Source organism: Gasterosteus aculeatus, chromosome Y (genome assembly GCF_964276395.1).
Source record: "Gasterosteus aculeatus chromosome Y, fGasAcu3.hap1.1, whole genome shotgun sequence".
Lineage (NCBI taxonomy): Eukaryota > Metazoa > Chordata > Actinopteri > Perciformes > Gasterosteidae > Gasterosteus > Gasterosteus aculeatus.
In genome coordinates, this window is record NC_135709.1 from 6987416 (window position 1) to 7059212 (window position 71797).

General features: G+C 45.1%; 2 protein-coding genes and 1 long non-coding RNA gene across 3 annotated transcripts; 1 reads left to right on the plus strand and 2 right to left on the minus strand.

The window, feature by feature from the left end:
- The first annotated feature begins 14662 nt into the window (after positions 1-14662).
- Positions 14663-18293, plus strand: LOC120812847 (uncharacterized). The gene is made up of 5 exons (XM_040169056.2): positions 14663-14796; positions 15183-15530; positions 15883-16027; positions 16315-16442; positions 16698-18293. The coding sequence occupies exons 2-5, from the start codon at positions 15225-15227 to the stop codon at positions 17031-17033; spliced, it is 915 nt and encodes a 304-aa protein (XP_040024990.2). The 5' UTR covers positions 14663-14796; positions 15183-15224; the 3' UTR covers positions 17034-18293.
- A 10483-nt stretch (positions 18294-28776) lies between these two features.
- On the minus strand, positions 28777-50093 carry LOC120812824 (potassium/sodium hyperpolarization-activated cyclic nucleotide-gated channel 3-like). Its single transcript, XM_040169037.2, has 8 exons — positions 49361-50093; positions 43104-43527; positions 39144-39305; positions 38290-38508; positions 36595-36741; positions 35770-36010; positions 34601-34765; positions 28777-31863 (listed from the first exon to the last, which is right to left on the minus strand). The coding sequence occupies exons 1-8, from the start codon at positions 49987-49989 to the stop codon at positions 30413-30415; spliced, it is 3438 nt and encodes a 1145-aa protein (XP_040024971.1). The 5' UTR covers positions 49990-50093; the 3' UTR covers positions 28777-30412.
- LOC144390958 (uncharacterized) lies at positions 40073-40989 on the minus strand. The gene is made up of 4 exons (XR_013454796.1): positions 40927-40989; positions 40744-40821; positions 40524-40642; positions 40073-40423 (listed from the first exon to the last, which is right to left on the minus strand). It is a non-coding gene; the product is annotated as an uncharacterized LOC144390958 (long non-coding RNA).
- Positions 50094-71797: the final 21704 nt, after the last annotated feature.

The window sequence follows — 71797 nt, forward strand, 5'->3', positions numbered from 1 at the left end:
ATGTGACACACGTGAGTCTTACGACGTCTGTCTGGCGTGCCAATAGCATAGTCAGTGTCACTAATCGGGGACTCTACCTCATAAGGCCCCGAAAACTTAGCCTGGAGGGCGGACCCAAGAACAGGCAACAACACCAAGATTAAGTCACCTGCCTGAAATGAGCGGTGAACAGACTTGCGGTCATAACGGGTCTTCATCGTCGACTGAGTGGATGATAGAGCTTCTTGAGCACAAGCATAAGCCTTGTGCAAGCGTTCACGAAATGCACAGACGTAGTCTAGCACATTGTTTTGCGGTTCAGTGGTCTCTGCGCCCCACCTCTCACGCAACAACTTCAATGGACCACGGACTGAATGGCCAAAGACCAAATCCGCTGGGCTGAACCCCAGTGACTCTTGAGTCGTTTCACGCACTGAAAACAACAGCAGTGGGAGACCATCATCCCACTCTCGACCCAAGTGCGAAACATAGACTTCAGCATCTGATGGAATCTCTCCAGAGACCCTTGAGACTGTGGATGATAAGCACTGGAAACACAATATTGGATGGAGAGCTGCTGTAAGACTTTTTAAACGTTTAAAAGGGGTCAAAGAAATTTGATCCCTGGTCAGTTTGAACGACCTTGGGCAACCCGAAAGTCGAAAAAAAAACAAATTAATGCCTTCACTACTGTAAGAATACGTGTTCGAGATTTGGAGCCTGGTCGGGGTTATCAAAAATTCAGCCGAATAACTTCTCTCGTTCTGGAAAATGTATTTGTCAGATCACAGGTCAAGTATCAGCGCTGCGTTTGCAAAGGCAGGAGCAGTTCAGGCAGCACACAGGCCGGAAGAACAACTAACTAACATCAGCAAGAACATCATGTTTTATAACCCTTGAAAGACAGAGAAGGAAATATTTCTATTGGCCCTAAACTGGCGTAGAGGAGGACCTTCCACCTCCCGCATCTAAGATCCGGTCACATCCAATGTCCAGACTCCTGACTTAACGTAAACATCGTAAACAGAGTGTGTATGTTGAATAGTGTTGGTGTGTCTCTAACCCCCCTTTGGCTGGTAAATCTTCTAGTTGACCCGCAGACCTTACATTCCTCAGCCAGGACATAAACTGACTCCCCATCCTGTCGGACTCGTGTCTGCCTGCTTGGCAGATCCTGCTTCCCCCTTACCTAACTCTTAAATCAAGACAAGACAGCAAACCCCCAACTAAGCCCATGAAAATAACTTTTGATTATCAATTCCCCCTTTTTACATAATTCATTATGTAAACCAAAAAAAAATCAAAAGAAACCACCAATCTAAACGCTAAATATCTATATCAGTGAATACGGGTGAATGCAGCAGTCATGGAAATCCCTAAACAGTACAAAAAATCTAAACCGAGTATAATAGACACAGAATACATCCTAGCCCAGAAATATCACACCATCTACGTGTATGCATCCACTATATATGATGTGTGCAACAGTTAGCAGATCACGCGGACAGGAATGTTGAACCTAAAAGGATTTCTTCTTCGGGTCCCTCGAAGTCGGTTCTTACCATACCTATCTCCTCTCCAATCTCCTCCGGCCCTAACAATTGGATCCTCTCATGTAACAAAGCCATCTGGTATGGCAGGGGTATTTTAGCATCTATTGCAGAGGTGATGCATCGGAGACATAGTTGTCTGATAAAGGGGATGCAGCAGCATCCACAAAGGGCAAAAACCACTATTGCGGTTACTAAGGTCAGAAAAACTGACAGGAAGAAGCCCTTCCATTGTCCAAAGTATTTACCAAACCAATTACCGACGGTGCCGTCTATACCAGAGTGTTCAGCTAATTCAACAGACATGGCTCTTAGTCTGTGTAATGGTCTAGTAAAGGATCCATCTGGGGCGGTGTTATTGGGGATAAGAGTGCAGCACGCTTGGCCAAACATCGCACACACTCCTCCTTTTTCAGCTAATAACATATCCAAAGCCATTCGGTTCTGGTAAGTCATCAATGAGGTGGCCGATAGTTGGCTGTGCACCCCTTCCAGAGCATCTCTCGGCATATTGGTTAGCCGCTGGATATTGAAATGTACATAATTTAGTCGATCCACATTTTTGTTTACAGTTATAAAAAGGGAACAATGATTCCCATCCGGCCGCTATCTGATCCGTTAACTTGTATTGATCAGGTACCCCTCTCGGCACACTATCACACAGTGCGTGGTTACTTCTGCAACTTTGTATGGACCTTCCCAGCGGGGATCAGTCCAACTGAGTCTGGCTACTTTACGTAGTACCCAGTCATCCACCTCCACTGGTGCACACTCTCCTTCATCTTCAGAAAGGATCTCTGTCACCTGTTGAGAGATACTCATCACAGTATTATTACACATTCTCATATAGTCAGATATTTCCACATGTTGGTACTGCAATGGGCTGACAGTGGTAGGCAAAGTGGTTGTTAACGGACAAGGCATCTTTCTTCCCGTTAATACCTCATGGGGGCTTATCCCTAACTTAGAGTTAGGACATGATCTTATCCCATACAGTACTATCGGCAGGGCTGCCACCCACGTCAGCTTCGTTTCAGCACAGACTTTAGCCAAACCTTCCTTTATGGTTCTGTTAGCTCTCTCAACTAGCCCTTGAGACTGAGGATGATAAACTGCCCCGAATTTATGTTTGATCCCAAACGTTTTCTCTATTTCTTGTAGTTCAGCGTTCGAGAAGTGTGAACCATTATCCGATCGTATGACTTCTGGAATACCAAATCTGGGTATTAGTTCTCTGGTCAGCCATTTTACTACGTCTGCTGCTCTTTCTGATTTTGTGGGGATCACCTCCACCCACCTAGAAAAAGGATCAACGCATACCAACAAATACCTCTTGCCCTCAACTTGGAAACTTCCAAGTCCAGCCTTCAGTGTTAATGTCCACTTTTATTGCTCTCCAGCCCAAAAGCAAAGCAGAGGGTGGGAGACATGTCTGTAACTTGCAGATACAACTCAGCTCATGCTCAGTTTGATCCAATCTATTCATTCATTACTGATAGATCACCAACCTCTCATGGTTAGCGTGTCCAAATGTAAGGGTGTACTACTTGTTGAACATTACAGGATGACCGTCTGTAACAAGTTTCCATATTTCGTGTACTGGTGCTATAAATGTTCCTTTGATCAGACATTTGCTTCAATCATCAAGATACTGTATCAAGTGTATCGTGCACTATACACTCAATAACAGCACTCAACAATCTACCGCCCATCTCTGAATTCAGGAGAAAACTCGAAAAACTAAAAACAGTAATCCAAAAAATGGACAATATATACAACAACTCTCCTAATTCCTTATCACCTTCATTCCTCATTTAAATCTTACACAACCTTATCTCTTAATTTTCAATGACTGATTGTCTTGCCGTGGAAAGTGTGAACGCGTTTGACTGTAAGAACGCAACTATTCCATGCGATGTGTGCACAACAGTCTGGTGTTCCATTGTTATATGGGCCGTTTCAATCAACGCTCTTCCAATAGCAGCTACGTTTCTGACACACGAGGGATGCCCTATTTCCACGTTATCCAGCTTGCCACTATAATACATCAAAACCTTACGATCTGTGTTACCCTCCCCCTTTTGAAACAGAACGGAATTCACAAATCCGTTCTTTTCATCAACATCCAGATGGAAGGGTCTCGAGTAGTCAGGGGGGCGCAACGTGGCTGCGCTGGCCATGGCCTGCTTGGTGGCAATAAATGCAGCCTCCGCCTCCCGGGTCCTCACCAAAGGCTTTGAGTAGTTTTTATAGCCTGCACCCAATATTAGCGCCCTCAAAGGAGCGACCTGCACCGAGAAATCAGGTATATTATTCTAGCTCCATGTTACAAGTCCTAAGAATTTCATCATTTCTCTAACCGTCGTGGGCCGAGGATGTTGCAAAATGGACGACTTCTGTGTGTCAGTCATAGCTTGCCCTGCTGGTGACACAATTCTCCCCAGAAAATTCACCTTCTGTCTCCCAATCTGCAATTTCAATTTAGACACTTTGAAGCCGTTTTCCCGTAACCACTGCAGAACCGTTCTGGTAACCGCGTATATGTAAATTGGCGCCCCTTATACGTAAACGCAAACATTTGTCTCGAGCGCACAGCTAGAGGGACACAGAAAAAAGCATTCGCCAGGTCAATGCAGGTGAACCATTTTTTATCAGGGCCTATTTCATTTAACATTGTATAAGGATTTGGGGTGTCATAGTGAGTTGGTACTACAACTTTGTTGACGAGCCTCAAATCATGCACCATTCTATAGTCAGGCTTTCCGGGTTTAGGGACCGGGTTAATCGGGGTATTCCAGGGGGACCCCGTCCTCTCCAATACACCTGCCTGCAGCAACCCTTCAATTGTTTTTTCTATCCTTGCGATTTGTTCCTCCCTTAAGGGGTACTGAGGACGGTAAATTGGGACCGTTCCGGTTTTTAATTCAATTACCACTGGGGCCATTGGAATCAATCCCACATCAGCTCCCCCTTTTGTCCAAAATGTATCAGGAAAATTATCTAGCATGAGCTGTGTGTTCTCATGGTCAGTATTTTCCCTACTATGTGTGCGGCTTAGCAGGTGTTTCTCTGGTATAAGTTTTACTTCTGAGGTATGTGCAATACGGTACATGTCATTAGCCTGAGAGTAATGTAAGTTAACATTTTGAGTGGGCACCCAGTCCGTGGCATCAACCCCCGCTTTAACCATCGGCCCCATGTTCTTGGCTTCTCCTCCGCTTTGGATGAGCAAGGTGATGTGAGGAGCAGAGGTCTCTTGTAGCGCATATAGAACTTGTAACTCAGAGGTTAGTTCCACCGCAGCTGCCACACCTTGTTTCCCCACATAGATCTCTCAGACCTTAACAGCAGGATGTCCATGGACCTCGCTTTCAAACTCAAGTCCACTCCACAGGGTGTCATAGTTCTCATCAGGAGACAGCGAATAGTTCATCGTGCAATGAGGAGGATCCAGTTGGTGGTTCAGTCGGGTGTAATACCTTGAACCATGGGCCCCAACGGCGGACAGTCTCATGCAGAACAGTTCGATCATAGTCCTCCACTCTCCCCCACCAGACCTCTGCATTCAGCGTCTGTTGAACTTCAGCTTGCAGCAACTGGTGGCCATAAGAGTGGGGTGTGGCACATCGTTGCTGTGTCCCATCCGGGAATGTTACAGTGATACATCCCTTCGTCATTTGCATAATGATATTTTGGGAACACAAAATGTCTCTTCCGTTGATTGTCAGAGTCACCATGGGTTCTGGGAACAGGTTACCGTCAGCCGTCGGATCTGGGCACCCCTATGGCATTTGCTGATGACCTGGGGCCTGATGCCGCAGGCTATTACCCTGTTGCAGTGTATGTGGTGCTTGTGGTGGATAGATATCATAAGGGTATTGAGCTGGGTTGGACTGAGGCCTCTGACCCTGAGGTGGATGGGGGCATGCGTCGGACCAATGTCCAATCTGCCCACAGCTGAAACAAGTATTCTGTCGTTGTCTAAACTGCCCTAAATTGTTTGGAACTCGGCCACGATTTCCCCCTACCCACTGTCTTTTCGGTTGCCTGAAGCCACCGTACAGTGGGGCCCCCATCATGTGTTGTGGTTGCGGGGCATAAGGTTGGGGATAGTAAGCCTGTGGAGGAGTGTACGCGGCCTGTTGTGGCTGCTGGCAGGCTGGCGCACATGGGAAGGGAGGGGGGTCTGGATCAGGGTCATATTGAGGTGGCCCTTCCCCCTGAGATGGCGCTGTTGTTTGGGTCATCTGTTTGGCTTCACTCTTGCCCTGGTTCAACTTCTCTCTGCTTTACTCTAGCTGTGCTTTCGCCAATTGTAACTGAATATTGTTTAATTCACCCTTTTCCTTATCATATTTTTCTTTGCTCCGGTCCACATAGTGTTTAATCTGTGAGGACCAAGCATCAAAATTCATGTCAGACAACCCCACTATTCCTCTTAGTTGGGTCTTCATTGTCTCCGAGACAGCTGACTCTATGGCGCCGCGAAAAAGAAGCTTGGTTCTGTGATCATCCATGACATCTTCCCCTAACTTGTTGTCCCATAATTCTCCGACTCTCCTTAAATAACTATTTCCACCCTCACTGTCGTGTGGGGGAACATAAGTGAGTTCTGTGGTAGCCACCTTCACAGGATATTGGAGTCTGAGCTTTGGCCAGAGCACTGACACCCAATTTGCCAGAGGCTCCCCGTCAGGGAGGTCAGAGGTCCCGGCTTCCCCCTCTAACTTCTGGAGGTCAGCTAGTGAGGCACACGCCACAAAAATTCTTCTAAGATCCCCCAAACCGGGAACACTACCCGCACACTGAGCAAGGAACCCACGAATCCACACTGCACCACCCTTCTCTATTTTAGGTAATGCGAGCTTCATCATGCTTAGGTCTGACAATGCGAGTGGCGCATATGTTGTTTTTTCACTTCCGTCTCTACAAATAGCCGTTAACAGTGGTAGTTGATGAGAGGCCTGAGCATCCCGTCTGATTTTTGACTTCAAATCATTACATTGATGCACATTCGCTCTGGCTGCATTCCCCTGATAATATCTGTTCCTATTACCTCTTAACCCCTGTCTCATGGCGCTCCATCGGAGTAGATGACTGTGGTTTTTGTGACTCTAGCGCTGCTCCATGCTCCTGAAAGTCCTCGTCCCAATCATCTGCAGGGCCAGGCTCATCTTCCTCTGACTCAACCTGCCTCCCCCGCTCATCCTGTCCACGCCGGGTGATTGATTGCCGCTCTGCCTGGGCTATGACTAACAAAGTTTCTTCTCCTGCAACTCTTCCTCCCCCTACATTAAATGAGGTCATAGGTCTGTGCTCGGGTTGCCGCTTCTTTACGACTGTCGAGTGACCCTGTGTTGTGTTTGGATTACTCCAATCGACAGGCTCCAACTGGGGCCTGTCCTCCAAATATTGTAGCGTCTCTGAGAGAAAAGCAGAAACCTTCTCCACCCCATCATTCTCTTCATGTGGATATGGAGTTACCTGTAACAACCCTTTTTGAACTACCAAAACCTGAGATTCTCCTGGATTAGTAGCTTTCCCTTGCCTCAGTGGCATCTGATGTGGTTCATTTAACAACCGATTAGCCTCCGCATATCGGCCTGTCGAGTAGGGAGGAGGCGCACTAGATTTACAACCGGTCTCATGCTCTTTCTCCTCTCCTGCTTTGGTTTGCGGCAACTGCATTGCCGTCTTACTCACGAATACCGCATTTATTTCTCCCAGAAATGTTCTACAGTCCACTAAGAACTCATCTGCCTTTTCTGCACTTTTCTTCTCTTTTCCACAAAATCTCCCCTTAACGGCAAGGAGCGCATGCGCTTGGTCTTTTCCTCTTCTCGCCATCCTAAGATGGTCCTGCAGCTGCTCGCCTGTTGGTTGAGAATCTGTCTCCCTTCCAAACATTCCTCTTTCCTGCATCTGTGCAACCCACTTCACATATTTTTTGTTACACATTTCCTATCTTTTTCTAGGGTTTTATCCATATGTCTCTTATAAGTCTTAAATAGGGCGAAACCCAGAGTGCCTTCTTTACACCTCTCCCATATCGTTATGGTTTCCTCCATTTTCATCACAGGTTATTTATTTATTCACACGTGGTTTTTGAACACAAGAGAAAGGACTCAATGCCCAATACTGTGAACCCAATCAAGAACCTTCTACTGTATTAGAGGAATACAGCGCTCGATTGTTGAGGCTTATAACACCAGTTCACTCGTATTGTTTTATTTCTCTCGTATTTATACCACCATCATTTAACTATGATTTTCCCTTTTACCCTTTAATACATATCCCCACAGATGTGTAATCCGGTCAAACACTTTTCACTGTCGGATTCTCAGTCCTTTTTCAAGTCCTGATACGCACAGCTTCCAGGTTCGGTAAAACACCAGGAGTTACACCAACCACCCACACATTTCCCAGTATGAAAAACAACAAATCTTTCCCTGTGTCCTTATTTCTTCATCTAATATTCTAACCTGCCAGTCCAAGAATCACACGAGTAGGACTGCAGGACCAGAGGTATCTACGTACCACACGGATTGCAACTTGGATTTCTACAGACTAAGATTAACATAAATCCCTGCTCTATTCTAAACTGCCAGCCCACTGCATGCAAACGTGGGACCCCAGTCACCAGAGGTATCTACGTACCACACGGATTGTAACTTGGATTTCTACAGACTAAGAGTCGACCTCAGGGAACTCAAGTGAGCCCCGTCATTCCTTTTTAAACTCCTCATACATTTACCTAAGTCCCTAAACCTAAACCTAAACCCCTACACTGTTCTAAACTGCCAGTCCACTGCATGCAAACGTGGGACTGCAGTTACCAGAGGTATCTACGTACCACACGGATTGCAACTTGGATTTCTACAGACTAAGAGTCGACCTCAGGGAACTCAAGTGAGCCCCGTCATTCCTTTTTAAACTCTTCATGTATTTACCTAAGTCCCTAAACCTAAATCTCTACACTATTCTAAACTGCCAGTCCACTGCATGCAAACGTGGGACTGCAGTTACCAGAGGTATCTACGTACCACACGGATTGCAACTTGGATTTCTACCGACTAAGATTATATATATTTTTACCTAAATCCCTAAACCTATGGACACTTATTCACTTTCCCTAACGTTGAATTCAGTGTGAGTATGTGCTTATACTTTACATGTGATCAACAGGAAATTTTCAAATTTAGTTTTAATTTTAATGGTCTTATAACGACCTTATTCAGTCAATGGACAGAGACGAATTCTGCAGTTGACAACAAATCTTTTTAGAAGTATCCAATCACAGACATTTTATTCATTTAGAACAAAAGGTTGTCTGCTCACCTGATTCTGTTTGCGCGCCTGTTGTCAATGCTGAACCACGCCGCCGGTCCTTTCGGCTCGGTCCGGAAAACGGACGTCCCCGTCTTTCTTTGTCCAGGTCAGCAAATCACGTCGGGGTCACCAAATTGTAAGAATACGTGTTCGAGATTTGGAGCCTGGTCGGGGTTATCAAAAATTCAGCCGAATAACTTCTCTCGTTCTGGAAAATTTATTTGTCAGATCACAGGTCAAGTATCAGCGCTGCGTTTGCAAAGGCAGGAGCAGTTCAGGCAGCACACAGGCCGGAAGAACAACTAACTAACATCAGCAAGAACATCATGTTTTATAACCCTTGAAAGACAGAGAAGGAAATATTTCTATTGGCCCTAAACTGGCGTAGAGGAGGACCTTCCACCTCCCGCATCTAAGATCCGGTCACATCCAATGTCCAGACTCCTGACTTAACGTAAACATCGTAAACAGAGTGTGTATGTTGAATAGTGTTGGTGTGTCTCTAACCCCCCTTTGGCTGGTAAATCTTCTAGTTGACCCGCAGACCTTACATTCCTCAGCCAGGACATAAACTGACTCCCCATCCTGTCGGACTCGTGTCTGCCTGCTTGGCAGATCCTGCTTCCCCCTTACCTAACTCTTAAATCAAGACAAGACAGCAAACCCCCAACTAAGCCCATGAAAATAACTTTTGATTATCACTACTGGCTTTGCCTTAATGGAGCGCAGTGGAACAGCTTCTGGGTAGCGTGTAGCGGCACACATAATGGTCAACAAGAATCGATGCCCAGATTTTGTTTTTGGCAAAGGCCCTACACAATCTAAAATTATGCTTAGATTATGCGTGGGGAGTAAGGGCTCCCCTGTGACCGGAATTGGATGGAGTGGAGCAGGTGGAATAACCAGGTTAGGTTCACCTGCCACCTGGCAGCGATGGCATGAACGGCAGTGCTTCACCACGTCAGACTTTAGACCAGGCCAAAAAAAATAGCGCAGGATACGATGGTAACTTTTTTTAATTCCTAAGTGACCAGCAAAGTCATGATCATGCCCCAACATCAAAATATGCTGCCTAAATTTAGCAGGAACCACTAACTGACACAGTATTCCATCCCAAATCTTGACTGTGAGTTGGAGTCAATTTCCGCATCAGTAGGCCATTATCCCAATAGTAATCCACAGATCTACTCACTAGGTCCCCCTTCCCCGCAGCAGTAGCACAGCACCTGGACAATGGTTTCGAAACTACCTCTGGATCAGTGTTAATTGCGTCGATGAAAACTATGACGAAAAATTTTCGTTAACGACCTATTTTTCCATGACTAAGACGAGACTAAGACGTGACAAAAACAATCTTAAAAAATAAAAACTATGACTAAATCTATTCTAACTTTCGTTAATGAGACGAGACGAACATGTTGGTGGTTGACGAAGTCACAATCATTTTCCCCCCTAAATTCGCACGCAGCTAACTGACAACAAACAGGAAAAGTACGGCGGATATTAACGTGTCATGATGACGTCATCCACGAACCCAGAACGCTCGCTCACATCTGTGCAGCGGTGGTTCTTGTGCACCGACTACCGACCGCAACGACTATTTTACGCTTCGGCGAGTTTGAATGTGGCTTCGTTAGTTTAGCTCAGCTGTCTCGGTTTAGCTGACTGTTAGCAGGCTGAAGCCGCAGTGCTTCAGAGAAACATGAAGACCCGTTTAACATTCTCTGGCGACGGCAGGCAGCGTTTCCTCAGCTGGATGAGACGGTCCGTTACAGGCTTCTCCAAACACGTAACGTAATAAACTCATTGCAGGTTCTGAAGCCTCACGCATTTCAACTATAGTTCACACGCCACATCGTGAGAAGACGGTGTCAAACCGTCTCGGCCACCGTACGTTCTTACTAAGCAACATAGAGGCGCGCACACACGTGACAGGTGACCGTGTCAAAAGCATTACGCATTACGCAAAAGCATTAAGTAAACAGAAAATACATATAAGACCGACTCTTACGCACAGCACTGCAACCCTGGTCCCTGAATAGTACCACAAAACTAATTAACTAACTAAGCCTCAAATATCTTCGGCGCGTACCAATTAGAGTCTCCCCCGGATTAACGCCAATAAACCCCCACCAAATAATCAAAACGCTAAACTTACGTTCCCTGCTAGGGTCCGGCAACATAACAAAACAAATGGGATGGAAAATAAGGAACGTTGGAGCCGATAGTAAATAATTTATTGTTCTTGGCATGGTGGCAGCCACATGCTTCCTTCTCTTTTTCCCCGACCCCCCTCTAGTTGATGTGCTTTAAAGTGGCCGGCCCTGATGGTCCACCCAATCCAGATGGATCCCCAATAAAGTTGCTAGGCTGCCTGCAAAACACGATGTAACACATCTCACTAGTGTGCGTAAGAGCATCTTACTAGTGGACGTAAGAGCATCTTAGTAGTGAAAGTAAGAGCATCTCACTAGTGTGCGTAAGAGCATCTTACTATTGTGCGTAAGAGCATCTGACTAGTGTGCGTAGGAGCATCTTATTAGTGAACAGAATGTCCTGCTTATCCCTCGGCGACACCATGGGGATGTATAATATTAGCCTGAAGTGAAATCATCATGTAACTATTGATAGTTTCCTTTTAATCCTAACCTGAAGTTGACCAAAAGAAGTCTTGTGATGGAAATCTGCTCATTTATGGTATTTTGAGAGGCTTTAATTTTGGAATAGTAAATAAGACTATCCTGTTTATCACAAGGTGACACCTTGGGGATGTGTATTATCATTCTGAAGTGAAATAATCATGTAACTATTGATAGTTTCATTTTAATTGTAATCTTATATTGACCTGAAGTAGTCTTGTGAATTACACTTTGAAGGAAGTTGGCTCATGTATGGTCATTTAAGAGGCTTTAATTTTGGAATGGTGCATCAGAATGTCCTGGTTATCGCTGAGTGACACCTTGGGGATGGGTCCTATCCATCTGAAGTGAAATGATCATGTAACTATTGATAGTTTCCTTATAATTCTAAACTGAAATTGACAAGAGTTTGGCAGGGGAGTGCCCTAAGACCTTATTAATGTTAAAGATGAAATTTGCAAAGTGGGATTCCTGGCGTCGCTCCACGCGGTTAACGACAACTGACTCTTGTACGCTTTGTCCAATGGCCACAGGAGTTCTTCTCTGCGTTTCTAGCCGTCTGGCCGGTGCCCCGACGTGCAGAGTTGCGAGGACCCGTCCAACGCTGCTCGCAGCTTTAATATATTATTATTCTCTCGTGCAACGATTGCCTTTTTAGGGACTTCACATACATATCAAAACTAGTAAAAAAGTTCATAATTTGGGGGTCTCGTATTTGCCCTGGTTTACTGAGTTACTGTTAATGTTAGCACAGACGTAAGTAGTATATTATACCAGGATGATAACTATTTTTTGCAGACTTGATACAATGGTGAAAATAGAAGATAGAAGGGAAAAACTATTCCTCCGGGAAAATGTTCAGAACATGAGTGTGACACTAAGACTGTCTCTACACTCATCTTAATCCTCTCAGAGAAAGCCTTGTCAGGGTTCAGATTGAGGCTCGAGCTAGTACATGACTGAAAATAGTAAACATAATAAGCTTAGCACAGGATTCTGTGGATGGTGGTTCTATCTGATGGTGGTTGCCCCTGCAGTGGTCCTGCTGTGCGCCTGGCTTACTACTCACAATTACTTGAATCATTTCTGTCATAGGAATTGCATGATTATACATTGTTCATTCTGTACACATGGCATCCATTGTAGTCTGTCCATCCCGGGAGTGGGATCCCTCCTCTGACGTTCTCCCTAAGGTTTCTTCCCTTTTTTCCCTCTTGTAAGTTTTTTTTTCATTTTTTGGGGAGTTTTTCCTGTGCCGATGGTGGGTTTCGGGGCAGAGGATGTTGTATGTGTACAGACTGTAAAGCCCTCTGAGGCAAATTTGTAATTTGCGATTTTGGGCTGTACAAAATAAAATGACTTGACTTGACTTGACTTAGATCCTCATTTCCTGTGTTTACTATATTGCAAGACACAACTCAATCTTTGATAACGTAATTAACCTCTCCCAGGATCAATAACCCGAGAGCACAGCGCTGATAAGACATCGAGACATGACACAGAGAGAGACTGAGAGTAAGAGAAAAAGAGACAGACAGATGGAGAGTGAGAGAGATATAATGAGAAAGAGAGAGACAGAAACAGAGAGAGACCCAAAGATAGAGAGACAGAAAGAGACAGATTACAACAGACACCTGGCTCCATCAACATTATGCTCTAATGATGTACTGAGAACAAATGGATGCTTGATAAATATATTTCTTTTTATGGGGCGCCATAAAATTCCAGTGACTGAAATCTCGACAGGAAATAATTAATCTACTGTTGACAAATTATAGGGTACATTAAATGTAATGCTATCATCCAATGTTACTGCCTTCTAATTTCCTCAGGAGCATTTGTGAGTAGTAGACTAATAAAGCATGATAATTGAAATCAACATGCCCTCAGAAAGGATGTGTTAAAATCATACACACTTCTTGTGTTAGTACGAATTCAACACACGTTGTGTTGAATTATCCATTGTTTGTGTTAAAATTACACAAATATTTCACAGGAGTCACTAACACATCATGTGTTAAATAATTGTTCAATTGAGTTGCGCGCTGCAACTGCTTTGCGTCACAAACACGACTCCACACTCCAGTCCAGCAGGTGGCGGTACTGCGCCAATAAGCTGGTTTGTCAACTGCCACTCGACAGAAGAAGTTGATGTACGTTCGTTCCTATGACTGACAGTGAATTGCTGAGTCAAGGAAAAACGAAGACGGCTAACGGTAAGTTAGTCAATACGATTAATGCTGTTGAAATATGTTTGTGAAATGTAGAGAGTTTTCGAAAATGGAAAACCGTAATGACTTAACAAATAACTAACGTTAGTAAATAACTTTAGCGACAACATTAATGTTAAACGTCAATATATTGTTACTGCTATCTACGTATTGGCGCTACGTTACTAGCTAACGTTAGCTAGTGTCCTGTGTTTCTGTTGCCTATGAAATATGGACTGAGCTGAAGTTATATTATAATATGGGTCTATATCGTATCTGATGCAGTTAACGTTGCGTGATGGATGCTGTCCAGAGTCAAAGTCGGCTCACGGCCCGCCAGCCAGCGTTCTTTTTAAATTAAATGTGATATTGAGCTAACGTTAAGTGCTGCTAATGCTAACACATTAATAGTTCAGTAATGTCGCCGACATATATTCAGTTACTCCAAAAGTTGACTTAACAAAAACAATGTTTCTGGTTTGACCGCTATATATATTTATGTATATACGGTTATGCGGGTTAGTGTTCTGTTTTCAAAAGAATTAATGTTAGCAGTCAAGTGCTATAGGCGGGAAAATGAATAGTTGAGGCGGTGTGGGGGAGGGGTAGTTTAGACTTTCAGGAGGGGGAGCGCCCTCCGAAACACTGGTATGTCCCATTTGTTAAAAAAATACTATTTCTGTGCACTTTCTCAATTGAAGGCCAAGGGCAATTTGTTCATAGTTAATCCAATTCACCAACAGCCGTTTTGTTCTTTTACAGCATTCAAATGGAAGGGAGTGAGGCTCCCAAGACATTAACAACAGTGTTCCTAGATGGGACAGAGATATGCAAGAAGATGCTTCAACTACCCTCTATTGCAGACATTCTTGATGCCTGCAAAAGTTCATTAACTTGCAATGCAGAATGTGATAGACTTCTAAAATTTAACACAGATTTTAATGAATACATTGACACGGACATCAATGGCAATGTCGGAAACTTAGACAAATATCACATTTTGTTCAAACAGAACAGAATTTGGATAAAAGCTTAATAACAGTCTTCCCATCACTGAAGATCAAGATCCAAGAAGAGAATGAAGGATTTGTAAGTATAAACTAATTTGGTCTGACAGTAAAATACCTTTTGCATTATATTTGCTCAAACTTATTGGCCACCTAGTTGTAAAGCCACTGTGTTTGAGATTTTGCACACCTTGATGGCCTTGCACACCTTGGTTTTAGAGAGTGACCCAAATGTTTTTGATGCAACAGAATTTAGGATTTGATTAGGGTTACTAATCATTGGGTATTAAAACCCAATTACTAATCATTGGGTATTAAAACCCATGATTAGTAAATTGGTATTGGGTAACAAATATATTGTCTGAAATATAAGTTCATATTAAGGCAAGAATAGCATGGGACTCTCATGAAGAATTGTGGAGTCATCCTTTTATTAAAAAAAATCCCTTTTTATTTATCTGCATCCAGGAGCACTTTTATGACCCGGTGTCTCATTGTGGGTTCATCGAAATGAAACTGAGAAACCTACGGAGAACCCTCCATGATGATCAGCGACTGTATCGCAAGCGTGGCAGGTCTAGTAATCCCTCTGGAGTTAGTATAACACTGGAAGTGATTGCAGATGGGGAAGAAGAGTCCATCAAGGAGTGGATAACCTCTACCAAAAGGATGAGACCATCTCCTGAGAACATTGCATCTATCAAAATGGGCATGGAGAAAACCTACACCAACCGAAGACTCTGGATTACAAGCAAATCGCCAACCGTGGCTGAGGTTTTCCAGCAGTACCCTCGCTTTGTGGACATGCCATACTTGGTAAGTAATCAACATATTGGATTGCAGATGCACATCTAAACTGCCATATATACCCTTTGTATGCTTTTAATGATACGTTCATCTGTGTTTCAATGCAATGTCACAGTGGAATTTAAATTGTGTAACGCAAATTGTACTCATATACTTTCCCAATACATTCCCCCGGGTGCACTGTCATTTAACATCTTTCCCATTTCATTGTCTGTGACGCACAACACTTTATGAAAATTTGTACTTTTAGCACTAGTTTTTGGATTTTGGTAGAGGGTTGTTAATATTGACCAATATATTTTGGATTGTCTTTAAAAAAAATAATAACAATCATTTTTAAATTGGTTGTTTCTCTTTTCAGTTGGATGCAGAGTTTGGAAAAATGTTCCCCGGGAAGGAAGACCTCTTCCTTCGGAAATGGGAAGGACATATTGTTCCAAAACTACTTAAAGTGGCTACACTTGAAAATGACCCCCATGTCTTGCCAGCTGGTGAGGAGAGTGATGGTAAGCTATGTTCCATGCCTATGCGATACAGTTAACACGTTCTTTTTATTTGGTGGTCACCAGGGACTATGCCATATTTTATCATAACAGGGAAATCCGAGGGCTTCTTCATGACCTTACTATATTACTAGATCTAAGTGTCATTTGAATGTGTTTAAATGTCGGATTCGCCCAGAACAACCATATGGCTCATCTTTTTCTATTGTGATTATTTGGTGGACAACTTAAGTGTCTGAGATGGCATCAGTGATCATATACAGTATATCCCTTTTTTTTGTTCTGCTTAGAGTTCCTTTGCTTCAGAGCCCTTCAGATGCTCACACACTATTTGCCTCCTACTGCATCGGGGAGGGCTAAAGGATGGGCCAAATGCAGTGTGAAATCGGCCCTTTCGTACATCTTGGACATAAAACCGGTAAGAAAATCCCATCTCAAGTATCAGCACATGCTAATCCATCTTTTACATTGGCTAAAGGGCTATGTCTGACTTTTTCAATATATGCAATCACATGTTTGATAATCCTGTTGTTAATTATTCTGGACTACATGGTAAGGGGATGTATGCTACAGTATTACAAGTTTAGCATTGGGATTTTGACATATATTCTGAATTTTGTGTATTTGATATCAGCCCTTAAGAGCCCTATTTGTTATACATGTTCTTTCCTAGACTGGAACAAGCATACCAAGCCTTCTAGAGGGATCTCCTGAGGAAGCAGTGGGAGTCCACCAGCCCAAGCTGGTGTGTTTAGGGCACCCCAGGACAGTTGCTCAGTACGTCATCATTGCAAAGAACGACAATGTCGCCATCCGCCTTCAAGACGAAGGTTTGACATGTGCCATTGACAAACTGTTCAAAGTTTTCTGGGTTTGCAACATGGCATATCCTGCCCAACTCGAATCAGTCTACAGTTTCTTTGAGTATGTTTATGACATGCCCATCTCAGGTGGGAAGAGATCAAAAGTTGTGGAACTTATTGCAAAGCTCCAGGCAGTATTGTTGTAAGTTGTACCACCATGTACAGTTGTCCCAAATGCAAGAAATCCATTTCGAAACAAGTCAGGACACTTATTAGACATCTTAGGCAAGTTCATGCAATTTCAGATGGACAGGATTATACAATTGTAGTCAGAACCACTGTCAAAGAACTTACCATAACTTTAATTCTTATGCCAGACATATAAACAGGGAACACACTCAGGTTGCAAACCCAGTAAATTTGGAACAAATGGTCAATTTTGGTAATGGGTCGGAAGATGTTTCTACGTCATGCTCCAACGCAATGAAAACTCCACAAACAGATTCGGAAACTTCAATGGATTGTCATGTTTCAGACCATCGTGAGACTGCAGCTTCCTTTGTTGCCAAAATGTACTGTGCATCAAATTCCACCCTAACCGATGTGCAAAAAAGCATTGCTTGCACTAAAGAGCTACTGGAAAAGACATTGGACGATTTAAAGGATAAAACTGCATCTGTAATTGATAGCTACTCTTTGTCAAATCTTTAATGCAGGATTTTGAAAATGCACGAAACATGTTTTCCGAGGTGGATACTCGGAATATATGAAAATATAATAAATAAATATTTTTCTGAAAAACACTCTCTTGTGAAGCCCACAGAAATTTTCTTAGGGTACAGAGGCGACACGGCAAGAAAGCAGGGGAAATTGAAGTACTGGCTGCAGACACTTGCCAGTATATCCCCATTATTGACACCATAAAGTTTCTCTTTAAAAGTGAAAAGATGCAGAGACTCTCTCAGCAATCTAAAAAAGGTGTTGATGGTAAAATGCATGATTATTGTGATGGCACACAGTTTACACATCATGCATTATACAATAGATATCCTAATGCCCTACAAATCCAACTTTATTTTGATGACTTGGAAACGACTAATCCTTTAGGTTCAAAAACCAAAGTTCACAAAATGGGAGCAGTTTACTTTTGCTTGAGAAACTTGCCCGTGCAATTCAACTCATCCCTTGCAAACATTCACCTTTGTCTACTCTTCAATGCTATGCTATAGACAGAGAGTATGTAGTAGAGGTATATGGCTTTGGCAAAATACTAGAGCCTTTGTTGGATGACATTCAATTTCTTGAAACAGAAGGGATAGAGGTTGAGTTGTTTAATTTGATGTATTTACTGCATTTTGTCTATAAAAATGTTAGTTTGCAGTGGTCATTTGGGAAAAACAAATATGTGAACATCTGTCAAATGTTTTAATATGAAATTAATCAAATAAAATTGTGACCTAAATGTCTTAGTTGTTTATTGTGAGTGTTTTAGAGCATATTTACCATGAAAAAATTGCATTTTAAGAATGCTTTTTAGAAAAAGTATAAATCTTATTTTTAACACATCTTTTGTGTTAAATTAACACATCTTTTGGGTTATTTTAACACATTGTTATGTTGAAATATAGAACACACAACGTGTGTTAAATGTTCTGACACACTGGCTGTGTTAAAAGCAACACAGAATGTGTTGTCCTTAACTAGACACACAGATGTGTTAAAAATTAACACATGATGTGTTATTTTTAACACATCTGTTTTGAGAGTGTGGAACATTCCCCAGAGAGGACTTGTACGGGGTAAAAAGATGGTGTTGCGTGCAGTATCTGGCCGAGCAGTCCTGGAGTCGGTGGAAACGTGAGTATCTCACAACATTATTGCAAGACAGTGCTGGCATACACCAATGAGAAATCTGTGTGTCGGTGACATAGTGATTGACATTGATGAACTGCTGCCCAGAGGTGAATGGAGACTCGCGAGCGTCTTAGAGACTGTCAGTAGTAAAGACGGACTTGTAAGGAGCGTGAAAATCTCAGTGGGAAATAAGAGACTGAACAAGAAGTAGAAGAAGAAGAAGAAATCTCTCCGTAATGGCGCGCCGGGTGCAGAAGTTAGTTCTGTTAGTGGCGGCTTCTTAAGGTCCTGATTACAAAAGTTCATTGAAGTTCTTAATTTGAAATTATTCATAGTTCATATGGTGTTATATGTAATATTCATAATTTGGTCGGAGTGTAACTAACCCAGCCTGTGAGTATTGAAGAATGTTTTGCATTTTTTCTTTATTACATGTCTTTTGGTTGATTTTGTTGTGCATTTCCTGTTTGATGCTTTTATTTTGAAGGCCGGGCTTGGGTAAAAAACGGAAGTCAACGGTGGGAAAAAGACCGCGAAAGGAAAAAGGAACGAAAAAAACGGAGATCAGTTAACGGACGGCTATGGTATTAGTGCCCGCCCCTACTCCCCCGAAAGGCCAGAGCTCTTACGGTTATTTGATTAAATTGTACAATCAAGCAGTAAGGCGTCAGACCATATGTCGGGAGGGATATGCTACAGTAATAATAAAGCTAACGTTGGAAGCCAACATCCCTGACTGATAAAGACAGCGCAGCAAAGCCTCAACTAGCTAATGAATAACCTTACGTTTTTCCTGTTCTTGTACCAAATGAACTCAAGAGCACACTGGCGACCAGCACTTTGTTTGCTGAACACTAAGCTAACCTATTTAACGTTAGTATATTAGCAACTAGAATCATCAATAGAAACACAGGCCCCAGTCGGAGCGTGTGGACTGGGTCATGGCAAGGACACAAGACACGACGAGCTCCACTGAGACAGCGTCACTACCGCACACATACAGCGTTCATGAGAGGAAGTATTATTGATAAGAAGCCAACATCCTGTGAGATGCCAGTAGTAGTGAAACATGTTGTAAACATTTGTCCGGTGCTAAAAGCCAGGTCTCAGTGGTTGACCCTGAGATGGAGAGATAGAAAGATTTAGGGTTTGCAGCTGGGTTTGGGGAAGGGGGTCATCTTGCTCTCACAGACCTTCGATCAGAGGAGCATTGTGTGTTACCCTCAGCTTCACCTGAGTTCTTATCTCAACTTGATTTGTGGCTTTTCGTAACTGGCGCTAAGAACTGTCTCCAAGTGTATAAAAACTCCGCGTTTACGCTGGAATACGTGCTGGTATGTTGGACCTCCTGCTTGCAAGCAATAGTTAGAGCCAGATATCTGCAGAGAATTGCTCATGTAATCTTTTTCTCTTCTAAATAAATGTTAACTTTTTGACTTTAATTGATCGACGTGTTGCGATCCTTCTCATCAACCAACTCGGGGGGATCGGAGATCCCGACAATCCTTTGACTAAAACGTCAACACGTTTAATAGTTGTGCGTGCAATTGTACGTGATAGCCACACTAGCCACTAAGCTAATATTAGCTAACACTAGCAGGCGCCGCAATGTGCCATCAGCCACACAGGGTTTCCGTTTCAACTTCGCCCGGCCAGAATTTTATTAATATTTGCACAAATACCTTTACATCCCGGTTGCGTGCGGGTTAATCTCCGGACACCGGAGACAGAGAGTCGGACGGCGGCGCTGAACATGATGTGGGGCAGCCAACTACACGACACGAACCGGTGAGATTTTGAAAGAGGAAGCCGGTTCTCGGTGGCTAGACCGTCATGTACGCGAGCCTGTTCTGCGCATGTGCAATCTGCAGCGCTTCATCATATGTCATCATATGTTTGCAATGAAGTGCCATGCCTATGAAAAATGTTCCATATATGTTATTTTAGTAGGATATGCCCCAAATTAAAAACAGGGTCAACAAGCCCATACATACATTATCATTTTCAGTGAAAAGTTCAGTAGCCAAAGCATATTTCTATATGAAGACTTAGCATTACTTTAGAATCAAATGTACTAGAATTATCTTACCTGTGATCCCGATAGTTAGTAGCGCACACACACACCAGGGCCTACAGGAATGTTCAACATATAATATCAGGATGAAAATGAGAGAATCTGAGTAAGTGTGCTGGGTACTACTTTTTTTCATTGTACTGTGTTGAATTTAGGGGTTGTTGATCAAAAGGTTAAAATCAAATGTATTTAATAAAAGAGATGGTGTTGTGGTAAAAAGAACATCTCAGCTGAGGAGCCGCTGGTCTCAGCAACCAATAGGCCCCAGGTCAGCCCTTTTGACCATCCCTAGTGCCCGTCTGTAGCCTCCACCAGCGAACTCGAGAACAATGGTTCCTACAGGTATTTATAACAATGCTTAAAGGTGTGAAAGTTAGTGTCCACACCTCTGGGAGTGGTCTTCTGGTGAGTTCAATGTAACTTGGATTTCCAATGACCCTTAGTCAATATCAGTTGTTGTTTTACATGCATGCATTCCAGTTGATTACATTACATCAAATTACAAAAAATCACAACTGCATTGGTATTATTCTATTACAGTTGCAGAATTACAGTGGTTTTACAATATTGTCATTACTTTATTGATTACACAGTTTGTAAGAATACGTGTTCAAGATTTGGAGCCTGGTCGGGGTTATCAAAAATTCAGCCGAACGACTCTGGGAAATGTATTTGTCAGATCACAGGTCAAGTATCAGCGCTGCGTTTGCAAAGGCAGGAGCAGTTCAGGCAGCACACAGGCCAGAAGAACAACTCCTAACATCAGCAAGAACATCATGTTTTATAACCCTTGAAAGACAGAGAAGGAAAGATTTCTATTGGCCCTAAACTGGCGTAGAGGAGGACCTTCCACCTCCCACATCTAAAGATCCGGTCACATCCAATGTCCAGACTCCTGACTTAACGTAAACATCAGCGAACAGAGTGTGTATGTTGAATAGTGTTGGTGTGTCTCTAACCCCCTTTGGCTGGTAAATCTTCTAGTTGACCCGCAGACCTTGCATTCCTCAGCCAGGACATAAACTGACTCCCCATCTTGTCAGACTCGTGTCTGCCTGCTTGGCACATCCTGCTTCCCCCCTTACCTAACTCTTAAATCAAGACAAGACAGCAAACCCAACTAAGCCCATGAAAAGAACTTTTGATTATCAAGTTTCAGAATCATGGGTGTATTCTGGTGTACACTTTATGCATTTTTAATAATTTTATGAACCGGGTCGTCAATTTGTTTCTAATATCCTACAATCCATTCCTTTACACCAATTTTGGTGTAAAAACTAAACAGGTGGATCGGTTCATCAAATTCCTCAGTTTTGTCTTCTCTACTTTGTTTAGCATAACGTTCGATCCAATATGAAACTAGCCCAGTTAAAAGTTTGACACATACTTATAGTTTAACACACACAAATATGTTAGCACCTCTTGTGAACTGACAATAGACGCTTCCACGTATCTTGTGAAAGTGTTATACTGCAAGGAAACAAAACGAGGTGCAGCAGTCGCCCTTTGACATTTAAAGATTTGTAGGACAAATGGCCACTACACGGATTCCCTTTTTACCCCGTATGTGGTTTGGAGATTATCATCCTGTCCAAGCTCTTCCTGAAAGCTGTTGTGTTCATCAACCCTCCTTAATTCAAAATCATTAACTTCATTATTTGCAATTTGGCCCCAACTTATCAAACAAAACCGGCAGAACTTGTGAACAATAAAACTTTCAAAAAAGCCTGCAAGAAGAGGTTATCTGCGCACACACAAAATATAGTACCCTTAAAAAACTGATCGAAAACTTCAACCAAAATTCCCTCTTGTTTAAGACATCTTATATCTTTAATCTCGGTTCAAGAAACTTTTCATAACCATATTGCTTGACATCGACACTTTTACCCAAGACAGCTAGCTGAATTGAAGGAAGACTTGACCGGCACCTGGCTGGTAAATGTAGAACAACCCAATGTACTGCAGTTATCTTTCGAAGTTTTCTAGAGGTGCTAAGCGGGTTACAAACTTCAAATTCATCGATATAGAAATCCAAACTGATACATTTGTTTTGCTCTCCCAGTAGCTTATTTTCTCTGTAGTACTTGCCGTCTTGGAAAGACCTAAGGTGCCCTGATAAAGCTTCTTCTTCAAATACAATTTGGTCTAAAAAGTCTGTTTGACCTAAGAAAGTCTCAGGTGCCTTAGTAACAGATATATAAACAAAAGTATTTTGATGAGCGCTGTTATACAGATATTCTATGGGTTCTATAACAGAAAATAATTCCTTGAAATATAAATTCCTTCGGTAATCTGTAGATAAGGAACCGTTCTTTGATGTTAAAAGTAGTGGATTAGTTTGAACTACAGCATTAGAAATTTCTTTCAAAATAGAATCATTTATTTCAATTCAATGATTGAAGAGGATCTCTTTGACACTGTTTAGAGTCTGACTGTTAGAAAAAGACAGCAGATTATGCAAATCCTCTACAATCTTTTCTGTTGCAGCTCTAGAAGCATGTACAGTAATCCCTCGTTTATCGCGGGGGTTACGTTCCGAAAATGACCCGCGATAAGTGAAATCCGCGAAATAGAAAACTTTTTTTTTTTTACAATTAGCAACTATTACATGTATACAAATACAGTGACTCGCGTGTAGGCCGTTTCACTGCTCTTCAGACTGGGCCGCTGCATCCTGACTGCGCTCTGCAGTGTTCTCTTCTTCTGAAGCCCGCGGTGCAGGTGTGTTTGTTCGGGAGAAGAACATAGTGATAGGCAGCTGTTGTCGCTCTTTTTTCTTCTTTGCAAAAAGATCCTTGTACACCGACATGCCACCATCGATTATGTTGGAGAACTGTAATGAACGGCTCGGGAGTGAGTTTTTAGCGAATCAGAATGCAGAGCACAATGCACCAAAAAAAAAAAAATGCAATATGAAAATCCGCGAAATAGCGAATCCGCGATAAGTGAACCGCGAAGTGGCGAGGGGTCACTGTAACACTGTTTGCATATATAGAAAGGGAGAGGCCAATTTGTGTTGAAGTGTCTCACTATTCACGTCTTCCACAATCTCTTTAACCTCGTCTGGTCTCATAGTGTCCTGGGATGATGTTCTTGCTTCAATATCAGATTGTTCACCATAATTTGCTTCATCTTCAGTGTTGGCTCTTGCTATTGTTCAAAAATCCTTAGACATGCAGTTTTTATGTCTACTTCTGTGAGAACTGAAAGTTGGGCGAGTGTTGGTTTTAAAGGAAGTTTCTTGATTCTTTAAATGACGTCCAAGATGGTTCCAATACGTTTTTTCACTGCAGATCTCCGACAATCCGACAATTCTCAGCGAAATGTAGAATTTTCAAAGACTGAGTGGGAGGACCTAGAAGAATTGGGCAACCCACAGGGTGTGGAATGTATAAAAAAGTTCCACTTATTAAATAGTCTCCACGAAAAAGTCAAGAAGGATCTAGTTCTATCTAGCTGTGAATCTGCCAACGATATGTTCAGGCTGCTGGACAGCAAATACGGGAACAAAGCGAAAATAGTCCTAATGATCACCAACGAGGTCCAATCTCTTCCCCCCGTCAAAGGAAACAATCCAAGAAGAACCATTGAATTGATCCAGGCTGTGGAAAGGGCTCTGTGCAAACTCCAGATTCTTGGTGAAGAGGACGCTGTGAAGAACCGTGTTGTTGCTCATTCTCTTGAAAGCAATCTTCCAAGTTCACTCAAGAAGGAGTGGATTATCCACAAAACTGACCACAGCAGGTCAGAAGGATGACTATCCCAGCTGTACTGTCTGTGGAGATGACTGCCATGGCGGCAAGCTATTTTCCTGCAAGGTCTTCAGAGAGCAAGATCTCTTAACAAAAAGGGCCCATTTGAAGAAACTAGGGTTGTGTTCTAAGTGTTTGCGTTCCCATCCCAAGGATGGGAAAGGATGCTCACCCAGATACCTCTGCCCAAAGGGAGACTGTCGCCAAGGAGGGGTGTCGGACCACAATTACCTCCTGTGTCCTAAACCACTGACTCCAAAGAAGGACAGCAGTAGTAAGGAGCAGAGCACCATAACATCTGGAGGAAAGAAACTTGGACTAACCAACAAACAAGGGGAGTTTCTGGCAGAGCTTACTCCAGAAGAAAGGGAGAAATACAAGAATGCGTTCTTAAATAGAATATCATCAACTGCATGCGCCAAGGCTGGAGAGGGACTGCAAGAACATCCAGTGGTGATGATGCTGATGGAAGTGACACAAACTCTGGTTGCCTTGTTGGCTCCCTAATCGACCTCGCATCCGACACTAATTATATCACAAATGAAACAGCTGATCGCTTTGGACTCTGCGGTGAGAACATCAGACTTATAGTCCATGGAGTCCATGGAGGGGGGATGAAAAAGGCTGTCTTGACGAAAAGATATTCCCTGCAGCTGAAGGTGAAGACATCCAAGGGAAAAGTGGCAGAGCATAGAATTCTTTGCTATGGCCTGAACAACATCGCGGAAGTCACTCAATCAGTCACTGCCGAGCAACTACAAATGTTCTTCCCGGATGTACCCAGAGATGAACTGGTCCGCCCCACAAAGATTGACCTCCTTATCAGTCACCGGGAAGGTCGTCTTGTTCCCCAGCCAAGATTGTGGAAGACCTCGTTCTTTGGGATGGCCTGCTAGGAAAGACTGTTGGGTGAACCCATCCCAATCTCATTGAGACAGTTGATTTGTCCGTGTACCGCTCTGAAACTCACCTAGCAAGTACCATGAGATCGGCCTCGATGGCGTGTAAAGAGACCATCATACCTCAAAGGGTCAAAGGGAGGAAAGTCATGAGTGTGTCCGGAGCACTGCAACCGCCAACAAAGAGGTCCTTGAGTGGTTCAGGTGGGACAGCATTGGAGCAGCTCAATGTGGCGGCTGCAAGTGTGGTAGGTGCCGATTCACCGATTCACTTTTCTGAAATGACCCTCAAGGAAGAGCGGGACCTGGAAAAGATAAAGGAGTGCCTAACATACGTGCTGGCGGACAAGCACAGCGACTCTCCCCACTGGGACACAGCTCATCCCTGGAAGACAGACCTCAAAACACTGCCAGACAACCGGAAGGCAGTGGAGGCAACCTTCAGAAATACTGAGAAACATCTGGAGAAGGAACCTGTGTGGAAAGCTGCTTACAAAGAACAAATACATGAAATGGTTTCAAGAGGGGCTGCTGCAAAACTCACAAAGGAGGAAATTAACAACTGGGAAGGACCTAAATGGTACATCAGCCACCTGGTTGCACCGAACCCTCACTCCCCCTCAACCCCGGTGAGAATTGAATGGAATAGTAGCCAAGAGTTCCGAGACATAAGTCTAAACGATCTCCTTCACCAGGGTCCCGAAGTACTCAATCCCATCAGAGGTGTACTTCTGAGGTTCAGGAGTGGACTCCATGCTGCACTGGGTGATATTAAGAAAATGTACAACTCAGTGTGGCTGAAAGATGATGAAGTTCACCTCCACCGCTTTCTCTGGAGAGACAAGCCAGAGGACAACATTGAGGTGTTTGCAGTTGTCAGAGTCAATATCGGTGATAAACCTGCAGGATGCATCGCCCAAGTTGCAATGAAGGAGACAGCCAATCTTCCTCAGTTTGTGGATATGGTTGAAGAACGGCAAGCTATAACCGAGGACAGCTATGTGGACGATATCCTGACCTCACACGATGACCTCAAGACGCTGGAAAGGGTCACCAAAGGGGTGGAGGAGATTTTGAAGGCAGGGGGCTTCTTCCTCAAACTGTGGGTTCTGTCAGGCCAAAGTGGGAGGAGTGGAGCCACTGCTGTCACAACTGTACCCAGGACTCTGGTACTGCCCAATCAAATGCATGATGGGGAGAACAAAGCACTTGGGGTCGGCTACGAACCTGAGACAGACAAGCTTCGGTTGCTGACTTCTATCAACTTCTCTAAGAAAAGGGAGAAAATGAGGACAGGGGTCAATCTGAGCATGGAGGGTGTCAGGGAAGGAACACCAAATCCCCTTAACCGACGCATACTACTTAGCCAGATTGCCGCATTATACGACCCAGTTGGTCTTGCCTCACCAGCCAAGCAGAAGAGGGTAATGTTGGTACGAGAATCATTCCTGGAAGCTGGCAAGGACAACCCATAAAGACACATGGGATGCCCCGCTCTCACTAAAACTTTGAGAAGCCGCAATAACGCTCTTTGAAGAATTTGTTAGACTGGGCCAGGTAAGGTTTGAGAGAAGCCATCAGGAGCCATAGGCCCACCAACAGGGATCACGTTCTCGGATTGGAAGTGAATCCTCCTATGGAGCTGTACTCCACCTGCGGTGGGAAACTCAAGACAATGTTGAAATGAAGTTGGTAGAATCCAATGCTAAACTCACCCCTCTCGACCAAAAGGGAGATGTGATCAAGGCGGAACTCTGTGGCGCGGTCTTCGCTACCCGCCTAAAAAAGTATTTTGAGAAGCACTGCCGCATTAAAGTCGACCAATGGATTCACTTTATGGACAGCCAAACAATTCTGGCAGCCTTCCAAAAAGACAGCTATTGCTTCCAGACCTTTTTCGCCAATTAAATCGGCGAGATTCAGAAAGCCGGACATGTGGAAGATTGGAGGTGGATTGAAGGCAGACTAAACATTGCTGACATGCTTACCAGAAGTGCGACTCCTGAGGAACTTAACGAAGGGTCAAGGTGGCAACGAGGCCCTGAGTTCCTGAAAGTACCTAAGACAGACTGGCCTATGAAGATGGCCAGTGAGATAACACCCGCTGCTACTGAAGATGTGGGAAAACTTCAGCGGAAAGCCTTCTCAGCAGTGGTCACCAGGGCCCAGTCGAAAAGAACTGGAACCAGCGGGCCTGACATCAAGGCGGAGATCAAGCCCGATAGACCACAAAATGTTTGTCTCCCGTCTCCAAAACCCAGAATGGGCCCTCGTAGGGCGGGCGTAGCGGTCCCCTGTGAGCGTCGTGGCGAATAAAGACGTATTAAGCCGTCTGAAGCCCAGCAGGGACGTGCGACTGAGGGAGGCCGTGACGGGGTCGTCGTGGCACAGGGCGTAGAGAGGGTGTGTTGGGAACCACAAGGTTGGTGGTTCGAGTACCAGCTGCCCCATGTCGAAGTGTCCCTGAGCAAGACACCTAACCCCTAATTGCTCCCCGGGCAAAATGTAAGAGCCATGGGTTAAAAATGTAATGTAAGTTCCTTTGGATAAAAGCGTCAGCTTTTGCTATCAAGGTACAGGCCACGTGCCCCCATCATCGCTTTGACGCACTGTAGCCAGACCGCCCGCCAGGCCCACCTGTACTGCGGCATCTACCCTGTGCTCTACACCAAACCTGCTAACGATGTCTGGGCTGAAGACGTTGACCTGCAAGTCAACTTTGCCCTGGAAGTTGGTAAGTTGTTTTGTTCCAATTTGTCTCTTAGCAGAGGATTGTGGAACTGTTATTGCGCAAGAGGTGTGGGGTTGATACGTGTTACTTAAGATCTAATTCACCAGATCCTTATATTTTGACTAATGCCTCTCTTTCCCCTATGTGTAGGAAGGCGCCACAACTTCTTCAAGTCTGGAAATGTTACCATTGTTGTGACTGGCTGGAGCCCGAGTACCGGTTACACCAACACCATGAGAGTTGTGCTGGTGCGTTGAACTTCATTAAAGGACATTGGTCATTGCTTCCCCTCCCCTCTCCTGTGACCTGCCTCCCCATTTTGGACTTTTTTTGGACACTTTTCTGAACAATGTATATTGTTATTTATTATATGCATATATATTATAATTATTAATGCATTGTTGTTCATCAATTTATTGTTTACAATATATATATATCGCCAGGCAGCTTGTGAACAGTTATCAACCAGGTGAACATAGCAGAATATTTTTGTGCCTTGACTATTTTGAATGCCGGCTTCACGCAGTTTCTCGATTTATAATCCGGCTTCATGTCTGAAACTTCATCAATTTCTAAGATTCTCCTTATGTGCCACTCTGCTTCTGAAAAGAAATCAACAGCTAAGACAAGCATCATTGACCATGATATTTTATTGCTTAGGATTCTGTTGCTAAAATAAAATATTCCTAACATACAGAGTTGGTGGGTTTCTCAGATTTGTTGGTTGAAAGGCAGCAAAATGAGAAATTAGAGAATATGAGAAATAAGTAATAGATGAGAGACTGACACCTCCTCTCCTACATGAATAGAATCAAACTAACACCCGCCTTCAACCCGAGCTGATGCCCCTGGCAGGTTGTGCGGTGGAGCGGGGTTGGAGGAGAATAGCGATGAGGAATTGATCTAGCCCATTGGCAGTGACTGATAGTATCTTTTCCCTCGATGGGAGTCACAGCATATAATTCAGGTTCAATAACCAGGCAGCCAAAGCCAGTGGACGGAATCTTCGGATGAATGGATCTGCTCGCAGCTCCTCATCGGCAACAGGTCCACAGCGTGAGAGAGAAAGGTATTGTCTAAACATGAACTTATTAACAAGAAGAAGGATTTAAGAGTCTTATTTTTAAAAATAAGTCTGTAATACACTTCTTATTGACTCAGCATAGCATCACAAACCAGCAATTGTTGGGTGTCAAATGTTACAATCAATGTAAAATGAAAGGGGTAAATATGCAGCAGTATGTGACCCTTCAGGGCTTCTCGTTAACCAAATGTCCAAGGGACCGTGTTTAGCCCGTGTTTAGCCCTTTGACTGCAAGAAACATTCAGATCGGTCCTAGTGCATTGCTGGTTACAGGATGTTTGATTATCCACAATTGCTTTTATTCCATTGAATTCCCTAGTTTTTAATCTGTTCTCACTGAAAAAATGATCTCACTCATTGATTCAAGTGCTTCTATTCAAAGTATATTTTTAAACCCATAAAAACTCCACCGATTATTGCATCCTATGTTGATGGCACAAAGTCTGTACCAAAGTTAGTCAGACTGAAATTAGTTGCCATCAGTTGTGCGTCTCGCCCTGGAGTTCAACGCATTCAAAAAATAAATGCCACTTCCCCCACTTAGACAGACAAACATTACATTACATTCATTACTTCAGTTTTTTTTAGCGTGATCTGATTTGTGTGACCCATTTGGGCATGCAATATTGCTGCAAAGCTATCTTGGAAGACATGGCGTCATCAAACCATAACATCTCTGAAACAAGCAAAGTGCACTGTCTCTTGGCTAATCTCTTAGTAACTCTGTCTTCACACGACACGCTCGGTGGTGGGTAAGGACATAAATAAGGACAATCTCTTTTGGCTTCAATCATATCTGGATACAGCTGTGGACAAATTGTCAAACTAAATGGGTGTAGCTAAAGAGGTTACACAACGTTGGCTGAATAATGGGGTTCAAACTAAATACTTACAACAGAGTTTGGCTGTAATGTAATACACAGAACAATGTATATTTTATGAGGTGCTATATATACCCACCAATAGGTTTTTCGATTGTTTTACTATATTCAAAGATGCAATATCCTGTAGAAAAAAATATCCAACATTGACCATGATTATCCCCCATCTGTGTCTAATTTAAAATGGAACCACCGATCTCTAATCTGGATAGAATAACACACCCTCCTTAAAAATGTAGTGGTTAGAACAACGCCAGTAAGAAGATGACCATTCTTCAGTTCAGGTATTAAAGGAGGGTGTGTCTGAATCTTACAACTTAGACGGGAGTTTGGACAACTTTTGTTCGGCCTCTAAGATCTCAGTGGGGGTCCTGGCCTGGGAAGAGGGAACACCAACTGACTGGTTCTGAGGTTCAGTCCCCGAATGCGTCCGACTAACGGCAACTTGACCGAGGATTTGCTCGTAGGGGTTGCTGCCAGCCACGGGTGGGGAGAAGGGGCTGGTCCCCCCTGTGACCCGTTCTGAACCACTGCTCTTGGCCAGAGGCCTTTCCTGGTGTAAAGAGCTGTGGGGGCCAGAGACCGTCTTTATTTCCCGGAGAGAGAGATCCACTGAGGACTCGGCCCTTTCTTTGAGGATACAGGCCACAGTGCTGGGGAGCTCACTGTGGTAAACTGTCTTCGCCCTCACAGGGCTCTGCATGCAAGGACTATGGACGGGAGGCGTGTAGCAGGGCGAGGCTTTGGCGGAGCCATACTGGGCCAGGGAGGCGAGGGCCGAGTGCTCGGCGAGAACCCGGGGGAGGAAAACCGACTGGATACCTCCGAGGCTTTCCTGCGCCAGGTAGGCTGCGGCACCAGATACAACTGCAGATCCTGGCGGAATAAATCCAGTGGATGTCTGAGCGCTGGTGATGAAAGGAAAATGCGCGAGGTTCAGACCACCGGCTCGGTCATGACTGTACCCCATCTGTTGCATGGGGGCATAAGAGGGCTGAGGCAGCTGGCTTAGTATGGGGCCTACTGAGCTGGAGATGAGAGGGTTTATACCGGAGGCAGAGGGGGCTGGGAATCTCACTGGCGCCCCCTGCTGGAGTAGACCTATTGGATGTGGCGGAACGGTTATGGCACCGTGTAAGGGCTGGAGCTGAGCAGAGCGGGTGTAGGAGACAGTGGTCTGGCCAATGGGGAAGACTGCGCCAATACACGAGTAGAGAGGGTGGTGCGGGAGATGGTGTGAAGGTAGAGGCTGCAGGCTGCTAGTGAAGATGGGCTGGGACGACAGTGTGGGTGACACGGGCCCTGCTGCCAGATGCTGTGCCCTGAGAGACGCCTGGGTGTGCGTCTCAATCCCTGATCGGATTTTGTTGAAACTGACCGGAGAACCGAGCCCTGAACCACAGCTACTGGACATATTTGTTCCACGGTGGACTTTCCTTGGATAACCCGTGGGGTCCTTCATGGAGCCCAGCGCCAGGGGATGGTGGAAGTGGATGGGAGGCAGCTGGGAGTGGGGGGCTAAAACCAGAGCCAGCGGGGTGGTGGCAGCTTGAATCAGTGGGGCCCAGATGACCGGGGTGGGTGATGGGGGAGCAGGGACAGGGTGAAGACTCGGTGGGCTGGTCTGGATCAGCTGCGTGCAATGGGCCATGTTGCGGTCATGTTGCACAATTCTTTGGATGATCTCGGTCTCTTGGAAGTTTAAAGTGCCAGAACTTTGGTGATGCTGGACTTTATTCTGCAGAACAGAGCTCCTCTTCCCTGTTAGAAAACCAAAAGAAAGATCATGCGATTGTATTTTTCATTAATGGGAACGTGTACTGTTATATTATGAAAATGACTACTCTTCAGCTGCCTTGAATTATTGAAGTAAATAGCGTAATTGGGATAATACGTGGCACAGCATGGCATTAAATGTCCATATATCAGTCAAAGTATTATATAAGGCAGAGCAGGATCCAAAACATAAAATGTTTCCTACTCAATTCTCCTCTAGATCGGGGGTCTTCAACGTTTTTCAGGCCAAGGACGCCCAAACTGATGGCGAGATGGAGCAGGGGCTCCCTATTGTACAGAGTGAACCGAATGAACCGGTGCCCAGCTTGGGAGAGCTCCTGTGGCGCAGCTGAATGTGTGCATTGTGGACTGAAAGATAACGTCTTCTCCACCAATTGATCCAATCGCTATAATATGTTGGATTAATGTTAATGTGTATGTAGAGACAATAAATACAATTCTGATTCTGAAGACAAAAAAAAATTGGTTGAATTTTTTTTTTTAATTGTCTTATCAACTAAAAATTTCACGACCCAGTACCTCCGCGGATCCCCTGTTGAAGACCTCTGCTTTGAATTCTGTATTAATGACTTGCATACAGAATTAATTTGATATAAATATGTCTAATATAAAATGGTTATTATCATCAGAAATCAGGAATCAGGTAACATTTATTGCCAGACATACATGGAATTTGACTTGGCGGTTGGTGCATAACAGCAGACAGTACGACAATGGACAACAAAACAACAAAAAAAAGTGCAAGAGGAATAAAATAAAATATAATGCTATGGGTTAGTAATATAAGGCGACCGGTGGAATGTCAGAGTCAGTGACTGACGATAGGAAGAAACTGTTGGTGTGGCATGAGGTCTTCGTCCTGATGGACCTCAGCCTCCTGCCAGATGGAAGGGGCACAAACAGGTTTTGTCCAGGGTGAGATGGGTCGGCCACAATCTTTTTAGCTCGCTTCAGAGTGCTGGAGGCGACCAAGTCCTAGAGAGACAGTAGATTGCAGTCGATGATCCTCTCTGCAGAGCGAATGACGCGCTGCAGCCTGCCCTTGTCCTTGTATGGCGTCAAATCACTGTCAAAATTTGAGAGCGCAAATCAGATAGATGCGTGCACGTAAATCAAACATCCGCGAGCAAATCTCCGTCTTGCGCTCGAAGGTGTTTTCTACTGCGCTCGCTGTTGTTATTTTTGTCAGTAAAGGCTGGGGCATGCTTCTGCTTCTGCGTCTGCGTCATTGCGTCGACGCACTTATTTCAATTCATGGTTCTAAAAGTCTTGCGTGTGTTGCAGAGCAATTCACCTCCAGAACAACAGGTGGAGTAACGTGTTTTTTTTGAAGACGACATAGAGAGTCACGTCTTTGTGAGTGGAAGTCGTTGGTTTGTTTATTTATTTATCATAGACTTTATTGCCCCGTGCATCGCCACTGCTGCTTTTCATCATGGACACATTTGTCCCGTACTTTCCTCCACAACTTTGTTCCCCTCGACCGGCAAACTGGCGTTTGCAGAGATCTCCCTCCATAAATCCAACCCGCTTATACAACCCGCCAATGACGGCTTGTATAAGCGGTCATATTTACGCATTTCTTCCGACTAAAGCTCTTCAATCTGATCTGATCATCAGATCAAAGCTTTTGATCATGGTGACTGGCTCTGCCCCCTTACTGTCAAAAAGAACAACAACGAGCACGTAGAAAACACCTTTGAGCGCGAGCAGAGATTCGCCTCGCGAGCGAGGAAGTTCTCGTTCCGCGAGAGAGCAGATATCTCGCGCGAGACGGAGATTTGCTCGCGGATGTTTGATTTACTGATGTTCAGCTCCCACTTGAGGTCCTAGGTGATGATGGAGCCCAGGAAATCGAAGGAATCATCAGTGGTGACGGGGGACTCACCCAGTGTGATGGGGGAAAGAGGGACTCTGTTCTTCCTAAAATCCACAAACATCTCCGCTATCTTTAGAGCGTTGAGCTCCAGGCTGCGAACTGCAGGGGATCCAGGAGGGGGTCAGTGAGGGTCTTCAGGTGGGACAGGACTGGCCGTTCAAAAGATTTCAGAGTCAGGGCGACGGGCCTGTAGTCAGTAAGTCCTGTGATCCTGGGATTGTTGGGAACAGGGATGATGGTGGAGGCTTTGAAGCAGGCTGGTATGTGGCATTCCCCAAGGAGGTGTTGAAGATGACAGATGATCACCGGAAACAGCTGGTCAGCACAATGCTTCAGCGTGCGGGGGGAGACGAAGACCGGACCGGCTGCTTTGCTGGGGGTTTGTCTTTTAAAGAGCCGGTTAACGTCTCTCTCCAAAATAGAGAGGGTCGTTACTGGTGAGGGAGGTGGGGGAGGGGAAGGTGATACAGAGGTGTGAGCCCCTGATGGAATGGAGGAGAGACAACTACATGTTGTTTTATCACACAGTTTAGTAGGTTCCTGACTGAAGAAAATCATCCATGCAAAGATTACGGATGCATTAGTTATGTAGGAATGACTAATTACTAACTTACTTGAATCAACTTTGAGAGGCATGATTAATAATATTTTCTTCGAAACATCTCATTTCATTTTCATGAACTAAAAATAAAAAAATGATCAAATCAATTAATCCTTGACTGCTCCTGACAATTTGTTACATCAGAAGAAGCACGCAAAACAAAAATCTAATTAATCATAATTAAAAGTAAAACATGAAACTTGCTCAGGCAAAGGACTCACTGATGCGGTCTAGGCGGTCAAGAGCGACGATCTCAAAGGCCCTCCTCATTATGGGATACTCCTCCAGCACCTCATCAAAGTTGTCCACTGACAGAGAGTAGAGCCGACAGTAGTTTTCTGCTCGCACACTTGCTGTCCTCCTGCCTCTGGTGAGCAGGCAGATCTCTGCAGGGAGGAGATCGGGGTAAAGTACAAGGATTTGTAACATTATTTTAAAAGACTCAGTGAAAGTATGAAACATTAGTAAGTAAGAAACAAAGTATTTTTTGAATGGATATATGAATTATTGTATAATGATTTTCTATTTCTTTCCAATGTGTGATGGGTTACATTGCAGCCAAATTTATATTTTTTAGCTGCATTCATCAAAGGAAAGGCAAATACAGTATTATTAGTGTGAAACGATTAAACATGAATAGGCTGTTGCCTCTGAAACTCACAGATGGAGCACCTAATTCAATTTCTGCAGCTTACAGTTTGTCCTGACCTCATCGGTCGTGCCAGATCAGAAAAAAATGAAATAATGCACCATTTTTAAAAAGTGGACATATTTTTTAGCACAGGCATATTGAGGATATAGACACAAACACACACAGTCTCACACGGTTTCTCTTTTAAATACATTTCTATATCAGCGTGTGTGTGTTTAGCTGTGTTAGCAAGTCTACATATTCAATATTTCATGGTTAATATATCACCAGGTTGCATTAAATTGTAAATACATACAAGTATACTTAGGAATAATTACTAGGCTTGTCAGATCACCCCGCAATAAAAGTAAGTTATACATTTATATTTCTTGATAGATATTTGATGAAATGTCCCCTTTTTACACAGTGGGTTACAGACCGTGAGGCGATGTAACGTAGGCAACAACAAATTGAATGTTCTGGATTTCAGCTTTAAATCTGCTGTTAACAGCACAAATAGAATCAAAGATCACAAAGCTTAGCCCCTCTTAGTCCAGAGACCTTTTAAGGAGATAATGTGGACAATTTTTTCCCATCTATAATAGTCAGGAAAGTTAATCTGCTGAGTGCCGAAGCAAAATAAATGATAACAAATCACACTATTGGTACTCCTTCATATACATCCAAACTAACCCTGCGCCACTGACCGAGTATTTTAGCATGCAGTACACCCAGCAGGTTGTGTGCTGCAGACATTACCTCCAAAATAAGAGCCATCAGACAGCTTGTTGTCATTGCTTTTCTTGGTCAGGACACTGACGATACCGTGCTGGATGAAGTACATCTTCTTGCCGATGGTTCCCTCTCTGATGATGTAGTCGGCCGGCTGGAAAACCTCGAAGTGCAGTTTGGTCAGCATGGAGGTAACAAAGTTTGGATCGGCGTTGGCAAAAAGAGGCATGGAGGCCACTAGTTTGCGACAGTTAAAGTTGATGATCTCCTGCAGATGGACACAAAAGCGTGTTTTAGATTTCAAAGCAAGGCCTCGCATCCTAAATGGCTGTACAACTTCATGTGTACATTGCAACAATAATGAAAGTAGGGCGGTTAACGGCTTAGTTCTCCGTTAATAAGGTTATCGGACCTTATAAATGTCCAGCTAATGCTAATCAGATTACATGACTATTAACATCATCCTGCAAAGTAAGGGGGTCATATTAGATTTATTTAAAAAAAACAATTTATAGAAAACATGCTCACTTCATCAAAAAACGCAAGCCATTTTTAAGCCTTTTTAAGCTGTATGTACATATGTAGTATTTCTTTTTTGTAGCAGCCTCCATTTAAGGGCGCAAACAAAAGGATTTATAGTTGTTGACTAATATGTCAATTAACACTTGTATCTGCTGACATCTATGTCACATTGTTATAAAAAAGATTTATTTAAGATTTTAAACTGCTAATAAATTATAATTATAAAAATGAAAAAGTAAAGAGTTAACAATCTTTCATTTAGTTGTGATACATATCAGCAGTTTTATTGTCACCAATACAGCAACAACATGCAGTCCGATGACTGCTTGCCTCTCTCAGTGGCTCATTCAGCTCCTCCAGAATGCTTTCCTCGTCAAACATCTTTCCCTGATAGCGATGTTCGTAGTATTCGTGGATCCTCTGCCGCATGTCGGCAGGGAGCTTGTGGAAGGACATGTACTGCTCCACCTGCTTATACTGCAACAACAAAACAATTATTACATTTAAGAAATACTAATAAAAACAATACCAACACCACAAATGCAGATAATAATAGTAGTTATTAATTGCTTGAATAAGTATCAAAGTCAGGAACTGCAAGAGAAAATGCAGTCATGTCAGAATTTATATATTAATGTCATTGATGTGTTGGCTCAGAGGTGGACTATGCTGTGTCTCATTACATTAACAGTCACCTATCAGTGAAACCTGCCCACAGAGCGATGCTTTGCCTCCGTCCCATCTGACAAATGCGGTTGCACCGTGCAGGCTGCAGCTAATAACATTAACTACTGTGTCCTTCAGCGGTGTACTCGGCCAGCAAAGCATCACGAATGGCGTGTGTGAGTTATGTCCTGCTAGAAGTTGCTGTTTAACTGTTATCAACTAACTTTTTCACCAAGTGCCTCACATAAATACATTACATTACATCACATGTCATTTAGCTGATGCTTTTATCCAAAGCAACTTACAATACGTGCATTCAACCATAGGGATACAAACTCAGAAGAACAAGAAACAAGAAAGTGCAATTTTGCCAATTTACAATTTGCTATAGAGAAGTGTCGTTACAAGTACAATTTAAGTGCTACAATTTGTTAGTCTTTAGTCGAGGTAGAGTCTGAAGAGGTGTGTCTTTAGTTTGAATATGTGAAGGCTCTCTGCGGTCCTGGTGTCTTCAGAGAGCTCGTTCCACCATTTCGGAGCAAGGACAGCAAAGAGTCGTGATCTAGTTGAGTGTTTTGCTCTCAGTGAGGGAGGGACGAGCAGTTTTGCAGATGCAGAGTGGAGAGTGCGGGTCGGGATGTAGGGTTTGACCATGTCCTGGATGTAAGCTGGACCCGATCCATTCACAACATGGTACATGAGCACCAATGTTTTGAACTGGATGCGGGCAGCCACTGTCACGCGCCTGTGCTGACACAACCAATAGACACAGACACAGAGCAGACAGGCCACAGTGGGACAAAGCATGCAACCGGCTGCAATCATCCTAAAGTCCCCCCCCCCGCCCCACCCCCCCGTGAACCATCAGAAAATAACGTTTTATTGTTATGATTCATGGCTTTGTTCTCAATAATGCCAGCCCCTCTCTTTGTTCACTCTTTAGATCACGCAACCACTACTCACACACACTCTCTTTCTCCCTCACTCACTCTCTTAAACAATTTAAATCAGTTAAGGGATAAATATTCAAATACTTAACTTAAGCACAACCAGACTTACCACTAGTAAAATAATTCCAAATCTACTTCAATCTTCAAAAGTATACGGACCATCAGATAACTGTACTGAAATTTAAGAAGAAGTTATGACCCGTGTTGCGGATGTGTTATTATGCATTAAATTATTGCATAATTAATATTGATGCATTCCTACATAAGCCAAATTGTACTGGTGTAGTGTGGACGGGTGAAGCTAATATGAAATTATTCATATTGTTGGCTATATCTTTGAAATTAGCCTAAAAGGGCATTAGATCTTATAAAGTGTATTGTCTTTGGAAGGCCGAGAGCAAACACCAACCTTTTCCTGGTACTGCCTCCTGGAGGAGTCCAGAGACTGAATGAGGGAGGTCGCGTGCCCCACAAACATGGCAAAGCAGGTAGCGCCCACAATCATGCTGAGGATGGTGAGCCACACGTCGGCCATGCCGATGGGGGGGTACAGGCCGTACCCGATGCACAGCATGTGACTCATGGCCTTGAACAGGGCGTAGGAGTATTGCTGACCCCAGGTGTCATTCTGTAGAAGACGTAGAGGAGGAGGGAGAAATCAGCGGATCACTGGGAGCCTTTTTACAGTTTAAGATCAAATGATGACACCTCCATTGTCCAGGGTCTCGGCCTCCTGCACCTACAACAACACCTTACAAATTATCATTACAGGCTTGATGTATTCTTTGGTGTAAATCTATTTTAGCTTACAGCATACTTATTAATATACTCTGTACTTTCTTTCCTTTCTTTGGTTTACTGTAACGCCTGATGAAGAAAAGATTCACGCTATCATATTTGAGAGGCTGAAACCAATGTTTAAACAAATCAATGAATTGAATGATTGCATCTACAAGCACACAATGTAACATCATCATAGTACAACTCTATAGAAACAAATAGAGACAACTCTTTATTGTTTTTATTAAAGTATCTCATTATTAACCAATCAAAATATTGTTGTGAAGTTTTTAAGCAGCTACAGACTAGGTTTGAAAACTACAACAATTAAAAAAATATCCACAACAAATGATGCAAATTCATGACACAGGCACAGGATGTCATATATTTCCAACAGAGACCCACTTACTTATAACAGCAAAACAAGCACTGAAAAATAAACAAAAGGTTAGTGTTTTTGAGGGGACACCATCTACCACTTACCACCATCTTGTTTCTTGTGACCCAGCAGTCAGAAGGGAAGTCCTGCAGCATGGGTACCAGGAACTGCAGACAGCCGTCCCAGTGGCACAGCAGCAGCATCATACCAATCAGGTTCATGATGCGCACCATGGCGCTGGCCAGATCATAGGTCATATGGAAAACCTGTAACAGATATCAGTGTTAATAAAACTGAAAGAACAAATTAAAATTCTCTATCATGCAATCAGAGAATTGAAATGGACAATGGGTGCTTTGAGGACCTATTGTCACACCGGTCTCACATCGGACCACATTGTTTTTAATCTTCTGCAGATAACCAGAGGCAGTGTGATGTAATCATTTGCAAGCAACATTAATGGCCAATGGGGGCAGTCTCAGGTGGAATCACTGCATGAAAAGTGAGATTTTTGTCACCGTAAACGCCTGTAAATCTCCCTAATTTACGACAATTTACGACAATTTGCAACCCGCGGACGACGCGTTTGTCTGTGCCAAAAATTGTCGGAAACGAACCATGACGTAGGTGGAGAGCTGGCGGAGGTGCGAATGGCCCGATTTAGCAAATGAATGCAGCGAAACTGCGGGTGGCTGAGCCGAGTGGGCTTGAATATCCTTACTCCTTATTGGATGAAACCACAACTTACTAACAAATAAAATCACTCGTGATTGGCAGCAAAACCACACCTGGGCAGACCAGGCTTGAGTTTCCTCGTTCATGATTGGATGAAACCACAACTTTCAATCACTCGTGATTGGTTGGCAGATCTGTCGCTATTGGTCACCCGCCTCATTTTATTTATATATATTTATATATTCATATTATGCTGTATATTCATTTCATGGTTATCCTATGTAGGCTACTGCACTATTATTAGGATACCAACCAGGACATCAATGAATTTATAGAGAAAATGAACATTTGCCACATGTTTATGCAAAGAAAGAGCTTTATTAACAACACACAAACAACAACTACATACAAAGTGAGGATCTGCCCACACTTGGGTAAAGGCGGTTTAAAAAACTACAGCTCAGTAAACTGTCACTGGCGCCGTGTTGTTCAAGGCAAGTCGTTTGTGCAGGCGCCTAGTGTGTGCGGGGCTCTGTATTTCTGAGTCGCCTCTAACCGGGACTGCACTCAGAAATGGCGGCGACAGTGCAATCCATCCCGAGACCCCGCCAACAACGCCATCCTCTCCGTCCGACGTGAGCTCTATGGTGGCGGATTTCCAGAGTTCCACTTCGTCATCAGCCAGCACACTTTGTCTCGATTCCAGCAGCTGTAAAAACAACAATGAATCAGTACTGTGCGATGCGATGCGTACGGACACAACACATCTATTAATGCACCTGAAAAAAAGTCAGCAAATAAACTCTGACCCTCTTTCCTCTCACTCGACTCCGCGCTGAATTCTTCGCAGCTTCCGCCCGCAATGAGTGTTCCGGCTGGGAAAACATGAAGCTCCTGCGTACCGTCTCAAAATACGTCTCACAGGCGGCTGGAAAACAATTAAATGAGTGTGGTATGAATAAAAAAAATCAAACGCAAGTCACAGTGACATTTAACAAGGAAGGAGAAACAGTAAACAGTGTCACTTACACACAATGACGTCGTCTAAATCTGGACTTTTCCCGGAGCAAATACGAGGTCACCGCCTCATTATGAGGCGAGATTAGTCTGTGAAAAGAAAATGTAACAGTTATGATCGGTATCCAACCTATGTTATCTATACGTATATATTTCCTTATAGCGCAGAATGAAAGCATATTCTTTAAATCTTACCCTCGCTCCGGTTCGTGGCGCCTGTAATTCGTCTCAGAGTTGTGAAGACGGCGCACCGCTTCCTGTAAACAACACAGCAAAGAAAATACACTTTAATAAAGAGGTTTCTGCTCACTTGTAAGGCTACTAGGCTACTCTTAGCTTTCATTTTAGGCTACGCTACTTTTAGCTTAGCTCGCAGTCATCGAACGTATTCTTACCGCTATCTTGGGATTGTGCGCCCGTCTCCTCTTCTTTGAGTCAGTACCTCTAGAGCCGCCAACCTCTACTCTATGGACAGCAACCTGGAGCGTCCCGAACGCTCCAGTGGAGCGAACCGCTCGTTGATATCGGAAGTTTGTTGTTGGAGTTGACGAGACAATCCACTGAGAGCATTCAGCAGTTTCTTCTCGTCTGTCTGCGGACTGGCCGAAAGTTGCTGACCGCCGAGAGGAGTTGAAGGCGAGTTGAACGCGAGACGTCGTCCAGCCATTATTCCCGAACCAGAAAAAAACAAACAAAGGAACTGGAGATACAGTTCTTCTGAATATAGTAACACAAACGTGCCTGTTTGTATGCTCGTCTTGCAAGTACTGCTGTCTGAGTCATGCCTATGACCTCACACGTGATTGGACGAGGAGTCTAAGTGTCCTCCAATCACATACGAGGTTATTGTTATACGGAAGGACCAGTATTTTAGGAAGTAAAATGGTTTGGACTTTGTCGTGCAATGAAACAGCTGATATGCTTTATGTAAAGCAGTGTTTTGGTGTCAGCAGAACGACTTTCCCTAGAAAACTGTCTCCATTCCACTTTCTCCATTCCACCAAACACTCTTGGATGAGTCTGACAGACATGCAATGTTGACAATGTATCATCAGATGTACCATTGTGTCACTGAGGTTGAATGTTTTGCCATGACATGTAAACGGGTAACATATATGAATGTAACTTACTCAATTGATAGATGCAGAGCATAAAGGTCAGCATATGTTTATGCTAAGTGATGTGGAAACACTAACAGTTTTGAGGAACCCGTCCTTGACCCTCTAGCAGAATTACGACCAGCCATTATAAAGCAGTTTATAGTTGTTAATGTTGTGTCAAAGAGTACGGCATTTAAACATGTACTTGCTCAAGTTTCCTGGCTTCATCCCCACCCGGACAGACATTTTTATAGAAAGCCAATAGAAGTTTGGGGCTTGCAGACACGTCATACCCAGCATAATTTCTGCCAGTTGAGCGCATTGCTAGAAGATGTGTGGTTAATACATCCTCTGTGCATTTAAGTAAGACCAAAGAAAAGATCACTGTAGTCCTGCCACTATGCACTCTAGTTGAGCTCTAGGAGACTGATCTCTACAGACCCCTCATTCTGATTCAAATGTTGTTTGCATGGAATGCTCATTTTATCTTGATTAACACTAATTTTTTTAAGAAGTTATTTTGTGTATCTTTTTTACATAACATTTGCCATTGCTAATGGCGTACACAGTAATCTAGCATATTTGAATTAAATAAATCAATTCAAGCTAAAATGTAAGAGTCTATAATTAGGCTACTGAGCCTGATGTATTTGTACCAGAGATTTTCTTACCTTTTAAAAAAATGTCACCTGGGCTAAAACTCCCTCTGCGACCCTGATTTGCATTTGTATAGCTCACAGCATTTTCATTTACATGTCAAAGCCTCTCCTAGAATTAGGAGGAGGGGGGTCATGGGGGGACAACTGCCAAGGGAGGCAATTTCTGTCAATTTACGGCAAATTGCCGTGAACAGCCGCAAACCTCAAATTCCACAACAATTTACAGTGCCGCATACTGCCGAAAATCCCACTTTTCATGCAGTGAATTATAAAGGTAATTCAGAAAAGGTTGTTATGTCAGTTGGTTGTGTGTGAACCTCAGAGAGAAACCAACCACCGAAATCTACAGAAGATCTGTTTTTAAAACACGCAGGATTACGTATTTTCATTTAAATAAATGTAGTGATACAGACGAGATTACAATTTAGCACGAATCTCCCTAAGTATACCTCTTTAGTCAGAGGACCAACATATTTGGAGTGAGAAATGAATTGAGAATTTGGGGAATTTGTCCTGAACTTGCTGCTGATTCAATTCCCATTCACTGTTGCAGCTCAATTAGCTGGTTTAAAGCTGTGTAAATGAAGATGCACACAGCCTTTCCAAGCTCTACCTCTTCCCACTGGTGGATGTAGCGGATGAGCCTGGAGAGGCGCAGGAGCCGCAGCAGACTAAGGATCTTGGTGAACCGTACGATCCTCAGGGCCCGGGCCGTCTTGTAAAAGTCCGAGTTGATGCGTGTCTCAACAATGAGAAAGATGTAGTCCACTGGTATGGACGAGATGAAATCCACCACAAACCAGGTCTTCAAGTACTTGATCTTAATCTTATGCGGGTCGAGGATGATCTCCGCGTTGTTCTCCCTGACGATGCCCGTGCGGAAGTTGAGGACCAGGTCCATAAGGAAGAAGGTGTCTGAGACCACGTTAAAGACGATCCAGGGTGGCGTGTGCTCGTCCTTGAAGAAGGTGATGCCCACAGGAATGATGATGAGGTTCCCCACCATCAGCAGCAACATAGTCAGATCCCAGTAGAACCTGCAAAACACGGCCACACACGCATAACTCCATAAACCACCGGTTGATGGTCTAAAATCTGTTTGAAAATGCATTGATTAGTTTATGCATGAAATAATATGTTATTTTTGGGGTGTTTTTGGGGTGTTTTTTTGGCAATGGTGTGCTTTAACAGAGGTTAGAGCAGAAATCAAAACATGTCACAACTTTTACATTACATTACATGTAATTTAGCTGACACTTTTATCCAAAACGACTTACAATAAGTACATTCAACCATAGGGATACAAACTCAGAAGAACAAGAAAGCTAACGCTTCACTCAACCTCTAGTTAAATACTCCCTCATTAGTGGAAGCCGGCTATGGCAGCGCTGACGACTCCACCGTCGTTTAGAAGACAAAAGGTTGATTGGCCTCGGCAGAAACTCCTCAAAATGCAAAACATCAATCGCTTGACACCCTAATCAGCGATGGTGTTTTGACAAACTGAGAGTTTAAGGATTCAAGTCGTTTCTGCTTCTCAAATACAAGGTACAATTAACTATCGTTGTCCTTTAACGTCCACCAGGCTCCTTGGGTCATTTCTTGGACAAACTGGACATTCTCCTGTCCAATTTCTCTGAAAATGGCCCTCCGCTCAACCTCCTGGGTGATTTCAACATCCAGAGACAGAAGTCATCTGACCTCCTACTCCTACTTTCTTCTTTTGCTCTGTCACTGAGTCCCTCTCCTCCTACTCACAAAGCCGGCAATTGCCTTGACTACATCTTCGCTAGAAACTGCTCTACCACTAACCTCTCTGTAACTCCACTTCATGTGTCTGACCACTTCTTCGTCTCTTACTCTCCTACTCTCCTACTCTCTATAACTAACGACCCTGCCCCATTGACTGACTCTGTACCTGTTCGTCGCAACATTCGCTCCCTCTCCACTAGCTCTCCCTTGAACTGACTCCTTCTTAGTCTTGCATCTGAACGCTGCTGCAGAGACTCTCCTCTCAACTCTTTCCTCCTCTCTCGACTCTCTCTGCCCTCTTACGACCCGATGGACTGGCAAATCCCCTCCGGCTCTGTCTCAACCGGTGCATGCCATGAGAGCCACCATGCGAGCATCGGAAAGGAGATGGCGTAAATATAAATGACCTGATGACCTGCTTCAATTTCAATCTCTTCTCTTTTCTGCTTCTATTGCTGCAGCCAAAAGCTCTTTCTACCAATGCAGAATGGAATCTTCATTTTCTAACCCCCAAAAACTCTTTTCGATCTTCTCCAACCTCCTCGAACCCCCTAGTCCTTCTCCCCCCTCCACCCTTCTTCCGGGAGACTGTCAATGTAACTAAAACTAAGAAGTATTAAAATGACTAAATTTGACTATGCATTTGTCAATATGCATTTTTCGTCTTAAGACTAAGACTAAATCAAAAATAGCTGCCAAATTAACACTGCTCCGTGCTAACGCCCACTTTGACTGCTAGGAACCTCGGGCGTCACACTCGACAGCCAACTTTCCCTGACTCCCAACATCACTGCGACCACACGATCTTGTAGATGCACACTCTACAACATCAGGAGAATACATCCCCTTCTCACTCAGAAGGCGGCGCAGATACTGATTCAGGCTCTTGTCATCTCCCGCCTGAACTAGTGCAACTCCCTCCTGGCAGGTCTCCCTGCTACCGCCATTAGACCTCTGCAGCTCATCCAGAATGCAGCAGCTTGACTCATCTTTAACCTTCCGAAATTCACTGGTTACCAGTGGCTGCCCGCATCCAGTTTAAAACATTGGTGCTCACGTACCATGCTGTGAATGGATTGGGTCCAGCTTACATCCAGGACATGGTCAACGCTACATCCCGACCCGCACTCTCCACTCTGCATCTGCAAAACTGCTCCCTCACTGAGAGCAAAACACTCGACTAGATCACAACTCTTTGTGGTCCTTGCTCCTAAATGGTGGAACGAGCTCTCTGAAGACACCAGGACCGCAGAGAGCCTTCACATCTTCCACCGCAAACTAAAGACACACCTCTTCAGACTCTACCTCGACTAAAAGACCAACAAATTGTAGCACTTACATTACACTTGTAACGCCACTTATCTATAGCAAATTGTAAATTGGCGAAATTGCACTTTCTTGTTTCTTGTTCTTCTGAGTTTGTATCCCTATGGTTCAATGCACTTATTGTAAGTCGCTTTGGATAAAAGCGTCAACTAAATGACATGTAATGTAATGTAGTGTAAAGTAAATGTCTGTGCAACATGTGGTCGAATACTCAAACTCAAACTCCACTAGATTTAAGTAGATATAGATTGTTCAAATGAGAAGAAGCAATGCAAACAATCAGTTTGAGCATACGCATTAACAAAGGAGGAAATTAGTTAATAATAGAAAATCTTATTCAGTTCAATACTGGGTTCCTGGATGCAAGGGTCGAGAGGGAAATGGGAAATTGGTATTCATCTGAATTGCTCATGAGGGAATATTGTTTTTCACAACTAACCTAATCATCAAGTACCAGCGGCAATGTTCCCTTTTATCTGAAATTTGCTTGTAAAAGGAGGATGTAATGAAATTACTGCAAAAATTACTGCAAAATTGTTTCATTCGAATTCATAGCTCTACTAACCAACGGTGCCAATATTGGTCAAAAATATTCATTTCTAGCTGTTTTAAATAACTATTGAGATATTTGTTTCTTAAAATTTTTCATTTCAGCACCCAATTTGTAACAGAGAAAGATATCAGAGTGCTTTATAATTCACAGGAAGCATATGGCAATGAGCAGCTTGGTGAAACAGGCTAAAGCCAAGCTGTGCAGTGTTTTCTTTACACAAAGCTTGACAGGAGAGCATCATAAAAAAAGAGGGAACCAGTGATCACATTATGGCCCATTGTTCTTATCATATTTCTGTTGTTCTTTGCCAAACAAAGCATTTGTGTTCCTCTCTTCATCTGCCTGACACACTGGTCCTGATTGCACTTTCCCTCTCTCACCAAATCCGCGTTATCTCCTGGGAATCCATGTCATCTCCAGAAGTCAACTCCCATCAGCCAGATGTTGAGTAGTTAGCATTACTGCTCTGCACATGTCATCGTGCTGCAGAACCCCGGAACAGCTGGACCACATTATAAAAAAGAAGGTCTACAGGAGACCATGCATTACCGCCTCTGCAGACAATTTCCGTTTGCTGACTGTGACCTTTTGACTGTGCACACGGCGTTCAGGCCACAAAGATCAACGTGCTAATGCAATCTGGTGCTGCCATCAAAATAAAGGTCACAGTTATGAGGTCTCAAGATCTCTGCTGGTTCAAAAATAAATCTTGCACTATTTGGGTCAGAGTGCAACTATGCTAAAGAGCATGAGAGCACAAAGAGCGGAATAACGAGCAAAGTGAACACAAAAAGGCTTAAAATGGGGAAAGGAGCTTAGATCAATCAGGACAGCTAAAAAGGGATCACATTTGTACTAGAGATAATATATGGAAGTAAATCTGTGTCATCGGATTTTGAAAGAAAAAGGTGATTTTCTAGCACTGAATATTTATGCATTGAAATCATGTATCTGAATGTTTTTCAACGTTAAAATATTCAACTGCAAAAAATTCAACTGCAAAAAATTTGAACCGCCAATAATTCAACGTTAAAATATTGAACTGCAAAAAATTCAACCGCAAAAAATTCAACGCAAAAATTCAATGCAAAAATTCAACTGCAAAAAATGCAACATCCGGGAACCCAAGGAAGAGCAATCGATTCTAAATTCAAGATTGGGAGCGTGTCACGCAGAATGAGCGAGCGCCCCAATGCAACTTCAGCTTGTCGACTATGATGACCGAATTTCAGCCAGTCGGGGTTATGCGTCTGCACACGCTCCGCTAAAGCTCCCCCCCACTACGCTGCAGCGGCTCATATGCTCTACAAGCGCGTTCCTGGTTCCAAAACTCCGCCAATCACTCCTAATAGTTTGTCGAAGCATCCCAGCATCATTAATTCAAAACTAGAAGAAAATCCGTATTCTGATGAGCTGTACGCTCTCGTTTAACTTCGGCTTAGTTCATGTCGTATATAGTTATAGTTATAGTTATGTTTATGTACAAATGTCAGCTGTCTATTACTGAATCTTACAGACACAAACCACACTGATGGTATAAAGTTAAAACACTCAACGAAGCCCCATTATTAATGGACATGGCTAAAATCCGGTCATCAGTCGACAAGCCAAAGTTGTATTTTGCGCGACGCACGCTCCCGATCTTGAATCTAGAATCAATTGCTCCGTTCCTTTTTGCGTTGAATTTTTTGCGGGTGAATTTTTTGCAGTTGAATACTTTAACGTTGAATTTTTTGCGGGTGAATTTTTTGCAGTTGAATATTTTGAAAACCATTAAGATACATGATTTCAATTCAAATTCAATCACCTTTTTCTTTCAAAATCCAATGTCACAGATTTACTTGCATAATAATATCTCTTGATGCTAGAGAGCAGCTGAAGCACAACAGCCGGCATAAAGCTCATTGGCTTAACACACACCTGCACTGTGGCTCAGGCCTACCAGCAATCATATTAACCATATTTACGTGGCGCGCCAGTTCAGTATGTCTGCTGCTGTATTCACGGGCGTCTTTGCTAAAAGAGAGCAGTGGCTTCTGCTTCAAACAACAGATTTTAGAAAGGATGCAAGGAGAGAGGTTTGGTTTGCTGAGCTGATGCACAGTGGTCATGGAAAAAGTGATGGCAGTGGTGATCGGATCCAACAGTTTCTCAGAAGCTAAAAAGATGTAACAGCTGGATGTCCTGATTCCTCTCAACATTATTTTCATTCGAGCCTCTCTCTGTGTTTTGAGTGTTTTGTTGTGTCCCCTCCCCGTCCACACCATCTCTGCTCCATTAGACTAATTGTACTGTAATAATCTCCACTGATGTGTGCTGCTAATATCTCTAATGGTCATGTTACCCCCTTTTGATTAGCCCATTTCCAAGCCCCTGCTGCACTCTCTGTAATCCATTGCTCTCGCTCAATGACCAGAAAAAAAGTGTAATTCAAATGAGTGTAAAAAAAAACTGCAGGGACACACATCGGCATATAACTGGCTGGTGAAAATCTGATGACAGAGAGCCTCATGGTGTCATATGTCAGGAAAATCGCTTGATGGCGGTGATGAACAGAATGCTGGTTTACATGCAGCGTCCGGTGAAATAACGTGCGTGTAATCACGGCACTGTGTGTCTGTTAAATTAGAAAATACAGGTTGAAATTATTCTATTACTCTATCGAGACAACTTTTTGGTAGATTACAATGACATGCACTACTATACTTGGAATGAAATTGTTTTCACTCACAGGCTAATCAAAAGATAGATTTATATATAGTTATATATATAAAAATTGGCTTTCACTGTGCTAATAAAAGATTTTCCATACCAGTCAACCGTTTTAACGTTAGATCAGATGTTTCCCTGTAAGAATTACTTGTATGTGCACTTTTAGAAAAATATATTTTTGTTAGAAATGAAGCCATTCATCTAATCGCGGTGTATGGATTACCGAGGCATATTTGGCTTATGACAGGCTATCACACCTGATTATTACGTTATTGTCACAGTGATGGAAGAAAAGAAAAAAACACTAATGGGGATCAGTGTGTGTATATGATATGAAAGTTATAGTGATCATAGCTGATGGCATGTTATGTCTCGTCCTGATTTTCTGTTCTAAAATGACCCCTTATTCTACATTTCTATGTCAAGCACGCCTAAAAAAAAGGTGTGACAGGATCACTCTTCGCTTTTTTTTCCTTCCAAGTCTGACTGTTTTTTAAAGAAAAGAGGTTTCCTGCACAACAAATTACCTAAAATCACTGTACGGGTGGATTATCCAGAAGCCGGCAGACTTCACCCGCTCCCTCTCATGCTCCACGGCCCTCTCACTCCCCAACATCCGCAGGGAGAACTTGTTGACACCCGGTTGGAGCATCGCCCCAAACTGCCGGTGCATGAAGCCGGCTTGGTACAGCCGTTCGTCCTCGGGTACGATTTGCTCGGTGCCTTCCAACTTAATAAAACTTGACTGGTCAAACACAGAGCCGTGGCCGGCTGCGCCACTCAGACCCCCCGCTGCCCACTGCTGGGCCCCGGGGCTGTTCTCACCGGGGTAACTTTCTCTGACGCCCGCCTCGGGGATGAGGCGCTGCTGCTCCGCCGGATCTGACCCTGCAGGATGCCGCCCGGTGATGGAAGAGACGCTGCCCCGAAATAAGCGAAAGTCCCCGTTCAAGTTAGTCTTAACATTCTTCTCGCTCCTGGCCTCCTCGCCACTCTTGCAACTGGACGCAGGTGAGGGCAAATGTTTTAGCCGAATACTTTTTCTCTTAGTGTCCTTGTCTTCGTTGTCCCCTTCGTCCACCGCGATGGCTTTTTGCCCAATGTTTTGCGGCAAGTTGTACAGCCGTTTGCGCATGGACGACTGGAATCTTTCCATTCTGAAGAAGGAGAAGAGACGCGCTCTAAAGACAGCCCCTGGAAACAGATGGATGAATCCTAAATCTCGTGAGGGTTGCCACCGGAGGCAAACAGTGACGGCGCATCTGCAGGACAGGTTGGATCTGATTTGACGTTGGATCTGACGTGCCTCCCTCCCCGAGTTCAAACATCGAGATGCGTCAACGACATACGCGGCCGCTTCTCGGTCCGAAGGTCACGTTGAAGCCGCCAGCGGGAAATGCGTGTGCGTCCAGCTGAAGCCACGTCGTGCAGACGGGACGCGTGTCGGGATGCTGCATGCTGAGCGTCGGACGTGCCGAAGTGTGAGAGCGCTGCCGCCGAGGTCCTTAATGACAAAGCTGATCTCCACCTCCCCTAAATATCCACGCTCTCTGTCAGCCCAAGGGGATGACACGCGTGCACGAAGCCCGCACCGGCGTTCAGAGAGCGCTGACATCACTGATCCAGCTTCCTAATAGCGAGAATATTAATGGGGTCGATCCCTCGGGTTGCCATAAGAGCCTGGACGGTTACACGCGCTCACCCCGCCCGGTCGGGACAGCTGGAAGAGGAGGATTCAAGGATGTCAGCCAGCCTTGGAGTTGGTTCACTAGCCAGAGAATAAAGTCAGCTCTTTGTGTTAGAACGTGTTTTTCTGTATTTTCTATAATGTAGGTGTGGCACCCTGGACATTTTTAAGGACTTCCATTGTTTCTTTGAATTGCATTGTTTAGTGCCAATCCCCTGTCATTGTGTTTGTTTTGATTATTGTGTAAAGAAATCCTTCGTGTGACTTTTTGAGCCTGCCTCCTTCCCCCTGCAGTGGCAGTGGGGCAGCACTCGTTTCCGCCAGCAGGTGGCGGTAGCGGGTTTAGTAGGCCTGACGGGCGCTGTAACACTTGCGCAGAGCGCATATGCATATGCAAGTGACTCCGCGTCGGGAAGTACAAACAGTGTTCTGATTCTGATTGTTGCTGACAGTCTGTTGTTATTGCAGGTGAGCAAATGTATATGTATGCCTGTATGCAAATGTGTAGGTATGTTAAGTTCGCCCGTTTTGGTGATTGCATGTTTTAATGTCCAGTATTTAAATGTATTATTTCGGCGAAGGATAATTAACTAGCGTAGTTAGCATTCTGAGATTTTCGTGCGCTAGTGTTTAGCGCCACTGCGCCGGTTTTGTATGTTCATAACTTGTGCAGAGCAAGTGACTCCGCGTCGAGAAGTACAGACAGTCGTTCCGATTCTGATTGTTGCTGACTGTCTGTTGTCATTGCAGAATAAAACACACCTGAACGGAGCCTGTTGCAGTGTGTGTGTAACATAAGCGAGCAATAGGTTTTCATTGGTTATTGTGCTACGCTTTGAAAACACAATGTGATACAACAAAAGCAGTCAATCAAGAATTGTGGTCATCAATAGTTGCAGAACGTTTCATAAATTAGGCTTCCTCTGTTGCAACAAACTTAATTAGAGGTAAAAGTGTAGACTACGACATGAAAAAGGGTATTTAATCAAATTAACATGGTTAATTCACCTCTGATCTGCAAACTGCCGGACTGACCTGACTTTAGTTTATTTTATTTTATTTTATTTAACTTAATAATTTAATATTTTTTATCTTATTATATCGTATATAATGTGTATACAATGTGTATCTTTTAATTCTATTTTCTTCCCTGTACATGCTGCTGTGATACCAAAATGTCCCCTTGAGGGATCAATAAAGTATCAATCTATCTATCTATCTATCTATATATGGAAAACCAATGATTCTGCTACCATCAAATCAGTCTCTTCTTAAATAGTTTTTTGGGGGGTGGCGAGTCCTTTTGCAAGTTGAGGGGCCTCAAAATAGCTTCCTTCAATAAATTCAGGATCCAGTTACTTGGTTTCTTCTTGTTTTAATTGTGGTACATTATATACATTATATCATTTTTAACAGTCAACAAAATATGTGACTCCCTCTCTCACCCCCTCTCCTTTCATTTCCCCAAACTAAACTGTGGATACACCTTTATCCCCACTGATAGCAAACACGACGTGACTCAATTAACTTAAAGAAAAGAAAAGGGGCATACCAGATGGCACCAACAATACCTGGCTCCTACAAAGGGTTTGTGGAAACACACAACCAAAAAGTACTTTACCTGCCAATACTGCCTTTCTGCAGTGACCTACAGCAGAGAGACAGCTGACATTTTTGTGGTCTCGCATTTGGGTACGAAGAAAAGTCTCCATAGCGCCCCCTATAAAGTTGAAAAGTACCACACTAGGCCAGTTTTTCCCCCCGATGCCCGATTGACTTGAATGACGCTAACATTCCACTAGCTAGCATTGTACTAGTAATAGCAGGATCTAACTGCTGACAGGTGGCTGTAACAGCCAGAGAAAATCGAGGGGGGGGCACAATTCGGCCAACAGTGGGTGGGGCAAGGCACGGACGTTATGGCGGGGGGGCGGGGCTACAACCTGGGGCGGGGCGACGATACGGCCGATGGGGGGGACGTGAAGGCATGGCGGTAGCTAGAATTGCACTAGTAACAGGACCCAACTGCTGACACATGGATAAAACAGACAGAGAAAAATGGGTCATGTCTTTAGGTTGCTAGCTAACCTTTGTGGCTAGCCTTCACTTACCTTCTTGGCCGTTTCATGCACAGGCACCTGCGGGCAGGCTAGTGTTAAGGGTTTGGAAAGCCCTCAAGGGAGGCCTCACTCCTTTGTTCTCGTCCCGGCCGGAAAACGAGGAATCAAAAGAGTCCATTTACTCAAATTTAAAAAATCAAAAAAGTATTTAATAGATTGGATTTTATGGCTCCAAGATTCCTCCTTGTTGTTTTAGGGAGGGCTGCTTACTCCTTCCTCAACGACGAGTCGCCATCACCTTTTGACCTCTGCATCTCCTTCAAAATGCAGCCTTTCAGACTCGTCCCTAATTCACTCCCAGTCATCATTTGTTCCCTAATGATATTAGGACAACATAAAGCCTATAAAGCTAAACACACATACATACCTACTACACTACTACAACTGAAGTAATTAGCACCTGTATGACACTCATAAATGTTGCTTTCTTAGGAAAGATCTTTGTTCTTGCTGTTCTGGTTCGGTTCCCTCTTGTTCAAATTCACTTACTGCAAGTCTCTTTGGATTAGAGCCTCAGCTGAATGAAATATGTAATGCATTAACGTAAAGGATGCCTCTGCATATCTTTATCTGCCCCTACAGTATTTACCTATTGTTTTGAAAAATTGCCTTTCTCAAACGGCCTTGTTTCCAACCAATTTGAGGAGCAATTCATTTATAAAAATTGAAATCTCCGACATAGATGATTATTGACAACCCATAGTCAAATCAGAAGAAATTAACACAAATGTTGCCTTAATTCCCCGTTCAATGTTCTCTTTGAGTTTTTGCTTGTAGGCCTCATGGTGTTGTATGACTGTTCCGTCAACTATTTGACCAACCAAGTTCCCTTTGTTCATTCTAATCTTGAAGTAATAGATCTGCTCACACCGAGATCACACAAAAATATTATCTCACATTCTCACCCTTACCGTCAATTCTTTCTCCTTTTGCATTCATCCTGTTTGCTCTGTCATGATGTGTCGTCACCTTTAGAAACCGGTGCATTACTGCATAACTCTTCAAACTCTTTTCCCATCTTTACACTTCAACTTACCCTCGGTCATACTTTCAAACATCTGTGTCTTTCATAACATTTCAACTTCCTTTTCTCTTCTTTGCTTACTTCCCCATTCCTTTCCCATCAAAATAAACCATCCGATGGCCTCACTGAAGGCCTCCATCATTACAGTCAATTTGCTGACCTTTGTAACTACTTTCACAAGTGTATGAGCATTTGCAGTATCAGTCACTAAAACCTACAGCTTCAAACAATGCATCGGAATTTGAACCTCAACCCCGGTGATATAAATAAAAGGTTCTCCAAACACTTTGGGGTCATAAGACAAGTTCCTTGATCTTAAAAAGTACTAGGAGATAATAAATCAACTTAGCATCAGACCGTTCGTAATGAAACATACAATATTTCTCTCTTTCATTCTCTCCCTCTCTCCCTTTCTCTTCCTCTTCTTCGTTCTTCTCCTCTTTCGTTCTCCTCCTCTCTTTCCATTCCTCCCCCTCTCCCTTCATCACGGGGGTCGACGTGGTGCAGGGGTAGAGAGAGTGCACTGGGAAGCACAAGGTTGGTGGTTTGACTCCCGGCTGCCCAATGTCCCATGAAGTGTCCCTGAGCAATACACCTAATTGCTTCACGGGCAAAAATGTAATAAGCCATGGTTTAATAATGCGTACCCAAATATACTATGATTTGTCTTTCACACAGAACTGACATTTCCTTGGTTAACAGTTTAAAACCGAGCTATTCGATTAACACAGCGAGGTCCATTTAGAATAAAAGCGTCAGCTTAATGATCTGTAATGTAATGTAATAATCACCATTCCACCCTTCCTCAACCTCGCCCCCTTTCTCTCTTCCTCCCTCTCTTTCACCTTTGCCCTCTCTAGTGTGCTCTCTCTTTCTCCCCTCCCCAATGCCAACATTTCAAAATATAACCCCCCTGTTTTGTGAAAATACTTATTTCTCTTTCAAATACTACTACAACTACTACTAATATCACCAGTTCAACTAGTAGTACTACATCAACTGATACTGCTACTACCATTACCAATACTACTACTAGTATTTCAACTGATATTAATACTAAATGACACTGGCAGTGGCACTGCATGTTCTGTCCCCATCAGCACATTAGTTCACTTAAATGTTTTGTTTTTCTCTCATTGCTGGCAGTAGTCGTTTTACATGTGTGTGTTCCTTTAAGAACTGTGGGACCGTTGCACCGTGGGATTTAGTCAGGAAGTTGAATGTGATCAGGACAGCCTCACGTTTTGTGTTATCTCTCCATACTATCCACGTCAATCTTCCACGCTCCATGCCTTTGGCAGCATTCAATATGTAAAATAGATGCCGACATGCTGTTCTTGTATATTTGTCAGTATTGTCAGTATGTTTGATGTACATATTGGGCTGAGAATGTGCTTTAGTGGGCCGGTTCGCCTCTCGGTTATCATGGGTTGTGCAACATGTAGGTATGTTTGGGTTTATTTGGATAAACAACGTGGGTTATATTATGTACATTGTATAGCAATGCATTACGTATTTCCTTTGTTTCGGCTTTTATGTTAGCTACTGTGTGTGCTACCGCATTTCATTGGTATGTAGTTATATTGTTTTTACGACTGCCATTATATAATATTTGCGACTCCTTAATATGTAAGTAACAGGTAATCTTGTTTCATTTACCAGTTTCACCCTTTCTAGTCAAATAAACAAAGTTAACACGATCCCAGTCTCCAGTGTTTGATGGTGGAAGGTGTTTAGCTGCTGGTCAGATTGCACAGGGTTACGTGCATGCAGGACGAGACACTACAACTGATAGTACTACTCTTACTACTATAAAAAGTACTACTAGTATTCATACTGCTATTAATACTAGCACAATACAATACAATTAGTAGTATAAATAATACTAGTATTACTATCACTACTAGTATTTCTACTACTATTAATTCATTCTTGGGTCTGTCAACATCTCATGTTTTGGATTGGTACTAGTTTTGCGGTTACAAGAACTTGTGGGTTCTAGGTCAAATCTCTGTTTACTCTCCCGGTGAACATGGCAGCTGCGCTGTCCATGGCGACCACACAGCTCCGTTCCAGCCCTAACTCTCCCTCCCCTACGCAGTCGGACACAGACACACTAGCATTTTGCCAACCAAATAATTTATGCAGTTTAATAATTTTAGCTTTCAACATTTTTCATGATGGTGTTTTGTCATTTATGTATATTTCAGTAATGTTTTGAAATCTAAATCATAGAGATGCAACTAAACGCCCTGAACACACACTTGCTTAGCGGTCTCCAGGAAATGGCAGAATTTCCGAGAGTCCCTGAAGGCGTCAAACAAATCTCACTGCTCATCACCGCGACTCCATTTTGTCCTGAAGTCTTGTCCAGGAAATCAACTGCCAACGGCAGATGTACAGGTTGAATGTTTTGAAATGCATTAAATACTGGTATAATGTTAAGAATTCTCTGGGAACCGTCACCTTATCGTGGTGGTATAGATAGAACAGACCTGGACGGCAGATGCGTGCACGTCAAGTCTCCCAGTAGGACTATGGAGTCCCCTACTGGAGCCCCATGCAGGAATCCATTCAGGGTCTCCAAAAAGGCTGAATACTCTGAACTGCTGTTTGGTGCATATGCACAGACAACAGTCAAGAGGTTTCCCCCCCACCACCCAAAGGCGTAGGGAGGCGACCCTTTTGTCCACCGGGGTAAACTCTAATGTAGCAGCACTCAGCCGGGGACTTATGAGTTTCCCCACACCCGCCTGGCGCCTCACACCATGGGCCACTGCGGAGTAGAATAGAGTCCATCCCCTATCCAGGAGTGTGGTTCCAGAGCCGAGGCTGTGCGTAGAGGTAAGCCCCACCAGATCCAACTGATAACGCTCCACCTCCCGCACAACCTCGGGCTCCTTCCCCCCCAGAGAGGTTACGTTCCACGTCCCCATAGCCAGCATCTGCCGGGCCAGTCTTTGACCCTTGAATGTAAAAGGTCAAAAAGGTCAGTTTCCAGTCTTTTAGGCCCGTTTTGGCCCGTTTAACGGCCCCTAGCGCCGGACTGCAATGACCTACAGACTTGCAACCACCTTTGAATCGAAGCTGCCGTCCCCGGTATGAGTTGGTAACTTGTTTGACCCTGTGGCCTAAAAGGAAGGGCCCCAAAAGTGAGGCCAAAGCCATCCATCACGGAGCTAAATTTTGAAGTCAATAGCTGGTATTTTGGAAGGGCCTCATAACTTTGGAAAGGAAGGGTTTGAACCTTTGGTTCCAAGATGGCCGATTCTGCAATCCTGGTTCCGACATATGTGGTAGTGCTCCCCCGGGGTTGTCGGGAACAGTTGGCCCCGTGTCCCTAGCCCCTTGCATTCCCGAGTTATCGACCCTTGAATGTAAAAGGTCAAAAAGGTCAGTTTCCAGTCTTTTAGGCCCGTTTTGGCCCGTTTAACGGCCCCTAGCGCCGGACTGCAATGACCTACAGACTTGCAACCACCTTTGAATCGAAGCTGCCGTCCCCGGTATGAGTTGGTAACTTGTTTGACCCTGTGGCCTAAAAGGAAGGGCCCCAAAAGTGAGGCCAAAGCCATCCATCACGGAGCTAAATTTTGAAGTCAATAGCTGGTATTTTGGAAGGGCCTCATAACTTTGGAAAGGAAGGGTTTGAACCTTTGGTTCCAAGATGGCCGATTCTGCAATCCTGGTTCCGACATATGTGGTAGTGCTCCCCCGGGGTTGTTGGGAACAGTTGGCCCCGTGTCCCTAGCCCCTTGCATTCCCGGGTTATCGACCCTTAAATGTAAAAGGTCAAAAAGGTCAGTTTCCAGATTCTGGTAAATAGTACTGAACCAGTCTTTTAGGCCCGTTTTGGTACCTTTAACGGCCCCTAGCGCCGGACTGCAATGACCTACAGACTTGCAACCACCGTTGAATCGAAGCTGCCGTCCCCGGTATGAGTTGGTAACTTGTTTGACCCTGTAGCCCAAAAGGAAGGGCCCCAAAAGTGAGGCCAAAGCCATCCATCACGGAGCTAAATTTTGAAGTCAATAGCTGGTATTTTGGAAGGGCCTCATAACTTTGGAAAGGAAGGGTTTGAACCTTTGGTTCCAAGATGGCCGATTCTGCAATCCTGTTCCGACATATGTGGTAGTGCTCCCCCGGGGTTGTCGGGAACAGTTGGCCCCGTGTCCCTAGCCCCTTGCGTTCCCGAGTTATCGACCCTTAAATGTAAAAGGTCAAAAAGGTCAGTTTCCAGTCTTTTAGGCCCATTTTGGCACCTTTAACGGCCTCTAGCTCCGGACTGCAATGACCTACAGACTTGCAACCACCGTTGAATCGAAGCTGCCGTCCCCGGTATGAGTTTGTAACTTGTTTGACCCTGTGGCCCAAAAGGAAGGGCCCCAAAAGTGAGGCCAAATCCATCCATCACGGAGCTAAATTTTGAAGTCAATAGCTGGTATTTTGGAAGGGCCTCATAACTTTGGAAAGGAAGGGTTTGAACCTTTGGTTCCAAGACGGCCGATTCTGCAATCCTGGTTCCGACATATGTGGTAGTGCTCCCCCGGGGTTGTTGGGAACAGTTGGCCCCGTGTCCCTAGCCCCTTGCATTCCCGAGTTATCGACCCTTAAATGTAAAAGGTCAAAAAGGTCAGTTTCCAGATTCTGGTATATAGTACTGAACCAGTCTTTTAGGCCCGTTTTGGTACCTTTAACGGCCCCTAGCGCCGGACTGCAATGACCTACAGACTTGCAACCACCGTTGAATCGAAGCTGCCGTCCCCGGTATGAGTTTGTAACTTGTTTGACCCTGTGGCCCAAAAGGAAGGTCCCCAAAAGTGAGGCCAAAGCCATCCATCACGGAGCTAAATTTTGAAGTCAATAGCTGGTATTTTGGAAGGGCCTTATAACTTTGGAAAGGAAGGGTTTGAACCTTTGGTTCCAAGATGGCCGATTCTGCAATCCTGGTTCCGACATATGTGGTAGTACTCCCCCGGGGTTGTCGGGAACAGTTGGCCCCGTGTCCCTAGCCCCTTGCGTTCCCGAGTTATCGACCCTTAAATGTAAAAGGTCAAAAAGGTCAGTTTCCAGGCTTTTAGGCCCATTTTGGCGGCTTTACCGGCCTCTAGCGCCGGACTGCAATGACCTACAGACTTGCAACCACCGTTGAATCAAGCTGCCGTCCCCGGTATGAGTTGGTAACTTGTTTGACCCTGTGGCCCCAAAGGAAGGGCCCCAAAAGTGAGGCCAAATCCATCCATCACGGAGCAAAATTTTGAAGTCAATAGCTGGTATTTTGGAAGGGCCTCATAACTTTGGAAAGGAAGGGTTTGAACCTTTGGTTCCAAGACGGCCGATTCTGCAATCCTGGTTCCGACATATGTGGTAGTGCTCCCCCGGGGTTGTTGGGAACAGTTGGCCCCGTGTCCCTAGCCCCTTGCATTCCCGAGTTATCGACCCTTAAATGTAAAAGGTCAAAAAGGTCAGTTTCCAGATTCTGGTATATAGTACTGAACCAGTCTTTTAGGCCCGTTTTGGTACCTTTAACGGCCCCTAGCGCCGGACTGCAATGACCTACAGACTTGCAACCAACGTTGAATCGAAGCTGCCGTCCCCGGTATGAGTTTGTAACTTGTTTGACCCTGTGGCCCAAAAGGAAGGTCCCCAAAAGTGAGGCCAAAGCCATCCATCACGGAGCTAAATTTTGAAGTCAATAGCTGGTATTTTGGAAGGGCCTTATAACTTTGGAAAGGAAGGGTTTGAACCTTTGGTTCCAAGATGGCCGATTCTGCAATCCTGGTTCCGACATATGTGGTAGTACTCCCCCGGGGTTGTCGGGAACAGTTGGCCCCGTGTCCCTAGCCCCTTGCGTTCCCGAGTTATCGACCCTTAAATGTAAAAGGTCAAAAAGGTCAGTTTCCAGTCTTTTAGGCCCATTTTGGCGGCTTTACCGGCCTCTAGCGCCGGACTGCAATGACCTACAGACTTGCAACCACCGTTGAATCAAGCTGCCGTCCCCGGTATGAGTTGGTAACTTGTTTGACCCTGTGGCCCCAAAGGAAGGGCCCCAAAAGTGAGGCCAAATCCATCCATCACGGAGCAAAATTTTGAAGTCAATAGCTGGTATTTTGGAAGGGCCTCATAACTTTGGAAAGGAAGGGTTTGAACCTTTGGTTCCAAGACGGCCGATTCTGCAATCCTGGTTCCGACATATGTGGTAGTGCTCCCCCGGGGTTGTTGGGAACAGTTGGCCCCGTGTCCCTAGCCCCTTGCATTCCCGAGTTATCGACCCTTAAATGTAAAAGGTCAAAAAGGTCAGTTTCCAGATTCTGGTATATAGTACTGAACCAGTCTTTTAGGCCCGTTTTGGTACCTTTAACGGCCCCTAGCGCCGGACTGCAATGACCTACAGACTTGCAACCACCGTTGAATCGAAGCTGCCGTCCCCGGTATGAGTTGGTAACTTGTTTGACCCTGTGGCCCAAAAGGAAGGGCCTCAAAAGTGAGGCCAAAGCCATCCATCACGGAGCTAAATTTTGAAGTCAATAGCTGGTATTTTGGAAGGGCCTCATAACTTTGGAAAGGAAGGGTTTGAACCTTTGGTTCGAAGATTGCCGATTCTGCAATCCTGTTCCGACATATGTGGTAGTGCTCCCCCGGGGTTGTCGGGAACAGTTGGCCCCGTGTCCCTAGCCCCTTGCGTTCCCGAGTTATCGACCCTTAAATGTAAAAGGTCAAAAAGGTCAGTTTCCAGTCTTTTAGGCCCATTTTGGCACCTTTAATGGCCTCTAGCGCCGGACTGCAATGACCTACAGACTTGCAACCACCGTTGAATCGAAGCTGCCGCCCCCGGTATGAGTTTGTAACTTGTTTGACCCTGTGGCCCAAAAGGAAGGGCCCCAAAAGTGAGGCCAAATCCATCCATCACGGAGCTAAATTTTGAAGTCAATAGCTGGTATTTTGGAAGGGCCTCATAACTTTGGAAAGGAAGGGTTTGAACCTTTGGTTCCAAGACGGCCGATTCTGCAATCCTGGTTCCGACATATGTGGTAGTGCTCCCCCGGGGTTGTTGGGAACAGTTGGCCCCGTGTGCCTAGCCCCTTGCATTCCCGAGTTATCGACCCTTAAATGTAAAAGGTCAAAAAGGTCAGTTTCCAGATTCTGGTATATAGTACTGAACCAGTCTTTTAGGCCCGTTTTGGTACCTTTAACGGCCCCTAGCGCCGGACTGCAATGACCTACAGACTTGCAACCACCGTTGAATCGAAGCTGCCGTCCCCGGTATGAGTTACCCTGTGGCCCAAAAGGAAGGTCCCCAAAAGTGAGGCCAAAGCCATCCATCACGGAGCTAAATTTTGAAGTCAATAGCTGGTATTTTGGAAGGGCCTTATAACTTTGGAAAGGAAGGGTTTGAACCTTTGGTTCCAAGATGGCCGATTCTGCAATCCTGGTTCCGACATATGTGGTAGTGCTCCCCCGGGGTTGTCGGGAACAGTTGGCCCCGTGTCCCTAGCCCCTTGCATTCCCGAGTTATCGACCCTTGAATGTAAAAGGTCAAAAAGGTCAGTTTCCAGTCTTTTAGGCCCATTTTGGCCCGTTTAACGGCCCCTAGCGCCGGACTGCAATGACCTACAGACTTGCAACCACCTTTGAATCGAAGCTGCCGTCCCCGGTATGAGTTGGTAACTTGTTTGACCCTGTGGCCTAAAAGGAAGGGCCCCAAAAGTGAGGCCAAAGCCATCCATCACGGAGCTAAATTTTGAAGTCAATAGCTGGTATTTTGGAAGGGCCTCATAACTTTGGAAAGGAAGGGTTTGAACCTTTGGTTCCAAGATGGCCGATTCTGCAATCCTGGTTCCGACATATGTGGTAGTGCTCCCCCGGGGTTGTCGGGAACAGTTGGCCCCGTGTCCCTAGCCCCTTGCATTCCCGGGTTATCGACCCTTAAATGTAAAAGGTCAGTTTCCAGATTCAGGTATACAGTTCTGAACCAGTCTTTTAGGCCCGTTTTGGCCCCTTTAACGGCCCCTAGCGCCGGACTGCAATGACCTACAAACTTGCAACCACCTTTGAATCGAAGCTGCCGTCCCCGGTATGAGTTGGTAACTTTGGAAAGGAAGGGTTTGAACCTTTGGTTCCAAGATGGCCGATTCTGCAATCCTGGTTCCGACATATGTGGTAGTGCTACCCCGGGGTTGTCGGGAACAGTTGGCCCCGTGTCCCTAGCCCCTTGCATTCCCGGGTTATCGACCCTTAAATGTAAAAGGTCGGTTTCCAGATTCAGGTATACAGTTCTGAACCAGTCTTTTAGGCCCGTTTTGGCCCCTTTAACGGCCCCTAGCGCCGGACTGCAATGACCTACAGACTTGCAACCACCTTTGAATCGAAGCTGCTGTCCCCGGTATGAGTTGGTAACTTTGGAAAGGAAAGGTTTGAACCGTTGGTTACAACATGGCCGATTCTGCAATCCTGGTTCCGACATATGTGGTAGTGCTCCCCCGGGGTTGTCGGGAACAGTAGGCCCCGTGTCCCTAGCCCCTTGCGTTCCCGAGTTATCGACCCGTAAATGTAAAAGGTCAAAAAGGTCAGTTTCCAGATTGAGGTATATAGTACTGAACCAGTCTTTTAGGCCCGTTTTGGCCCCTTTAACGGCCCCTAGCTCCGGACTGCAATGACCTACAGACTTGCAACCACCTTTGAATCAAAGCTGCCGTCCCCGGTATGAGTTTGTAACTTGTTTGACCCTGTGGCCCAAAAGGAAGGGCCCCAAAAGTGAGGCCAAATCCATCCATCACGGAGCTAAATTTTGAAGTCAATAGCTGGTATTTTGGAAGGGCCTCATAACTTTGGAAAGGAAGGGTTTGAACCTTTGGTTCCAAGACGGCCGATTCTGCAATCCTGGTTCCGACATATGTGGTAGTGCTCCCCCGGGGTTGTTGGGAACAGTTGGCCCCGTGTCCCTAGCCCCTTGCATTCCCGAGTTATCGACCCTTAAATGTAAAAGGTCAAAAAGGTCAGTTTCCAGATTCTGGTATATAGTACTGAACCAGTCTTTTAGGCCCGTTTTGGTACCTTTAACGGCCCCTAGCGCCGGACTGCAATGACCTACAGACTTGCAACCACCGTTGAATCGAAGCTGCCGTCCCCGGTATGAGTTTGTAACTTGTTTGACCCTGTGGCCCAAAAGGAAGGTCCCCAAAAGTGAGGCCAAAGCCATCCATCACGGAGCTAAATTTTGAAGTCAATAGCTGGTATTTTGGAAGGGCCTTATAACTTTGGAAAGGAAGGGTTTGAACCTTTGGTTCCAAGATGGCCGATTCTGCAATCCTGGTTCCGACATATGTGGTAGTGCTCCCCCGGGGTTGTCGGGAACAGTTGGCCCCGTGTCCCTAGCCCCTTGCATTCCCGAGTTATCGACCCTTGAATGTAAAAGGTCAAAAAGGTCAGTTTCCAGTCTTTTAGGCCCGTTTTGGCCCGTTTAACGGCCCCTAGCGCCGGACTGCAATGACCTACAGACTTGCAACCACCTTTGAATCGAAGCTGCCGTCCCCGGTATGAGTTGGTAACTTGTTTGACCCTGTGGCCCAAAAGGAAGGTCCCAAAAGTGAGGCCAAAGCCATCCATCACAGAGCTAAATGTTGAAGTCAATAGCTGGTATTTTGGAAGGGCCTTATAACTTTGGAAAGGAAGGGTTTGAACCTTTGGTTCCAAGATGGCCGATTCTGCAATCCTGGTTCCAACATATGTGGTAGTGCTCCCCCGGGGTTGTCGGGAACAGTTGGCCCCGTGTCCCTAGCCCCTTGCATTCCCGGGTTATCGACCCTTAAATGTAAAAGGTCAGTTTCCAGATTCAGGTATACAGTTCTGAACCAGTCTTTTAGGCCCGTTTTGGCCCCTTTAACGGCCCCTAGCGCCGGACTGCAATGACCTACAAACTTGCAACCACCTTTGAATCGAAGCTGCCGTCCCCGGTATGAGTTGGTAACTTTGGAAAGGAAGGGTTTGAACCTTTGGTTCCAAGATGGCCGATTCTGCAATCCTGGTTCCGACGTATGTGGTAGTGCTACCCCGGGGTTGTCGGGAACAGTTGGCCCCGTGTCCCTAGCCCCTTGCATTCCCGGGTTATCGACCCTTAAATGTAAAAGGTCGGTTTCCAGATTCAGGTATACAGTTCTGAACCAGTCTTTTAGGCCCGTTTTGGCCCCTTTAACGGCCCCTAGCGCCGGACTGCAATGACCTACAGACTTGCAACCACCTTTGAATCGAAGCTGCTGTCCCCGGTATGAGTTGGTAACTTTGGAAAGGAAAGGTTTGAACCGTTGGTTACAACATGGCCGATTCTGCAATCCTGGTTCCGACATATGTGGTAGTGCTCCCCCGGGGTTGTCGGGAACAGTAGGCCCCGTGTCCCTAGCCCCTTGCGTTCCCGAGTTATCGACCCGTAAATGTAAAAGGTCAAAAAGGTCAGTTTCCAGATTGAGGTATATAGTACTGAACCAGTCTTTTAGGCCCGTTTTGGCCCCTTTAACGGCCCCTAGCTCCGGACTGCAATGACCTACAGACTTGCAACCACCTTTGAATCGAAGCTGCCGTCCCCGGTATGAGTTTGTAACTTGTTTGACCCTGTGGCCCAAAAGGAAGGTCCCCAAAAGTGAGGCCAAAGCCATCCATCACGGAGCTAAATTTTGAAGTCAATAGCTGGTATTTTGGAAGGGCCTCATAACTTTGGAAAGGAAGGGTTTGAACCTTTGGTTCCAAGACGGCCGATTCTGCAATCCTGGTTCCGACATATGTGGTAGTGCTCCCCCGGGGTTGTTGGGAACAGTTGGCCCCGTGTCCCTAGCCCCTTGCATTCCCGAGTTATCGACCCTTAAATGTAAAAGGTCAAAAAGGTCAGTTTCCAGATTCTGGTATATAGTACTGAACCAGTCTTTTAGGCCCGTTTTGGTACCTTTAACGGCCCCTAGCGCCGGACTGCAATGACCTACGGACTTGCAACCAACGTTGAATCGAAGCTGCCGTCCCCGGTATGAGTTTGTAACTTGTTTGACCCTGTGGCCCAAAAGGAAGGTCCCCAAAAGTGAGGCCAAAGCCATCCATCACGGAGCTAAATTTTGAAGTCAATAGCTGGTATTTTGGAAGGGCCTTATAACTTTGGAAAGGAAGGGTTTGAACCTTTGGTTCCAAGATGGCCGATTCTGCAATCCTGGTTCCGACATATGTGGTAGTACTCCCCCGGGGTTGTCGGGAACAGTTGGCCCCGTGTCCCTAGCCCCTTGCGTTCCCGAGTTATCGACCCTTAAATGTAAAAGGTCAAAAAGGTCAGTTTCCAGTCTTTTAGGCCCATTTTGGCGGCTTTACCGGCCTCTAGCGCCGGACTGCAATGACCTACAGACTTGCAACCACCGTTGAATCAAGCTGCCGTCCCCGGTATGAGTTGGTAACTTGTTTGACCCTGTGGCCCCAAAGGAAGGGCCCCAAAAGTGAGGCCAAATCCATCCATCACGGAGCAAAATTTTGAAGTCAATAGCTGGTATTTTGGAAGGGCCTTATAACTTTGGAAAGGAAGGGTTTGAACCTTTGGTTCCAAGATGGCCGATTCTGCAATCCTGGTTCCGACATATGTGGTAGTGCTCCCCCGGGGTTGTCGGGAACAGTTGGCCCCGTGTCCCTAGCCCCTTGCATTCCCGAGTTATCGACCCTTGAATGTAAAAGGTCAAAAAGGTCAGTTTCCAGTCTTTTAGGCCCGTTTTGGCCCGTTTAACGGCCCCTAGCGCCGGACTGCAATGACCTACAGACTTGCAACCACCTTTGAATCGAAGCTGCCGTCCCCGGTATGAGTTGGTAACTTGTTTGACCCTGTGGCCTAAAAGGAAGGGCCCCAAAAGTGAGGCCAAAGCCATCCATCACGGAGCTAAATGTTGAAGTCAATAGCTGGTATTTTGGAAGGGCCTCATAACTTTGGAAAGGAAGGGTTTGAACCTTTGGTTCCAAGATGGCCGATTCTGCAATCCTGGTTCCGACATATGTGGTAGTGCTCCCCCGGGGTTGTCGGGAACAGTTGGCCCCGTGTCCCTAGCCCCTTGCATTCCCGGGTTATCGACCCTTAAATGTAAAAGGTCAGTTTCCAGATTCAGGTATACAGTTCTGAACCAGTCTTTTAGGCCCGTTTTGGCCCCTTTAACGGCCCCTAGCGCCGGACTGCAATGACCTACAAACTTGCAACCACCTTTGAATCGAAGCTGCCGTCCCCGGTATGAGTTGGTAACTTTGGAAAGGAAGGGTTTGAACCTTTGGTTCCAAGATGGCCGATTCTGCAATCCTGGTTCCGACGTATGTGGTAGTGCTACCCCGGGGTTGTCGGGAACAGTTGGCCCCGTGTCCCTAGCCCCTTGCATTCCCGGGTTATCGACCCTTAAATGTAAAAGGTCGGTTTCCAGATTCAGGTATACAGTTCTGAACCAGTCTTTTAGGCCCGTTTTGGCCCCTTTAACGGCCCCTAGCGCCGGACTGCAATGACCTACAGACTTGCAACCACCTTTGAATCGAAGCTGCTGTCCCCGGTATGAGTTGGTAACTTTGGAAAGGAAAGGTTTGAACCGTTGGTTACAACATGGCCGATTCTGCAATCCTGGTTCCGACATATGTGGTAGTGCTCCCTCGGGGTTGTCGGGAACAGTAGGCCCCGTGTCCCTAGCCCCTTGCGTTCCCGAGTTATCGACCCGTAAATGTAAAAGGTCAAAAAGGTCAGTTTCCAGATTGAGGTATATAGTACTGAACCAGTCTTTTAGGCCCGTTTTGGCCCCTTTAACGGCCCCTAGCTCCGGACTGCAATGACCTACAGACTTGCAACCACCTTTGAATCGAAGCTGCCGTCCCCGGTATGAGTTTGTAACTTGTTTGACCCTGTGGCCCAAAAGGAAGGTCCCCAAAAGTGAGGCCAAAGCCATCCATCACGGAGCTAAATGTTGAAGTCAATAGCTGGTATTTTGGAAGGGCCTTATAACTTTGGAAAGGAAGGGTTTGAACCTTTGGTTCCAAGATGGCCGATTCTGCAATCCTGGTTCCGACATATGTGGTAGTGCTCCCCCGGGGTTGTCGGGAACAGTTGGCCCCGTGTCCCTAGCCCCTTGCATTCCCGAGTTATCGACCCTTGAATGTAAAAGGTCAAAAAGGTCAGTTTCCAGTCTTTTAGGCCCGTTTTGGCCCGTTTAACGGCCCCTAGCGCCGGACTGCAATGACCTACAGACTTGCAACCACCGTTGAATCGAAGCTGCCGCCCCCGGTATGAGTTTGTAACTTGTTTGACCCTGTGGCCCAAAAGGAAGGGCCCCAAAAGTGAGGCCAAATCCATCCATCACGGAGCTAAATTTTGAAGTCAATAGCTGGTATTTTGGAAGGGCCTCATAACTTTGGAAAGGAAGGGTTTGAACCTTTGGTTCCAAGACGGCCGATTCTGCAATCCTGGTTCCGACATATGTGGTAGTGCTCCCCCGGGGTTGTTGGGAACAGTTGGCCCTGTGTCCCTAGCCCCTTGCATTCCCGAGTTATCGACCCTTAAATGTAAAAGGTCAAAAAGGTCAGTTTCCAGATTCTGGTATATAGTACTGAACCAGTCTTTTAGGCCCGTTTTGGTACCTTTAACGGCCCCTAGCGCCCGACTGCAATGACCTACAGACTTGCAACCACCGTTGAATCGAAGCTGCCGTCCCCGGTATGAGTTTGTAACTTGTTTGACCCTGTGGCCCAAAAGGAAGGTCCCCAAAAGTGAGGCCAAAGCCATCCATCACGGAGCTAAATTTTGAAGTCAATAGCTGGTATTTTGGAAGGGCCTTATAACTTTGGAAAGGAAGGGTTTGAACCTTTGGTTCCAAGATGGCCGATTCTGCAATCCTGGTTCCGACATATGTGGTAGTGCTCCCCCGGGGTTGTCGGGAACAGTTGGCCCCGTGTCCCTAGCCCCTTGCATTCCCGAGTTATCGACCCTTGAATGTAAAAGGTCAAAAAGGTCAGTTTCCAGTCTTTTAGGCCCGTTTTGGCCCGTTTAACGGCCCCTAGCGCCGGACTGCAATGACCTACAGACTTGCAACCACCTTTGAATCGAAGCTGCCGTCCCCGGTATGAGTTGGTAACTTGTTTGACCCTGTGGCCTAAAAGGAAGGGCCCCAAAAGTGAGGCCAAAGCCATCCATCACGGAGCTAAATTTTGAAGTCAATAGCTGGTATTTTGGAAGGGCCTCATAACTTTGGAAATGAAGGGTTTGAACCTTTGGTTCCAAGATGGCCGATTCTGCAATCCTGGTTCCGACATATGTGGTAGTGCTCCCCCGGGGTTGTCGGGAACAGTTGGCCCCGTGTCCCTAGCCCCTTGCATTCCCGGGTTATCGACCCTTAAATGTAAAAGGTCAGTTTCCAGATTCAGGTATACAGTTCTGAACCAGTCTTTTAGGCCCGTTTTGGCCCCTTTAACGGCCCCTAGCGCCGGACTGCAATGACCTACAAACTTGCAACCACCTTTGAATCGAAGCTGCCGTCCCCGGTATGAGTTGGTAACTTTGGAAAGGAAGGGTTTGAACCTTTGGTTCCAAGATGGCCGATTCTGCAATCCTGGTTCCGACATATGTGGTAGTGCTCCCCCGGGGTTGTCGGGAACAGTTGGCCCCGTGTCCCTAGCCCCTCGCGTTCCCGAGTTATCGACCCGTAAATGTAAAAGGTCAAAAAGGTCAGTTTCCAGATTGAGGTATATAGTACTGAACCAGTCTTTTAGGCCCGTTTTGGCCCCTTTAACGGCCCCTAGCTCCGGACTGCAATGACCTACAGACTTGCAACCACCTTTGAATCGAAGCTGCCGTCCCCGGTATGAGTTTGTAACTTGTTTGACCCTGTGGCCCAAAAGGAAGGTCCCCAAAAGTGAGGCCAAAGCCATCCATCACGGAGCTAAATTTTGAAGTCAATAGCTGGTATTTTGGAAGGGCCTTATAACTTTGGAAAGGAAGGGTTTGAACCTTTGGTTCCAAGATGGCCGATTCTGCAATCCTGGTTCCGACATATGTGGTAGTGCTCCCCCGGGGTTGTCGGGAACAGTTGGCCCCGTGTCCCTAGCCCCTTGCATTCCCGAGTTATCGACCCTTGAATGTAAAAGGTCAAAAAGGTCAGTTTCCAGTCTTTTAGGCCCGTTTTGGCCCGTTTAACGGCCCCTAGCGCCGGACTGCAATGACCTACAGACTTGCAACCACCTTTGAATCGAAGCTGCCGTCCCCGGTATGAGTTGGTAACTTGTTTGACCCTGTGGCCTAAAAGGAAGGGCCCCAAAAGTGAGGCCAAAGCCATCCATCACGGAGCTAAATTTTGAAGTCAATAGCTGGTATTTTGGAAGGGCCTTATAACTTTGGAAAGGAAGGGTTTGAACCTTTGGTTCCAAGATGGCCGATTCTGCAATCCTGGTTCCGACATATGTGGTAGTGCTCCCCCGGGGTTGTCGGGAACAGTTGGCCCCGTGTCCCTAGCCCCTTGCATTCCCGAGTTATCGACCCTTGAATGTAAAAGGTCAAAAAGGTCAGTTTCCAGTCTTTTAGGCCCGTTTTGGCCCGTTTAACGGCCCCTAGCGCCGGACTGCAATGACCTACAGACTTGCAACCACCTTTGAATCGAAGCTGCCGTCCCCGGTATGAGTTGGTAACTTGTTTGACCCTGTGGCCTAAAAGGAAGGGCCCCAAAAGTGAGGCCAAAGCCATCCATCACGGAGCTAAATTTTGAAGTCAATAGCTGGTATTTTGGAAGGGCCTCATAACTTTGGAAAGGAAGGGTTTGAACCTTTGGTTCCAAGATGGCCGATTCTGCAATCCTGGTTCCGACATATGTGGTAGTGCTCCCCCGGGGTTGTCGGGAACAGTTGGCCCCGTGTCCCTAGCCCCTTGCATTCCCGGGTTATCGACCCTTAAATGTAAAAGGTCAGTTTCCAGATTCAGGTATACAGTTCTGAACCAGTCTTTTAGGCCCGTTTTGGCCCCTTTAACGGCCCCTAGCGCCGGACTGCAATGACCTACAAACTTGCAACCACCTTTGAATCGAAGCTGCCGTCCCCGGTATGAGTTGGTAACTTTGGAAAGGAAGGGTTTGAACCTTTGGTTCCAAGATGGCCGATTCTGCAATCCTGGTTCCGACATATGTGGTAGTGCTCCCCCGGGGTTGTCGGGAACAGTTGGCCCCGTGTCCCTAGCCCCTTGCGTTCCCGAGTTATCGACCCGTAAATGTAAAAGGTCAAAAAGGTCAGTTTCCAGATTGAGGTATATAGTACTGAACCAGTCTTTTAGGCCCGTTTTGGCCCCTTTAACGGCCCCTAGCTCCGGACTGCAATGACCTACAGACTTGCAACCACCTTTGAATCGAAGCTGCCGTCCCCGGTATGAGTTGGTAACTTGTTTGACCCTGTGGCCTAAAAGGAAGGGCCCCAAAAGTGAGGCCAAAGCCATCCATCACGGAGCTAAATTTTGAAGTCAATAGCTGGTATTTTGGTAGGGCCTCATAACTTTGGAAAGGAAGGGTTTGAACCTTTGGTCCCAAGATGGCCGATTCTGCAATCCTGGTTCCGACATATGTGGTAGTGCTCCCCCGGGGTTGTCGGGAACAGTTGGCCCCGTGTCCCTAGCCCCTTGCATTCCCGGGTTATCGACCCTTAAATGTAAAAGGTCGGTTTCCAGATTCAGGTATACAGTTCTGAACCAGTCTTTTAGGCCCGTTTTGGCCCCTTTAACGGCCCCTAGCGCCGGACTGCAATGACCTACAGACTTGCAACCACCTTTGAATCGAAGCTGCTGTCCCCGGTATGAGTTGGTAACTTTGGAAAGGAAGGGTTTGAACCTTTGGTTCCAACATGGCCGATTCTGCAATCCTGGTTCCGACATATGTGGTAGTGCTCCCCCGGGGTTGTCGGGAACAGTAGGCCCCGTGTCCCTAGCCCCTTGCGTTCCCGAGTTATCGACCCGTAAATGTAAAAGGTCAAAAAGGTCAGTTTCCAGATTGAGGTATATAGTACTGAACCAGTCTTTTAGGCCCGTTTTGGCCCCTTTAACGGCCCCTAGCTCCGGACTGCAATGACCTACAGACTTGCAACCACCTTTGAATCGAAGCTGCCGTCCCCGGTATGAGTTGGTAACTTTAGAAAGGAAGGGTTTGAACCTTTGGTTCCAAGATGGCCTATTCTGCAATCCTGGTTCCGACATATGTGGTAGTGCTCCCCCGGGGTTGTCGGGAACAGTTGGCCCCGTGTCCCTAGCCCCTTGCGTTCCCGAGTTATCGACCCGTAAATGTAAAAGGTCAAAAAGGTCAGTTTCCAGATTGAGGTATATAGTACTGAACCAGTCTTTTAGGCCCGTTTTGGCCCCTTTAATGGCCCCTAGCTCCGGACTGCAATGACCTACAGACTTGCAACCACCTTTGAATCGAAGCTGCCGTCCCCGGTATGAGTTGGTAACTTTGGAAAGGAAGGGTTTGAACCTTTGGTTCCAAGATGGCCGATTCTGCAATCCTGGTTCCGACATATGTGGTAGTGCTCCCCCGGGGTTGTCGGGAACAGTTGGCCCCGTGTCCCTAGCCCCTTGCGTTCCCGAGTTATCGACCCGTAAATGTAAAAGGTCAAAAAGGTCAGTTTCCAGATTGAGGTATATAGTACTGAACCAGTCTTTTAGGCCCGTTTTGCCCCTTTAAAGGCCCCTAGCTACGGACTGCAATGACCTACAGACTAGCAACCACCTTTGAATCGAAGCTGCCGTCCCCGGTATGAGTTGGTAACTTGTTTGACCCTGTGGCCCAAAAGGAAGGGCCCCAAAAGTGTGGCCAAGCCATCCATCACAGAGCTAAATTTTGAAGTCAATAGCTGGTATCTTGGAAGGGCCTCATAACTTTGGAAAGGAAGGGTTTGAACCTTTGGTTCCAAGATGGCCGATTCTGCAATCCTGGTTCTGACATACGTGGTAGTACTCCCCCGGGGTTGTCGGGAACAGTTGGCCCCGTGTCCCTAGCCCCTTGCGTTCCCGAGTTATCGACCCGCAAATGTAAAAGGTCAAAAAGGTCAGTTTCCAGATTGAGGTATATAGTACTGAACCAGTCTTTTAGGCCCGTTTTGGCCCCTTTAACGGCCCCTAGCTCCGGACTGC

Coding starts and splice junctions, on each gene's coding strand:
- LOC120812847 (XM_040169056.2), top strand. CDS start 15,225: ATGAAACTGAGAAACCTACGGAGAACCCTCCATGATGATCAGCGACTG. Junction 15,531..15,882: donor TTGTGGACATGCCATACTTG/GTAAGTAATCAA, acceptor TTCTCTTTTCAG/TTGGATGCAGAGTTTGGAAA. Junction 16,443..16,697: donor ACATCTTGGACATAAAACCG/GTAAGAAAATCC, acceptor GTTCTTTCCTAG/ACTGGAACAAGCATACCAAG.
- LOC120812824 (XM_040169037.2), bottom strand. CDS start 49,989: ATGGAAAGATTCCAGTCGTCCATGCGCAAACGGCTGTACAACTTGCCG. Junction 36,742..38,289: donor GGAGGCAGTACCAGGAAAAG/GTTGGTGTTTGC, acceptor TTGTTGTTGCAG/TATAAGCAGGTGGAGCAGTA. Junction 34,766..35,769: donor TGATGGCTCTTATTTTGGAG/GTAATGTCTGCA, acceptor TCCTCCCTGCAG/AGATCTGCCTGCTCACCAGA.